This window comes from Alnus glutinosa, chromosome 9, assembly GCF_958979055.1.
Source record: "Alnus glutinosa chromosome 9, dhAlnGlut1.1, whole genome shotgun sequence".
Lineage (NCBI taxonomy): Eukaryota > Viridiplantae > Streptophyta > Magnoliopsida > Fagales > Betulaceae > Alnus > Alnus glutinosa.
This window is the reverse complement of record NC_084894.1, coordinates 22,112,510-22,174,589: the sequence shown is the minus strand read 5'-3', so window position 1 is coordinate 22,174,589 and position 62,080 is coordinate 22,112,510. Positions and strand designations below refer to the sequence as shown.

General features: G+C 34.4%; 5 protein-coding genes across 9 annotated transcripts in view; 1 reads left to right on the top strand and 4 right to left on the bottom strand.

Annotated features, from left to right (window-relative positions):
* The first annotated feature begins 9,467 nt into the window (after positions 1–9,467).
* LOC133878122 (ras-related protein RABE1c) lies at positions 9,468–16,284 on the top strand. Of its 2 annotated transcripts, none has more exons than XM_062316627.1 (9): positions 9,468–9,614; positions 9,880–10,013; positions 13,160–13,232; positions 13,329–13,429; positions 14,657–14,722; positions 15,312–15,409; positions 15,622–15,684; positions 15,764–15,856; positions 15,953–16,284. In XM_062316627.1, the coding sequence occupies exons 2-9, from the start codon at positions 9,941–9,943 to the stop codon at positions 16,034–16,036; spliced, it is 651 nt and encodes a 216-aa protein (XP_062172611.1). In that variant the 5' UTR covers positions 9,468–9,614; positions 9,880–9,940; the 3' UTR covers positions 16,037–16,284. The 2 variants fall into 2 exon arrangements, with proteins under 2 accessions (XP_062172611.1, XP_062172610.1); XM_062316626.1 differs by lacking the exon at positions 9,468–9,614 and adding an exon at positions 9,621–9,777.
* A 1,203-nt stretch (positions 16,285–17,487) lies between these two features.
* On the bottom strand, positions 17,488–21,591 carry LOC133878545 (uncharacterized). 2 transcript variants are annotated; one of them, XM_062317105.1, is made up of 6 exons: positions 21,414–21,591; positions 21,014–21,143; positions 18,245–19,327; positions 18,089–18,154; positions 17,807–18,005; positions 17,488–17,720 (listed from the first exon to the last, which is right to left on the bottom strand). In XM_062317105.1, exons 2-6 carry the CDS (start codon positions 21,014–21,016, stop codon positions 17,656–17,658), a joined length of 1,416 nt encoding a protein of 471 aa, XP_062173089.1. In that variant the 5' UTR covers positions 21,017–21,143; positions 21,414–21,591; the 3' UTR covers positions 17,488–17,655. The 2 variants fall into 2 exon arrangements, with proteins under 2 accessions (XP_062173089.1, XP_062173090.1); XM_062317106.1 differs by having other exon boundaries at positions 18,245–19,318.
* A 20,167-nt stretch (positions 21,592–41,758) lies between these two features.
* On the bottom strand, positions 41,759–45,831 carry LOC133876843 (zinc finger protein ZAT9-like). The gene is made up of 3 exons (XM_062315085.1): positions 45,290–45,831; positions 42,755–42,904; positions 41,759–42,414 (listed from the first exon to the last, which is right to left on the bottom strand). The coding sequence occupies exons 1-3, from the start codon at positions 45,757–45,759 to the stop codon at positions 41,883–41,885; spliced, it is 1,152 nt and encodes a 383-aa protein (XP_062171069.1). The 5' UTR covers positions 45,760–45,831; the 3' UTR covers positions 41,759–41,882.
* Positions 45,832–53,328: 7,497 nt separating this feature from the next.
* LOC133878299 (zinc finger protein ZAT11-like) lies at positions 53,329–54,273 on the bottom strand. The gene has a single exon (XM_062316832.1). It carries the CDS (start codon positions 54,235–54,237, stop codon positions 53,761–53,763), a length of 477 nt encoding a protein of 158 aa, XP_062172816.1. The 5' UTR covers positions 54,238–54,273; the 3' UTR covers positions 53,329–53,760.
* A 5,938-nt stretch (positions 54,274–60,211) lies between these two features.
* Positions 60,212–62,080, bottom strand: part of LOC133877043 (protein ALP1-like) — an 8,544-nt gene continuing 6,675 nt past the window's right edge. For 2 of the 3 annotated variants that reach the window (XM_062315272.1, XM_062315273.1), the window contains exons 3-5: positions 60,938–61,970; positions 60,716–60,759; positions 60,212–60,444 (exon numbers count right to left, since the gene is read on the bottom strand). In XM_062315272.1, the coding sequence (XP_062171256.1) occupies positions 60,326–60,444; positions 60,716–60,759; positions 60,938–61,970 (1,196 nt within the window). In that variant the 3' untranslated portion in view covers positions 60,212–60,325. The remainder of the gene's footprint in view (positions 60,445–60,715; positions 60,760–60,937; positions 61,971–62,080) is intronic. The other variant, XM_062315274.1, reaches the window with a different exon arrangement.

Sequence of the window (62,080 nt, the reverse complement as noted above, 5' to 3'; positions counted from 1 at the left end):
CAACTTCACATGAACAAAGAGCACACACCGACAACGACTAGCAGATCTTAAATTCTCTCTAAATACCCTCTCTAAGCACTATGAAATTCTATACTGAATTCTTATAAATATCAAGCCTTGAGCCATCTATTTATAGGCTTACAGAAAATCTAATTTTGCTCAAAATCGAACCCTTACGAGTTGGGGTCCGGACGGAAGTTAGCCTCGTCCGAACAGTCTTCTACGACCGCCTTTCCAGAATAGCGCGATTCTTCCCATAATAGGACTGCGTTCAGACGGCTTGGCCGAGCGTCCGAACGGTCTTCATTGTCACTCCTTTCTGCATCTGTAAAGGAAACCTGGAATATTCTGGAACGCTGGATAGTGTCTGAATGTGTGCCACATCGTCCAGATATCTTGCAGAAACTTTTCAAACAGTGTCGACTGAAATCCAATTCCGTTTAGAACTTGGAGTAGCTTGACCTAGCATCCGGAAGGTGTAGCTCGATCGTCCGGACAGCTGCAACGCTGAAGTTTCTAAACACTGCGGGGCGTCCGGAGGCCTTCAAAGGCCTGTCTGGACGGTTGTACAAGAACCGGTTGTTCTGACTTGAAAATTGCATGGAATCTTCATGGAAATCTTCTAGAAACTTATGACCAACACATGGCATAAAATGAGACACTGTCCATATTACATGAAGACTCTGAATAGAACCGAAAATCCTGTTTAAAAAGCAACCGTTACATAAAGTGTTTTTGTCAATTAGAATGTTGCCAATATAAAATACTAACAAAATTGACTTTATAAACCTTGTATTTGTAAAAAGTTGTAACGAATTACCATAAGTAATTTATCATAACAAAATGGGATATTTATTTTACATCTTATGACATTTTTACACTAATTTAAACAATCCAATTTCAAGTCTATATAAATAAAGAGAAATGTTATACATGCCCCACTCCTACGCTATTTGATGTGACCATGAAAATTATTATTGGATCCAAAACTCAATAGTATGCGATTCATCCAAAATCTAATTATAATTTTCACTGTCACGTCAAGAAGTGTACACTTGAAAAGTATGGGAGTATGAGTGCGTATAGCATTTCTCATATATAAATTATGAGACACGGTATTTAGTACACTTGGATTCTTCGCCCATAATTCAATTCTGAAAATTAACCATTAAATTTGTGTGAGAGGACAAGAGAATGATAGTAAAATACAAAAATCATTTTTTGTAAATTATAATACATTTTTCTATATGTGCTATTCTATGTGTTATAAGGCACCTAATAATCGACGTAGGTGTCTAACATCGAAGTACTAAAAAATTCTATATTTATTTATTTTCCCTCTCTTCGGCTTTTCTCTTTAATTTTCCACTTCATTATGAAATTATTCATCTAAGTCGGCACCATGGAAGAGCTGTCATGTGTTAAAAGTCCAAAAGCATCCCAGCAATTGTTGGAATTACATGGAAATATTCATAGCCAGTAGTAATTTCCAATAAACTTGTTTGCATGGTCTTTGTCTTAGCGAAGTGTTAGGCCATGACCCATGTGCAGGAGCGGAACTATTAAGAATGTTTGGGCTACAGCAGCCAAGTCTCAAAATATTTGTTTGTTTTTTTTTTTTTTTTTTTTTTTTTTAAATCAAATTTTTATCTCTCAATTCCTTTTAAAAAAACTTCGTCTCCCATGTCTAAAAAATTCTAGTCCCACCCCATATATATATATATATATCACAAACAGATAATTTATAGTTGATGCTCTAGCTCTCTGTCCGTGCATGAGTTACAAAAATGGTGTCTTCTTTTTGGACCATCTTTTGCAAGTGGAGACGATTGTACAAAATAAATCATGGACCCACTCCGTTTGATATTTTTTGTTTTTTTTTTTGTTTTTAAAAGCAAAAAGGGTAAATCGGGGCGATCAGAATAGTTTTTATATCTTGGCGATACTAAAGTAGCATTTATTTGTTGGGACCTTAACAAGAGGGTTTTAGATGGTCTGCAAAGTAGGGGATCATAGACACTCTCTCAAACCGATGTGAGCCATAATTTGACCCGATCTAACTATGGTATCAGTGCAACTTAAGCCGATTTACGCCAATAGGCATGAGGATTCTCATTGCAGAAGTCAAACCGATGTCCTTAAGTGATAATGCCTTTTAAGGTAATGTTATGAATTATTGTTAACGTTTTTGTTTTGTTTTTTTTGAAAGGAAAAAAGAAAAAAAGAAAAAAAAGAAAAAAAGAAAAGAAAAAAGGAAAGAAGTAACTTTCTGATTGTGAGTTATTAGCTCTCGGAGTAATCTCTCCAAGCCATCAAAGTACTTCATGATTGCATTAGACCCGTGGTTGTTAACGGTTTTTTTTTTTTTTTTTTTTTTTTTAATAAAAAACCCTTATAATCAGATTGTTTGGCTTTGCTTAGTCAGCTACATTTGTAAAATGCAGATATTACTTTTAAATATCCACATTTGCATCTGTACGGATATTGTGGCTATTATCTACTATTCATATATGATGTAGTATGCCTTTTGAGCCTTTTTTTAAGTTTCTATTAAGGCCTATTTTAAACGATTTTAAAAATAATTTAGACCAATTTTTTATGTTTTGGGTTTATTTAAATTCTTTAGAATCATTCTCTGTCCAGGTGCAGATAATCTTTTGATCCATTACTTTTTTAGAAGTATATGCCCCATAAGAACTATTTACCCGAGATTGTTTTTTAATTTGTTAGTCTTAACAAAAAGTTGGAATTTTAGCTCTATCAAAATAATTTCATTGACGCCTTGTGCCATTTCTCCTCTTTTCTCTCATGTGCGGCCTACAATATAAAAGTTTTTGACCTAAGGTGGTACCTTGTCCTATAGTCATGATATAAGACAAAATTCTATCTTTTTTGATGTGGTATCTTACTGACATCTTGTCTTCGCGCACTACTGTAAGGGAAAAAAGATCTCGCATTCCCACCCATTTCAAGGGAAAGAGAATCCTCTATACCTTCCACTTAAGCTCTATACACAAGAAAGATCTAGAGCCAGATCTTTAAAATAGAGGAGGATTATTATTATTATTATTATTATTTTTTTTTTCATTCTCACTCGGTAGATATAATCCTTTAATTTATAAGTCCTGACACAAAGTTATAATTTTAGCTCTTTCAAAGTAATTTCACGATGGGTCGTCCCCTTCCTCCTCATTCCTCACATGTGCGACCTACAACATAGAAGGTTTTTTTCTTTACCTCGCTATACCTTGGCCTGTAATCATGATATAAGATAGAATTTCATCATTTTCGATGTGATATCTTATTGATGTCTCGTCTTCCTATACCCTTCAAAGAGAAAAGATCTCACATTCTCACTCATTCTATAGGAAAGGAAACCTTCTTTACTCTCTGCTTAAACTATACAAGAAAATTCCTTAAATATACAAGAAAGATCTAGAACCAAACCCTTGTAACAGAAAAGTTTCGTAAGATCTTTTTTAATCCAGTTTCAGATAATCTCACCTTCTCAGACATATCTATTTCACTCAATCTCGTACTTTGACATGATTCGCCCCCTTTCATGCATGGCCTTTTGGTTTGGTACATACGATTATTTTGGATTGGGTTCGTTGCCGATAGCATAATATAAAAATATTAAAAAAATTAAAAATTAAGAAAGATAAAATAAAATATTTTGAACTAAATCGCCAACGTAAAAAAAAGAAAAAAAAAAAAGGCCAACTCACAAAGAAGGCAAGAAAAGCCAAGAGCTTTAATTATTCATCTAAGCTTCGAAAATAAAAGAGAAAAGAACATGAATTCTTTTCATGATTGACGAAGCTTGAACCACAAATGATCTCATTCTACATACACTGCCAAAGGGTCTTTAGTTGCCCAACCGATGATCAAACATGTCCCGCAACTTCAACGGCCACGATTCATGTGCCCACCGCCATCTTCCTCTTCATCACCGCCGTTGATCTCGCCGCTGCATGTCCTTGATGCCATGAGAAATGCAGTGGCCGGACGTACAGGTAGTTAGATGAAGGCCACGGATGATGTCTCAAAGAGAATGAGTGAAGGGAAGGTTAACGAGCTTTAAAGGAGAATATGTTTTTGTGGGGGAGAGGATCTTCTAAGCATATGCTTGGAGCATTAACTTCCTGGCCCATATTTATTCTTTTTTCCTTCTACTTTTCGATTATAATTATAATGGGAACGTGGATGCAATTTGCCTAACTTTTAATATTTGCATATATTTCTAGCATTTATATATATATTATATTATATTTTGCAATATCTTCCTGCTTTTGGATTTTGGATCCTACTTGTTTTCCCTAATTATTTTTTATTTTTTACTAATTAAAAGTTGATTACGCATGTAAAAGGCATTCTAATTTCATACCGACTCCCAAAAAAAAAAACAAAAAAAAAATTCATACTGACCCGTGACAAAAAGTTATTCTGAAATTAATATAAAACAAAGAAGTCAAATTATGTCAGAAATTTATTTATAATTTTTTTTTTCATCAAGTCAAAAGACATTAACATGTTAAAATTTTGTGACAAAATATAAAAACGAGAGAAAATAGTGGAAGCGGGTTCTTTGTTAGCTACGCATCTACGTCCACCCTTAAGATTTGACCCAAGGACAATATTATACTTTTATTTTTTTGATGATATACTTCACAATATAAATGATCACTATTTATAAGAGAAATGTGGTAGGGAAAAACAATACAAATTAATAAGGTACAATCACACGTACATGAGAAATAATCCATGTAAAAATTACGTTTTCACTTTAAGTAATGCTAGGCCAACAATTAGTCTACAACTCATCTTTGATAACTTGCTCATATGTGTTAGCAAGTTGCAAGTCTAACATTTTTTTTTTTATAACATATATGTTACATTATAACACATTTTTTAAATAAAAGACAAAAATCACTTCCAAATACCTTGGCGGATGTATTCCTAGGCTAGAAAGGGCCGTAGCCCTGCTGGGAAAAAAAAAATTAGTAATTTTTCTAATTGCCTCTATCCTACGGCTCACCTCTTTTCAGACTTTTCTAATGTCCTAGCCCCACCACCTTTTCCTTGTTTTTCTTTTTGTAAGTGTAAGATCAAGTTAGTTGTACATAGAAAAATAAAATAAAATACATCCATACTTCTATGCTCAGCGCCTCAGCCTACTACTAGTGTCACTGTGTCAAGAATTTTACATCATCATTACATGGGAAATGAAGAAAAAAAAAACGTATCAATCAGTCAATTGTGTGGTGGAAGTGGAAGGCAAGAAGTGCTTTGTGCTTGGAAAAATGAAACGGAGAAGAGATAGTCTATTAGTCTTAATTTGCCTCTTTGTTACTTTGTAGAACCAAGAGAAGATTGAAGAACAGAAGAAGTATACCTGTGCACGCCATTGTCGCCATGGATACTAGAAAGGCATCGACAACTATTATGGACATGGTAATTGCCTTTAGGGTTTGGGTGATTGGGTCGTTCTGATTTTTTAATTTATTTATCAGTTCATAATTTGACAAGCTATTTAGAGCTCGATATTATGGTTTTTTTTTTTTTTGGGTCAATTTTAGTTGTTATAAAATGCTTTCCAGTCACTGCACGGTAAAACTAAAATAGAATTAGAGATGGTCATGGAAATCTTTCTCTACATAGACTACATTCTTCTTAGTTCTCAGTTTTTATAACTTTCTCTTCATTTTTCTTAATCATATGTTCTTATAAGATAAAGAAGTTCAAGAACCAAGGCCCATATATCGTCATTGGTATGAAGTATATGAATCTCTAGACTCTAGCATACGTATATTTGTAGTTTGGCCCCTCCAATCACAATTATCTGGCTCCGTCACTCTCCAAATGCATTAACAAACATACCAAAAACTCCATGGATCCTATATAGATGCTTTGTATACATTAATTATTTGTGTAGCTTACGTTAGGATTAAGAATTTGGTAGAAGGGGATTTGAATTTTAATATGTAGTGCAAATCAATTGAATTAGGTATCAACATTGATGATCTTGTAGCCTAGCTAGTGACATTTTTTTTCCCTCTCACTAAAGAAAAGTGTTTGAATCCAACCCAACATGGATGTGCGGTTTGTGAGGATATTAAGATGGACGATGAAGTCATTTAATAAAGTATCCTTTTTATATATATCATCTGCACCAATCATGGTTTAGACAATATATAATCTCTCTCTATACCTAATCATATATATATTTATATATTTCACAAACAGATAATTTCTAGTTGATGCTCTAGCTCTCTGACCTTGCTTTACAGAATGATTTTTTTATTTGAACGATATTATATAGTAGCATTTATCTATTGGGACAGTAACAAGAGGGCCTTAGACGGTCTGGAAAGCAAAAATCTGACCAGTCTAATTATAGCATCAGTCAAACTTAAGGAGGTTTAGGGTTCGTTTGGGTTTGCGATTTCAAAAAGTGCGATTTAAAATAACGATTTTAAAATGTGCGATTTGAAAAAAGTGATTTTTAAAAACGCAGTTAAGCGTTTGGCAAAATCGCAGTTTAGCCTTTAAAATCGCAAATTTACTTTTAAAATTCTGTGTTTTCAAAAAAGCACCATCTTATCTGAGATTTGAAAAAGTAGATTTTCTGTGTTTTCAAATCGCAATTTTTAAAAACGCAGTTTCCAAACGATCTATGTTCTGTGATTTGGTTTAAAATCGCACTTATTGTCTACGAAATTGCAATCCCAAACGCACCCTTACACCGATAGACATGAGAATTTTCATTGCTGAAGTCAAATCTATGTCCTTTGTGGTGATAATGCTTTTTAGGCAATGTATTTTATATTTTTTGTTTGTAAAATTGTTTGAACGTGACATAAAATTAAATTAATTTCAAAGATTTTGTGTTTTGAATTATTGTTCACGTTTTTAAAAAAAAAAAGGAAAAAAAAAAAAAACAAAGTTTCAACAACCGCAATAATTACACTTTGGCGTTCAATCATGAAGTACTTGATGAGTTGATGGCTTGGAGAGATTACTCCAAGAGCCAATAACTCACAATCAGAAAGTTACTTTTTTTAAAAAAATCAACTTAGAATCAGATAGTTTGGCTTTGCTTAGTCATATTTTAATTGGTCTTAGATTTTAGTTTATTAAAATGGGTTGGACGTGACAAAACACAGAAAAAGATATATGGTTGTTTCGAAGGAGTTGTGATATTTAATGATTATAGATGCATAGGGGTGTACATGCAAATCCGGTTTTTGTAACAACCACAGCTACATTTGTAAAATGCAGGTATCATTTTTAAATATTCGAATTTGCATCTGTACGAGTATTACGGTTATTATTCACTATCCACGTGTTATGTAATATGCATTTTGAACCTTCTTTAGGTTTCTATTAAAGCCTATTTTAAACGATTTTGAAAATAATTTAGGCTGATTTTAGTGTTTTAGGCTGGTTGAATTTTTTTTGAAGCCCTAATCTTTTTAAAATAATATTGATTTCACATTAACTTTACTTTTTTGCCTAAGTATTACACGAAAAGAGCAACAAAGCGAACCAAACCAATGTAAACATAATCTATACTTAATCTAAAATGATATCATTTTGGTATTAAACACCATGACGACGACATTTTGGTGAATTTATTAAATATAATATAATATATATATAAAAGTGTTGGAACAAGTGGCTTATATTCTCTTGAGCATAAAGAATAATATGAGAATACTAGTAAAGTGGCTAGTTGGCAAAGCGGTACAGGGTATTTTTGGGTTTTTCATATCTATCTATACATTAGGGTTTTGCTATAAATATGTTATACTGTAACGCTAAATCATATTATTAAATATAGCCGCACTTTTGTGGACATAGGTAAATTGCTGAATCACGTAAATTTTGTCTTGTTTCTCTCTTTTCAATTCCTTAGTTTTCATCATCGTTGTGCATGGTAACAACAAAAATATATGCGAATGCAATTAATAACTGCGTCCGCATACTCTAAAACCGTTATCCTCATATGCGAATACTTTTTTTGCTATCTGCATGTACGGATAGGGAATGCGGCGGTTAATATCTGCTCGCATGTACACTTCTAATTATACAGTAAACTGTATTGTAAAAAATAATAATCAACTAACTACCATTATTTTATCAGTAACCATCATTTAAATAAGAGATATGATACATTGTTACCCCAAGACATAATTTATGACCACCTTTGCCATGATATCATACATAAAGTAAAATAAAAATAAAAATAAAAATTTAATAGTTAAATAATTATTCTCTATTTCACTTAATGAAATTTAAAAACGTAAATGTCACTTGAAATAGAGAAATAGTATAAATATATCTCCAAAACATCTTATTTTCAAATTTATTATTGAATTTATAGGACCTACGTTAAACCTTATAAATTTAATGGTAAATTTAAAACTTGTTTGTACGCAAATATATAAAAAATATATGTATATTATTTCTTGTTTAAATATTGGGAATTATTGGTGTCAGGATCATTGCACGCGATTCGTAGGGTCGGGTCTTGGTAGCTCGTAGCTTAACACTTAGTAGCCATGCCAATCCACTTGTTGCAGAGGCCTGTGTTGCTTTATACGCTGTTATGCTCAATAAAGATTCAGGTTTGCTTGACATCATACTAGAAGGAGATGCTTTGCATGTAGTGAATGGGATTAAGTCGGACTTCCCTTCTCTGAGCAGAATTGGGCACTACGCTGATGAGATTAAGTCAAAACTGAACTTCCTTTGCTTCTCTACTATTCTTCATATGGAAAAGGAGGCTAATTCTGTCGCTCATACTTTAATAAAAGTAGTTGTGTTTAATGTTTTGGATTCAATATAAGTGGAGGAAATTCCACTTTATGTCTCTAATATTGTTTTTTTGAGAGTCTCTATTACTCTGATCTTTGACTCGGTAGCTCGGACCACGTCCTAGTTTTGTCAGAAAAATAAAAATAAAAATTTATATTCAATATGACCTGTGGCCAACCTGGTCAAAGTTGTCAGAGTCTTTTGAAATTGGTTCCATTTCCAAAACACAAACAATCTCATCTCCATGTTATCAATATATAAAAAAAAAAAAAAAAAAAAATCATATCTCCATGCTGTGGGTCCACTGGCATTTATAACTCTACGATCATATCTTAATCTTTGGATTCAGAGTTTCAAACGTAATAATTGATTAACACACATATTAGGCTATGCAAGTTATACACTGAAAATGTGCTCTATATATAAAGAAACGATTGCCATTTGGCGGTGATGATATTGGTGGGTTTGGGCGGCTCTGATAGCATGCAGCCATACCCACATATGACAGTTGTAACTTAAAGCTTTGACAAAGAGGGATCTTGTTTGGTGATCATTAGGATGCCAGCTCATACACCCAGATTCAGTCTCCTACATTCATGACCATCTGTATTATATCTACGCTTACCATTCAGAAAAGGACACCTGCGACAATGAGAAAACTGTCCAAGGCTGTGATTGGTCGGGGCTAACGTGCACAGGGGAGGGGATAGCGCACGCGGCAAAAGGTGAAAAGGCGAGGAAGAGTGCGCATATTAGCGATCCATCCACCTTAGTCGGAGGAGGAGCTTTGAAAGGTAAAAATAACTAAAGCCACAACCAAAACCAGTCTCTCTCCCTCTCTCTCTCTCTCTCTCTCTCTCTCAATCTCTATGCCGTTTCACTTCTGACCTCTCGGAGACCTCTCTCTCCCACTTTATCTCTCTAAAACTCTCTCTTGCTCTCTAACTTTCCGATCTGGTATTTGTTCTTGCTATTTTTATTTTTATTTTTCTCTTTCTCATTGTTTTTTATTTTTATTTTTATTTTTTTCCGATTTTAATTTTTGTTCTTTTCTTGCAGAGAGGTAAAGTAATTGTGGGGGGTTTTGATTTATAAAACTTCATTTTTAATTGATATTCCAATGGCTGCTCCACCGGCAAGGGCTCGGGCCGATTACGATTACCTCATAAAGCTCCTACTGATCGGCGACAGCGGTACGTTTCGTAGAGCATTTTTCCTTTGTTTTCTCTCTCATTTTCCCGAGAACCAAGCGGATCATTATGTGTCTAGAACCTAGGGAGGGTTGCTGAGCTCGGAAATATGAAATTTTTTTCTGCATTGTAGGTTGCCTGTGGTTTGGCTGATTTGCTCCGTATATGATTTGTTGATTTTGGAATTTGAAAATTTTCGTTTTGTTTGGGCTCTCTAGGCATTGTGGTGTAGTATTTGTGTGGATCTAGTTTGCTCGAGGGTTAAACGTGTTCTGACCTGATTTCTGAGCTATTAGGGGTTGGAAGTATCAATTCGAAAACGAATCCCGTGAATTAATCTGTAGGAATCGCTACATTAGATTCTCAACCTTGTTTCATTTTGAGAAATAGCTGCGCGGTTGTGTATCTAAGTTTTGATGGATTACTTTGATGTGAAGTTGAACTCTCCAAATGATCATTTATAGTTTTGAAAATGCTTCAACTCTCCATAGTTATGTTTTGTTTTTTTTTTTTCTTAACTTCTCAAGTGTTTTAGTTTCAAAATTATGACCCGTAGCTTTTTGCCATGTTGTTATTATGTATAATCTTGCTTTCTATGTTTTATATATATATATATATATATTAGTTGCTTGTTGAGTGGGGGTAAGAAGTGAGATGAGAAGTGTGTTTATTTAACAGTTCCAAGCTTCAAACATCCTCTTTGAGGGTTCTTAGGTATTTCTATCGCAATATATTTGTGTTGGGTTCATGTGTAACTTACCAATAAAAAAAAAAAAATGCATGTTTGTCCCTCCAAATTTAGGTTTGTTGCATCTTGTCACTTAAGTCATAATTTGGTCAATTTGGTCCCTGAAGTTTTGATTTGTTGTCAATGTTACCTATCAATCTAAGTCCGTCAATAGATCACTCAAAGAAAGAAAATAAAAATAAAAATCTGTAAAATGATCTCGTATTTGCCCAATTCTTTTTTGATAAGTAATTGACTTCAAGGGGGAGGGAGAAGGGGAGAAAATACACATAAAAATTCAAAATTAATCTCTTTCTCTCTCTCTCTCTCTCTCTCTCTCTCTCTCTCTCTCTCTCTCTCTCTCTCTCTCTCTCCACTTCGTCTTTTACAGTTATGACTTGAGGATGTAGATAGATAGAGAGGGAGATATTTAAGTTTGGAACTTTCTATTCTTATTTTATTATTTTCTTAATTAATGTGTCTAATTTTTTTTTTGGATGAAATGCTATGTTGTTTAATGATTTTTTTTTTTTAAATAGCGCCTACTATTAATGGATATATAATAAAAGGTCATTATTGATAACAAATCGAAATTCAGGGAATACATCGACCAAATTCATTATATAGGGATCAAATTCAAATTTCAGGGACCAAAATGACAACAAACCTAGATTTAGGACCCCCTCCCCCCCCCCCCCCCCCCCAAAAAAAAAAAAAAAAAAAACCAAATATATATATATATATTGTTCTGATGTTGAATTTTTCAGTCACTGTTTTTGTTTGTTTAGGATTCAGTTTTAGGACAAATTGGCTGTAATAATTCCTATCTTTGGCTTGGATTTTCTTTTGGTTCAAATGAGTTAACTTGTTATTGAAATTTGACTCAATTTCATTCAAAGATGGCTAACTGACCTGACTAAGAGGAAAAAATGAAAAAAAACACTTCAGTAGCCGAAGTTGTAAATGATATTGATCACCACAATATAATATATTGTTCACGTTTCTGTTCATTAGTTCTATCTCCTGTGTTGCTAGAATCTGATTTTTAATGGATTAATCATTGGATTACTTATCAAAAAATTAATGGATTAATCATTGGATCAAGGTTGCAAAACTAAAATTTATTTGTTTATTTATTCATCTAAGTGTTTGCTGGTTTCCTGACTGTTGCATGTAAAGATTGCAGTGGAATCGACATTCTGTTGATCTAGTGTTGCTATTTGGAGCTCTCTGCGGTGTTCCTATGTTGACCTATATTACATTGAGTATCACGTTTTAATTAAATATTTATATGAGGTCCCTGAGGCTTATTTTGGTTCTGGTGCTAGGTAACTTTAATGTTATGCAAGTCATAAATTTTGGAATCAGTGGCTACTTTGGCTTCATGGGAATGTACCGATTCAACATTTTTTTTTTTCAAAAAAAATTTATTGTGTACCCTTCATGTGAACTTAAATTGACAAAGCCTTGCCCACCTACTTGTGATCAGTCACAAGAATTTTTGAAGTCTTCTTCTGGCCTTTGGTATATCCTTAGGCCTCTATTTTGTTGTTGTTGGTGGTGGTCGTGGTGGTTTTGTTTTTGTCCTTTTCTCTTCTCTGCTGTGTGTGTGAGAGAGAGTCAATAGAAAGATTTGGCATGAAGTCAAATTTCTTCATGATATTTAGGCAAATTAAGTGCTTTTAAAGTAGTGATCTAACTACGAGCAGAGAAAGAATTCTCAAGTGGTGGGCTATACTGCTGAGTTCTTGTTGCCTTTGAAATAACTTTCCTTTGAAACTTTTAGGGACTTGCCATTTTGTATTCTCCCATCCATTTTTTTTTTTTAAAAATCAACTATTGTGTGAGTCCTACAGATCCAATTGTTGATTTTAAAAAAAGTTGGATGGGAGAATACAAAATGGCATTTCTCAACTTTTATTCTTGTGTATATTAAGAACTTTTTTCTTTAATTAAGCATAGTAAAAATAAAACTTTGCTACTTAGGTCATTGCCCTTCTGAGGAGGGTAGTTACTAGTTAGCATTTTTTTATCATTATAATACAAATATGACTAGCAAGAAGCATAATACACTTGTGAACTTCTAGGATATAGAAACTTTACATTTTTATGGAGATGGTTATGCTATCTAGTTGAGTTGAAGCGGGAGATCTTATGATTTGTTCATTGGTATGGCAACTTGCTTGATGCTATACTGACATTCTAATTGGGCTACACTCAGTTCTGGAGGATATCTCAATTTGTTTTCCTGTACTTCTGGAGAGCATATCAGCAAATTTTATTTTCAATAACCCTATCCATAACTAGGAAATGTATTTTGTGCAATGAAATTATCAATCTCATTAAAATAATTGGACTAGTAACGCTTGCACGTCAGACTTGATCAAGTGGGTTTGATGATTCTTGTTATTTACTTTTGCAGGTGTTGGTAAGAGTTGCCTTCTTTTACGTTTCTCAGATGGTTCCTTCACCACAAGTTTTATCACCACCATTGGGTGTGTATTCTTTGAACATCGGAGTTGAACTGATGTATTTAGTGTTGGGTTCTTGAAAATTTTCACCAATTCTCACTGTCATTCTTCTTGGTGCAGTATTGATTTTAAGATAAGAACCATTGAGCTTGATGGAAAACGGATCAAACTACAAATTTGGGACACAGCTGGTCAGGAGCGGTTCCGAACAATCACAACTGGTATCTTTTTCTTTTTCTTTTTTTCGTTTTCCCCCTTCTTTTTTTCACTTAATGAGGGAAGTTGATCCGTGGGTGATGTCTGACGCTTCCATCATACACCTGGAAAATTTTCCAGGCTGAAACCAGTTGATTTGAAAAGCTTATGTATCTTGCAGTTTTGACAAATGGCATTTAAAAAAGAAAAAAATTGTTTGGATGGTTAGACTGCAGTTCCTTGATCAAAGAGCAGATAAGCTGAGACTTGCAATTATCCTGTGTTGGCTCCAGGGAAAGCTTCACTTGGCTTTTTGTTTTTGTTTTTGTTTGTTTGTGAAATCAAGCTCAAGCCAGTCAAAAGGCTTGTTAATTTGAAAAAAAGGGGGGGAAAATCACTTTACCTCCTGACCTTCCATCACTTTTGCAATCTCCCCCAAAGTTCAAAAACTCTCAAGCTTGTGAAAGAAACAGTATACAGGTGAAAGAAAGTTGCTCTTAAATATTATCTTCTAAAGTGAGTCTGGTGATGCGATTAATTTTTATACATCATTTTAATATATGACTAAATGTAACCAAAAGAATGGTATCCGTGTCTTATATATAAAAGAAACACGAGATGTTGCTGTCTGTAACATGTCAGCAGTAAACTTGGGGTCCACCACATGGCATGTCTGTTCCTGTGGTTAATATCATAATAGAATAAAATTATTGAATGACTTCCAGAGTGTCCCACTACTCTATTAGTTGATTTTAAGCTTCTCAACTGAGCTCGAGTTGATACTGTGTTCAATTCAAGCTATCAAGCTCTAACATCTTGTTGTCCAACCCAAGCTCAGGCAGATAGATCGTCTCTTGGTTTGTCCGCAGCTCTGAAGAGATGTACCAAACAAATTGCCGGAGTTATGCCCTCATTTTATGCATTTTAATTTTCAGAATGCCAAATTATATCTTTACCATCTAGCTCCATGGAATCTTCCAAGTGTTTCCGGTGGCCGCCACCAAGTGGACCCATTAACTTGAAGTATGTTAGATCTAATTTCTAGAATCATCCAATGCTCTAGGTTGGTAATTTAAATATCATTAAAACAGGAACGTTTTGACCTTTACACTAGGAGGTGAGATGGTGAATTCTTGTATTGCTGTTTTCTCAATCTTTGTTTTGAACTGCGGCAAATTACTTATATTAGATTATCTTTTCAGATTATTTCCCTAGTTTTTTTTTTTCTTATTATTATTCTTTTTCATTTCCAGCTTACTATCGTGGAGCAATGGGCATTTTGCTGGTCTATGATGTGACTGATGAATCATCTTTCAACAGTATGTTTTTTTTCCCCAATCTCTCTTAATGACGTAGTAGAAGCAAGAGGAAGAGATGAAGAATAAGTCTTCTTTCTTGAATACCTTGAAATCCACCAGAAGACAAAACAATGAAACAAATTCTATTTTATTAAATAATGCATAATGAGGCTCTGCTAGAACATAACATATTTATCCTTCCTAATTTTTTTTTTTATTCATAAAAAAAAAAATGAAAAAAAAAATATATTTTTATCCTTCCAAATCCTAGTATCTTAAAATGAGTCAACTTACTAATTGACTTCCTAACTCTTGAAAGGCGGACCAAAATCCTAGCCACGCTTAAAATTACGGTGCAACTTCTTCTACATCATTTGCCACTCTCTCTCTCTCTCTCTCTCTCTCTCACACACACACACACACACACCCACCACACCCACCCACACACACACACACGTTGGTTAAAGATTTGGATTATTGGAGATGCCTTTTCCATGTACGTTATCTAGTCCCACTGAGGTGGATGGTTGAGAATCTACACTGATTTGACATAACTTCATTTATGGATTTCTACTGCTTTCTCATAGATCTGGCTTCGCACTTTTTTCAGACATTAGAAATTGGATTCGCAACATTGAACAGCATGCTTCAGATAATGTTAACAAGATACTGGTTGGCAACAAGGCTGACATGGATGAAAGCAAGAGGGTATGTTACTTTATGTATGATTCCTATTGCATGAAACCTATTTTGCTATAGGCTGAAAAGAGAAAACTTACTTTGATTAATGTCTGGAATTAATTATTCTTCCAGTTCCTTTATTGTGCCTTTTTTGGGGCTTTCTCGTAGATCAGTGTTTGCACCTTTCCTAATCATGCGTTTTTATTTATTTATTTTATAAAATATCGTGTTTTTGTTAGGCTGTGCCTACCTCCAAGGGCCAAGCACTTGCTGATGAGTATGGTATCAAATTCTTTGAAACTGTAAGTAAATGCTTAATAGTGATTATAGAAGCACAGGCTAATCAGTATAGTAGGTACTGAAATATAATCTCCATTGCAGAGTGCAAAGACAAATCTAAATGTGGAGCAAGTTTTCTTTTCGATAGCAAGGGATATAAAGCAAAGACTTGCAGACACCGACTCGAGGGCCGAGGTAAATAAATTCCTGACTTAATTATCTTCTTGAACAAGAATTAAGAAAGAGTAGGAGGCGGTGTTTGAAAATGTTACTATTTTTCTGTCATTGCAGCCTACAACCATCAGGATCAATCAAGCAGATCAAGGAGCTGGAGCTGGCCAAGCTACCCAAAAGTCGGCTTGCTGTGGCTCTTAAGAACACACTAATAATAATGGAGGCGACACTTTTCTGGAAAAGGGAAAAAGGAAAACAAAAACTAATGGTGATAACAATGTGATTGGTGCTTGTAATTTTTCTGACTCATTCTTTTCAAACTTGTTTAGCGTGTGAAAGGTAGTTTCTTTATTATTTGAGTCCCCTTTTTTTTTTTTTATTATTTATTTATATGGCCAACATTGGATGTGTATCTTGTGGCAAACAATAGATTTATTTGTTTTCTCGCCCCCTTCTTTCTTTCTTTCTTTCTTTCAGTTTATTAAAGTAAATGTAGTTTGTAATGTAGAAAAAGAGTAAATTTGCCTCTTCAAAAGTGGTGGCTTTTTAGATCAGTAAATTTGCCCCGTGAAAATCGACTTCCTTTCTTGAAACTTGAGTCTGCAAAAGACGTCCGTAATAACTTGTTGCAAACACGATTAAAGGTTGTTAATCCAATTACGTGTTATGTGTGTTAACAAGTTGTTATAAAACTGTATATTAATTTTAGGACTAGCATTATTAAACCAATTTAGATCATTCCAAATAAATTGGTGCGGCAGTTAAAGGCCAATTTTTTACGCAACTCGTAAATTCAACACAAAATTAGGGGATGAATAGGATTAAGAAGTTTGAATCATTTACTTATATGGGTCAGACAAGGATTCTCTCCATTTGAAATGGAGAGACTTCTCTTCGTTTAGTATAACAGTGAGAGTATAATTGTCTTTTTACATTTTCATGGAATGTAAAAAGATAACTACACCTTCACTTTTTACACTAACTACACCTTCACTTTTACACTTTTAAATTTGAAAAAATTTGTATTGTAGTGAATTTTTTTAATTAAATAATAATAAAAAATTATTGATGTGATATAAAAAGTAAAAAAGAAAAGAATGTTTTGAATTTGATGTTTTTTGGAAAAGGTAAAAGTAAGAGAAGGGAAGGGGAGGGGAAGGGGAGGGGATTACTAAACGGGGCCTAAATGAAAGAAAATCTTCTTCATTTGAAATGGAGAGGGTCCAAATTCGGCGGACTGCCACCCCAATAGTTCCATGTGAGAGCTCACCCTCGGGAAATATTCAGTTTTCAATACCTTCCATCCCCAAAGACACCCTTGTTGGAGTTTTCAACGTGTCGATATAGAAGCATCTAAACATGATCCACCATTAGGTAGCGTCAAGGAAGTGTATACAAATTCATCACTAACATGAGATTAAGACCGATTCTGTGTTTCTCATAAAGCTAGAAAAAGGTCAAAAAAAAAAAAGAAAAAGAAAAAGAAAAAGCGAAGCAAGCAATTAACCTTCCTCTAACGAAACTAAACATGATGTGCTGGAAATTTTACTACTGAAGAGGTTTACCGGCCATCTGCACAACTGAAAACAGTTTTCCACAACATAATAACACTACCATTGGGAAGAAGCTCGTCTCAATGGATGAGAGCACAATTTCAAAGTTTACACATGTAATTACCTAATAATAACAAAAACTATCCGTTCTTCCGTACAACAAGATACACACAAATACATAATTTACAAAACACTAGTACTTGTTTCTGTGTACATAATAGAGTTGACGCTATCTTACAATTTGATTAAGGCTCACCTAGAATACTCCTAAAGATTCAGTTCTTCCTTTCCATATATACGCTGAAGCTCCCGAGTTGCCGCTTGAAATGATTCTGCCACAAAAAAAAAAACAAACAAAAGAGAATCAAAACTAAAAGAAATTAGGTAGGGGAAAAAAGAAATGAACAATTTTTGTTACCTTTCCAAACGCGAAAGGATTTCTGATTAATTGGTGCACCAAAAACAGTTTGAATTGCATCGAACAATAAACTCTCGGGCGTGCTTCTTAATTCTTGTACAATCTGATAGATAGTCTTTCCATTCTCAAAATATATGTGATTGTTCGGGTGTTTCGTTTTACAACCGGCATGGCGCTCAAATTCATAAGCATTCAGCGCCTTGAACAGAAAAGATAAGATTCATCAGTTAGCTCTATTGATGATATTTTACTGCACAAAGTTAGAATCCATTGATGACTTACCTTGGAATAATTACATGACTGACACCCACAAAGATAGCCAGAACCTTTTATAATTCCACGAAGCTCCTTGTTAAATGCAGAAATATAATTACTAGTCATTCAAGTGCAATGGCAACTGAAGTCTGAAAAAACGTACAAGAAAAATCTGGAATTTACCTCCCGTGCCAAGGAAACATACTTTACAGGAACCCCATCAAGCATACCGGTAGATATCAAGCTTCTAACATTGGAGGGGAAGCTGTTTGGAGCTTCTTTCCTGGATGTTTTGAACTCTGACTTATTCTTGGAAACATATTCAGGTCTTGATTTACCTACCTGACTGGCACTAAGAACTGCAATGGCATTCGATGCGTCCAACTCTTTCTCACAGGCTGTTTCTGATGTTTGTTCTGAAGACAGATCGTATAATAGATCGTAGCCGCTGCTTACAGGCCTGCCCACAGGGATAATATCTTGTTCATCAGGAAACCCACCAAAAGAAATTATATTACCTTCCCCCTTACTGTAGGTGTCACCCATTGATATTGAATTGCCATCTCCACTGCCATAGGTGGGAGCTGTTGATCTGACATTGGCATCTCCCCTGTTGTAGGTGTGGCCCATTAAAGTAACACTGTCATCCTGGTTATAGGACTGCCCTATTGATGTAAAATCAGCATCACTTTCTCTGTTATAGGCTTGTCCTGAAGACAGGTGACTGATAAGTTCCCCCGTAGAACTATGTCCCTTTGGAATATGCATACCATTGTCATAATCCTTAACTTGATTGACTTTGACTTTTCTTATTCCACCATAGGTGACACACGTTTCAGGATCTTCCATAGCATGAGGAGATATGGACAAACCAATGGATGCATCTTCTCCAAATTGGTCATCCATACCCTTTCTTCTCACATTCAAATTCTCTGTTCCAACAGGAGACATATTCCTTTCAACAAAGTTGACAGAGCTTGCTGTTTCAGATCCAAATAAGCGATTGATGAACTGGCCTGGCATTGAATGAAAACTGGAAGCATTCTCCCAAGAAGGAATATTTGCATTTGACACTCCTGAACTAGATTTGCTGTTGGAGACTTGCACTGCCTGCTTCTTGTTAGGGAGCAGCTCTGTTTCACCAGAATCAACAAACCACTGATGAGATCGCTTCGATTCAATTCTTGAAGTATTATCAAATGTTGAGTCTCCTGCATTTATGTGTCCAGCACCCTTCGCCATCCAAAAACCCTTGTTCTGGAAAGACTGCCAGAATCAATCAATCATTCAACAATTGTTGACAGAAAGGCATTTAATACTTTAATTCAAGCATCCACTTTATCTACAAAAGTTTCATTATTCATATATATATAATTTTCCTTTCCCAAAGGATTATAATATAGTTATACTTGCCTTCTTAAAATTAGAAATGTTAATATTTTCATTATCTTAGGTAAATGACAACAAAAAAAGAAACCACATAATACTTTTACTCCAACAAAAGAAATTAAAGGTGATATTTGCATTAGTCTTTAATTAAAAAAAAAAATGCATCCAACACCTTATGTTTTCTCAGTAACAAATTGGAAAAATAGTCCCAAAAATTACATCTTGATCTCTTCCTGAAGAATAATGACTACATAACAACGACAAATATCTGCTTCTATAGAAAGATAAGCTGATAAACAAGAAGATATGTGATAACCTCCAGCACTAAGCAATGCCCTCTCATAATACACCAACATTTCACGTTGTATACAGTACTCCAAGGCCGCGAAAGAGCAATGTATCGGCACAAGCACGCCTTTTTCTTTGCATATCTCTTGTCAATTACATTTTATTTTTATTTGATAAGATATTATATATATAGAGAATCGCAAGTAAAACAAAAGCTTAGCGCAAACTGAAGTTCAGAGGCAGAGCAATCCATACTTTAATTCAAAAAGTTCACCCTGTATATACACTGAAATAAGTTCTCCCTCCCTAACAAATATGTTCCTACATCTTTTCTGGACTTGCCAAAATCTGATCCAAACATCAAAGATGAATACATTTTTTAGCCTCCAAGCAAACCATTTTCCGAAGCCTTAGTACTCGCAATCTAAAATAAACTAGGATAGTAACAAGAAGATAATCAAAGTTGAGAGAGTGCCTAGACAAAGACGTAATAACAATCTAGCAACCAAAAATGAAAGGATGAAAGACTCCAAGAAGGCCACCCTCTCACTGTCCATGAACCATTGCATTCCACATATTGTGCAATGCTGTTTCAAGTTCTAACCAGAACTCATTTAAAAAATTTAAGCAACCTTCAAAAGAAAAGTCCCTCATCAATTTTCTAAATTAAACTCATAATACACACATGCACACATGCACACAAATTTATATATATATATACACGTACACACATGCACATGTGCGCATTCGATTTTGTGTGTATTCACAAAATTGTCAAAATGTATAATCTTTAACACACGTAATGAGAAACCCAAACAGCAATTCAAACCACATCTCGCCATGCCCATGTCCAACCACCCAATTAAAAAAAGAAAAAGAGAGCAACTGGGAAAAGTTCCAACATAAGAAAGAATCAAGAACATATGGACAATTTTCACAAGAAAATTTAAACAACCTTCAAAAGAAGAGTCTCCGATCAATTTTCTAACTTCAACCATGAACACAAATTTTAGCTTGGAAAAACATTCAACCCAAGCAATAATATATGATATCTACAGTCACAAATTGTCAAGGAATGTGTGAGCTTTAACACACGTAAATAGAGATTCAACAAAAATGGATTCCATAATGTAAGTTCAAGTAAATATAAATTAACATATGAAGAAACCCAAACAAACCACAATTTACCATTTCCGACCACCCAAGTTTTTTTTTTTTTTTTTTTTGAAATAAAGCTACTGGGAAAAGTTCAAACATAAGAATGAAGAAGGGTACCATTTTGCTTTGTCTACTTCCAAGTGAAAAGGAATGCTTTGTGCTTCCACTTTCGCTTTCACTACACCTTCTTTACTTCTCAACGAAGTTTGAACGGACTCTACCCTTCATAATTCATTCAAACAATCCTCTGCAAAAGACGCTCACCCCTTTAGTACACGGACAGGCCCAACCACACAAAGCCCAAAAAAATAACACTAAAAAAATCGAAAACGAACATTGTATAAAAAACCTCGTATAATTCATTTAATAAAATCAGAAACTGAGACAAAAATCCAGTTTTCACGGAGAAAAGGAAAAAGGCATGCAATTCAAAAAATTCAACGTGAATCTTCCACTCAACAAGTACGAGTAATAGAAATGCGATAACCCTAGAAATAGAGAATTTGACGATCGGTACCTTCAAAGATGACCGGGAAACTGACCAGACAGTGATCGCCGGTCGGAGGCTACGAATTTTCAGGCGAAGCCGCACCGGACGGAGAATTTTCAGGGAAGAAAAATGGGTCACACAGAGAGGAAGATGGATATTGTGTCTGTGGAGCACTCGATCTTTTCTCGGAGGGGAATATAAAATTTGTATGAATCCGCGTGATAATAACTCACGGTTACATTCATCGCAGTCGTACACGTGTGGAATTATCAATGCATCTCAACCGTTGATAAGATTGAGCACTTCATTTAGGTGACTTTTCGTCTTTCTGGCGTAGTAAGGGTAAGGGAATCCGAAACGGGTGGTCGTTAGGTGGGGTTGAGGCTCTCAACACGTGGCGAGGTTCTGGTAGGTAATGTCTTGTAACAGTCAAAGAAAAGAAAAACTACTTATGTCCTGTTGAACCAACCCTGTCTTGACACGTTGCAGATTTTTCAAAGCTTAGCCACGTCTTCTGCCCTGTCATCTTGATGCCCGTTGCCCTCATACAATTTGGATTATTTTATTTTATTTTATTATTATTATTCAAAAGAGAAAAGGGGAAAAGTAACCCTCACACAATTTGGATTGATCACTCCCTTTGGGCTACGCCCATGGATTGGTGATTCACGGACATAGTATTTGGTTTTTTTTTTTTTTTTTTTTTTTTTTTTTTTTTTTTTTTTTTTTTACGTGACATTGTCAGTTTATTATTGATTTTTTTTTTTTTTTTTTTTTTTAAAATAAAAATTAGGATTGACTCTAAGGTAGATTGACAACGTCATCCCAGACAAAAAAAAATAGGAGAATAACAAGGGAATATCAAATAAGGGTTCGTTTACGTTTACGATTTCAAAAAGTGCGATTTAAAATAACGAATTTAAAATGTGCGATTTTAAAAAAATAATTTTTAAAAACGCAGTTAAGCGTTTGGCAAAATCGCAGTTTAGCCTTCAAAATCGCAAATTAGCCTTTAAAATTCTGCATTTTCAAAAAACCATCATCTTACTTGCGATTTGAAAAATCAGATTTTCTACGTTTTCAAATCGCAATTTTTTAAAACGTAGTTCCAAACGATTTATGTTTTACGATTTTGTTTAAAATTGCATTTATTGTCTACGGAATAACAATCCCAAATGTACCCTAAGAGTAAATGAGTAATGCTAAAAGTTCTCATTGTATCATTCAAAAAATGATGTGGCTTTGAAAATCACAATTTGATCAAAATTCAATAGTGATTTTAAAAGCCACATCGGACACAAAGATAGATACAAAAGAGACTTATAAAATTACTCATCAAATAGCATATCTCTACCTCCTAACTCTCATACCACTCGGCTGATGTGCCTGTGCCCATCAACTGCACACTTGATTTTATTTATTTATTTATTATTTTTAAATAAAGATTAATCCAAAAGCTTATGGACACTGCCAAATTAGCCTAGTGATAGAAATATTAACAATGACATAATTTTTTTTCTAAATTGAGTTGGATGAATTTTTTTTTCAATAGTCTCTAAAAGTGTCATGTCACTACAAAAAAACATGCAACTAGTCACGTGTAATAAATACACGTAGCTAGATGGCAGTTAGTCACGTGTAATTAATACATGTGGCGAGTTCGCCACATGTATTAATTACACGTGACTAAAATATTTTTTTTTTTAATTTTTTTTCACTAGAAATAAAATTTTGCTTTATTTTAAACATTAATTTATATATATATATATATATATATATATATATATATATATATATATATATATATATATATATTGAAAAAATTGTAAAAAAATTACAAATGGCGATGTGGCATTTGAGCCATGTCGCCAAAACTGGCCCAGGTGCTCCGCGTGGGACAATTCCCGCGCACCACCTGGCCACATATTTCGAAAAAAAAGAAAATTAAAAAATTAATGATAAATATTGGACGGAGAAACTTGTTTCTCTCTCTCATTTCCAATCTAGTTTCTCTCCCTCTCTCTCTCTGTCACAACACCACCGGCCACCGCGCGTTCCGGCCTCAATTGGACTGAGAAACTCGTTTTCGTTGTCGGTTATGGAGAAACTTGCCGGATACGTTGGCTCTCGCCGGAGATCCAGTGAGTTCTCTCTCTCTCTCTCTCTCTCTCTCTCTCTCTCTCTCTCTCTCTCTCTCTCTCTCTCTCTCTCTCTCTCGTGTGGATTTCTCTTTCTTATCCCTTGATGTTTCGGTGATGTAGGGATCGGAGAAGAAGAAAAGTCGTCGATGATGGAGAAGAGGCCGGTCGTTTATGGGTCCTTTTGATGGTGATTTTTGGTATTTTTGTTACCTTTCTTTTGGGTCCTTTTTGTTAGTCGCCAGAGTAGTTGGTGTTTTTTGCTCATTCTTGGCCAACTGGGTATTTTTGAAGTGGGTATTTTCGTCGATCGGTGGCGTGGGTTTTCTCGCCGGATCTCGACGGCATCATCGACGACGAGTTGGACGAAGATCCGGAGCGGATCTCGACGGCATCGTCGCCGGATACATCGGGCGGATCTCAACGGCGTCGTTGCCGTATACGTATATCGTATACAATATTAGGAAGGAAAAAAACAAAAAAAAAAAAAAAAGAAGAAGAAAAGAGCAGATTGATCTGTTCTTTTTTTTCTTCTCTTTTTTTTAAGCAATAATACTGATTATTGCGACGTGTGTTAAGAATACGTAGCCAAAAAAATATATAATTTTCCTATTTTTTAATAAAAAAAAAATACATTTAGTGATCCAGATCAACCACGCGGAACCCACGCGGCCAACTGCACGTGGCCAGCAGTTAGCAACGCGTATGACCCTCATACACGTGGCTAACTGTATGTGGCTAAAAATCAAATTTTTTGTAGTGTGTATCTCTTCTCTTTCTCTCTCTAGAAAAACACAAAGCTGCTTTCTATGTTTCTCTCTCTAGATGACTGTTTGGTAAATATTGTTCAGTTGATTTTTTTTTTTAGTAAGAAATGATTAATTGGATACAAAGTATAAAGAATTTGTATGAAAATATGAAAATAAAAATAAAAAATAACAAAATTGCTTGTAGTGAGTTTTTTTTTATTTGAAAGGTAATAAAAATAAATGATTGATGTGAAATAAAAAGTGAAAAATGTTTTAAAGTTAATTTTTTTTTTTTATTGTTTTTTTTTTGGAGAAGTTAAAATAAAGAGACGAGAGAGGAAGCTAGTTATCAAACAGACCCATTGTCAGCATGTTGTAGGTGAAGATAGGGAAGAAAGTGGCATTTGGTCTTTGAGAAACGGCGTCAAATGCAAACATTTGCACAAAACATTAATTTCGTTAGCTCTACGCGACGTTGTTTGGCTTAAAAATACTGTAATGAAATCTGGACCATCCGTTTTTCTAAATGATGATGTCATGTTGTTATTTCTACATGACCTAAGTTGGATCCATGATTCACTACTTCGGATGTCCGTCATTTGGGAAGTCTACATTGGATTGAGATTCCTTATAATTGGTTAATTGTTAAAATTGTAGGGCCTATTGCCAGGTTAGGTGACCCCAAACTTTGTGTTGCTTGAGGCAAATAAGTCCCGTAACTCCTTTTTTGTGTGGACACCGGACAACTCGAATTGTGTCTATTCAAATAGCTAGCAATTACAAAAAATCTTTATTCGTGTATGATTTGCTAATTTTCATTTATGTGCAAACGGGGTGTTCAATGTGCTAGTGGTCTTTCGTGCTGTTGAGTGGCTTACACACGCCGGTCATCACCACCTTAATTCCTCTGCCTTGCCTTTTGCCAGTGTTCTATTCCGAGTTTTGTCTACTGTTTTTTCCACAGCTTTCTTTGTTTTTTGCTGCTTTGTTTGTTTGTTTAGGTTCTTTGATGTTGGATCTACAAAATATTTTCCTTGCAATAATCGCTTAATGATGGTTGTTGCCTTTATCGCTTAAGGATTCGAACCGAGCCATTTTGCCTTTGTAATCCGCCTAGTGCAGCTCTTAGAGAGGCCTAGATCCTTTTTAGATCCATAATATTGCTTACTGTTAATTCTCTTATTTGTATTGCCTTTTTCGTTTGGGTCTTGTTTTTGAAGAAACTACTCATTTTCGTTGTAACCCTTTTCCATGATGGAATGAAAAAAAAATTAAATAAATAAAAATTGTAACATCTATTCATAAAACAATTGTGACGGCTACCAATGAACATGGGAATATTTTCTGAACTTATGAAATTAGTATACATGTTGGAGAAATATTTATTAGTCTCTATTATGAGTTTTTATCACATTAGGTGTCAGTTGGCTTAACTAATAAAGTCTCGTCTCAACAAATTTCACTTGTATTAGAGAAAAAGAAGGGCTGGAGGGGAAAGGAGACCTAGCTACCTAATTCCATTGTGAATCTTGTACGCCCAATGAATTTTCCAAAAGAAAAAAGATGTTTTGAACTTTAGAGCTAGTGATGGAGTATACATGCAGTAGCAGACGTATATGCAGTTATTTATAATATTCGTAACCGCATTTAAAAAATACGAATATAATTTTTAAATATTCGTACCTGTACCATGTATGTTTTTACTAATCGTATCAGCGTGGTTATTACAATTATTATCCGCTATCTGCATACTAGATAATGAGTCTAGCTATTTTAGTCTTTTAGGCATTCTTTGTGTCTCTATGAGAACTTATTTTAAACGATTGTGAAAATAAATTAGCCTGATTTTTAATGTTTTGGACATTTTTTTTTTTAAAAAAAATTAAACTATAATATTTTGAAAATATATTAATTTCACATTACTTTTGCCTTTTTGCGAAAGCATAATATATACAAAAAAGCAACTCAACGAACCAAATTAATGTAAACATAACCTATACTTAATGTAAAACGACATCATTTTGGTATTAAATACCAAGACAATGACGTTTTGGTGAATTTATTAAATATAATATTTATAATCAATATATAAAATATATAGTATGTATATAAAGATTTTGCAGATCCACTATCTGCATTTGTAAATAGTGGATAGTTACGGATAGCAGATGCGGGCGTACAGTTTATATTCACCCAGTGTACATGAGGGCGGAGCCAGATGGCTTGTCCCACTAAAAACAAAATAATAATAATAATAAAAATAAAAATAAAAATAAAAAGAAGGATTAACCATCATTACTTACGTAACGTAAGCTTTCATGTTCTGTTGCATGGTTCATATTAAATAAAGGAAGGATTAAACGAATGCAGTCTCTTCAAAGTCAAACTTTTGTTGAAATCCTAATCCGATCCCATCCTACTTCATTAATTAATCTACTCCCAACTAAAACTCCATCTCCCAATCCGAGTCCTAGTAATAAGAAGATTTGGCTTTATTAGATAATGGTCCTTATTTATATATATAATTATACTTTATCTCTCTTTCTAAACCTTGAAATTAAATTTTTTTTTTTTTTTTTTATTTTACAGCACCTAGTCAGAAATTAACCTGTAATCCAATACTAATCCTAGTTGTATAAAGGGAAGCCCAGTAATTAAGCAAAGATTAATTGTACTTACTAATTGGAAACGATCTACAGTACGTACACTATAAAAACTATACGTACGTACGGGTTGGTATCGACAGAATTCTACACTTCTCAGTCATGTCAGAAAAGCAGTTTGATATCGATCTTGCTGAACCTGCAGGCCGCTACTACACTACATTAGTGTTTCACGAGCTGTTCGAAGAAGACGACCAATCGACGCCTCATGAGGAAGAAGACGAAAGTGCAGAAAGCTTGTACGTTACATTAATGGTCGAAAAAATGATTCGCGAGCTGCTCGAAGACGACGACCAACCGCGATGTGACCAATCGCCGCCTGAGGAAGAAGACGAACGTGCCGACGAATCTCCAACAGCCCTCCAACCGCGATATGACCAGTCGCCGCCTGAGGAAGAAGACGAACGTGCTGACGAATCTCCAACACCCCTCCAACCGCGATATGACCCATCGCCGCCTGAGGAAGAAGACGAACGTGCCGACGAATCTCCAACACCCCTCCAACCGCGATGTGACCAATCGCCGCCTGAGGAAGAAGACGAACGTGCCGACGAATCTCCAACATCCCTTTCGGATGAATTAGCTTATCTGTGGCAACGTGTCGACGAATCTCCAACATCCCTTTTGGTTGAATTAGCTTATCTGTGGCAATGTGACCAATCGCCGCCTGAGGAAGAAGACGACCGTGCCGACGAATCTCCAACACCCCTCCAACCGCGATGTGACCAATCGCCGCCTGAGGAAGAAGACGAACGTGCCGACGAATCTCCAACACCCTTCCAACCGCGATGTGACCAATCGCCGCCTGAGGAAGAAGACGAACGTGCCGACGAATCTCCAACATCCCTTTCGGATGAATTAGCTTATCTGTGGCAACGTGTCGACGAATCTCCAACATCCCTTTTGGTTGAATTAGCTTATCTGTGGCAATGTGACCAATCGCCGCCTGAGGAAGAAGACGAACGTGCCGACGAATCTCCAACATCCCTTTTGGATGAATTAGCTTATCTGCGGCAATGTGACCAATCGCCGCCTGAGGAAGAAGACGAACGTGCCGACGAATCTCCAACATTCCTTTCGGATGAATTAGCTTATCTGTGGCAACGTGTCGACGAATCTCCAACATCCCTTTCGGATGAATTAGCTTATCTGTGGCAATATAAACCGTGTTTTTATCTCTACAACGAATTTCCAAATTATATATGGAGTACTTATTACCCGCCGATCGCGACGCTTGAAATATCCACCGTGGATTACTCGCGACTGACATCTTTCTTGAAAGTTGATCACTCGTTCCTTTCGCCGTGGCATTGGGACCCTCATCCCATTGACGAGAAAGGCAGTTCAACTGACGAAGGGGATGATCAAGAACGCATGAATTTTCAGCCCGGCTCATTCTTCAGTCATCCAATAATATAATGAGTAAAATCACGTAAGTCTTAATGATCTCTTTTTCTTCTTTTTTAGTGATGAATCAAGTAATAAGGTGCGGTGTTCTAGGGTTTTCTGGCATTAGGGTTTCACACTATATATAAGATCATATCAGTGTTCTACGTACTAACTGTAAACCTAGATCGACTTATATATGTTGGTTCTTTTTCCAATGCTTTTTGAGTATTCGATCTGCTTATATATTCATGTGCATGTGTTATCCCTAAATCTCCATCAAACAAATTAAGTAGAAATCCTCCTCAAAAACTATGCATTCTCAACGTTTTCCTTATGCAGCAGCAACCAGCTAGCTAGAACTAGAAGAAGAAGGCGAGACAAATTCCCTTCTTCATCAAGCATTTGTTAAAAATTAAAATATTTTAGGTTTTATTATTTGATTATTTTTTACTTTGGCCCCCACAAAAAGTTTAATACAACCTGCTATAATCTATATATGTTAAATTTCTACTTCCGTCCTTGCTTAGAACGTTTTGCTAACGCATATTTTTCATTGGTTTAGATTCACAATGTGGAGCGTGAAGAATCCACCCGACCCCAGTTCTTAATCTTTCAAGCTTTTCACATGAATGGCAAAAGCAAAGTGGAGGCTAGGTGCTGGAGATCAAACCAAGTCTAATTGTTTTAGTACTCTTTTTGTAATTTATTATAGTATTTATTTCCTTAATAGCTTTTAATAAAGGACAAAGTTTTCTTTGCCAAACTAGGTTGGTCTAGTCTATAAAAATGCCATGCATGTATCAATTTGCATGTGAGAAATATGTTTTTTTTTTTATTATTATTATTGTAGGGACAAAGTTGGAATTTTAATTTTTAATTTTTTTTTTTTTATTATTAAAAATGTATTTGCTCTTCCAACATTTCCATTTCAAATTTTTTTTTTTTTTTAAAAAAAAAATCTCATTTTAACATGCAAAAAGACACAACATTTTTATAGACCAAATTTGAAGAACTTTCTCTAACTTAATTTACAGGAAAACTCTGTCCTTTAGTTAATGTGGTAACAAGATAGTTTAGATATGCTTTGTCACACCGTAATTTTATCCCTATGTTAGGTTTGTTGTTTAAGGGTGCGTTTGAAATTGCGATTTTAAGCCAAATTACAAAAAATAAATCGTTTGAAAATTATTTTTTAAAAAAATAGCGATTTAAAAATACAGAAAATTATTTTTTCAAATTGTAAATAAGGGAATGCTTTTTTGAAAACACAGAATTTGATAGACTAACCCGATTTTAAAATGCCAAACTGTAATTTTATTAAACATTTAACTGTGCTTTAAAAAATCACTTTTTAAAATCACATATTTTAAAATTATTATTTTTAAATCACAACCCAAACAGATGTAAGTCCAACTGTATTTCGTTAATTACTTTGGCCGGGTGGCAGTTGCGGCTGTCTTGACTTTAAACTGTAAAGGCAGTTTCCGTCTCTTTCCTTGAGGTATTGTTAGATCAATTTCTACTTGCTAATTGAATTTCAGTTTGATTTACTTATTCTCGTGAAATTATGAAGTCCTGCTTTATTTATATTTTTGGGTACCTAAATATATACTCTTCCTTTTATTTTTAGGTTTTAAGCGTCGGATAAAATTTAATAAAATGTACAAAAATACCTATACCTGAATCTTTGAATTATATATATGTTTTTTTTAAAAATGTGTATATTTCTTACCAAAAAAATTGTATTTTGAAAATTTTGACAATATTTAATCAACGAAAAATCATAACGAATGGGTGAAATTGAAAAACATTAAAAGACAAATATATTAAATTAAGAGTTTTTAAAATTTAGGGAGGTAATTGTAAAAGCAGCAACCATTCAGAGAATTAAGTGAAGTTTTTCCTTTTTATTTTTTACAAAAATAAAACTATTTTTCTTTCTCTTTCTTTTTGGCACATAAAGACATCGTGTCCTATGGGTGTACGAAGCCATGATTTTTGTAGAGGAAGATCAATAATTTATTTTTATGAAAAAGAAAAATTAAAGTTGAACAAAAAATATATATAACTAATGCAATAAATAAATAATCTAGCAAAATTTAATTATTTTTTAAAACATATAAATGTTACCTACAATTTATTTTGTCACACTTTACGTTAATTTATTCAGTTTTTCTCGATGAGTTTCCATACTTTGAAATCACTACATGATTTCTTCATAATGGGCACGCGATATCTTTTTTCGACCTTCGGGATGAATAAGAGCAGAATCCTGCTTCTTGTTCTTACCTATTTTGCTAATTTGGGAAAACTAATGGTAGGAAATTAGAGGATCCCAGGGCTCTTTGTCAAACACCAAGTTTGGATTAATTCTTTTGATGATGCGAACCAATTAATACAATACACAGGAAAATAATAGATTGACACGTTCGAAAGAACCGTGACCTCTAATAGCTATTTCGAGTGAGCTAGGAACTCCCAAAAAACACAGTAAACTGTATTTCACATAACAATAATCAACATATATCTTATTCATTAATAATCCTTTTTAAATAGAGGAGTAATACTGATCGGTTACAAAGATAACTATTAATCAAAATATAACTCTTAAACTATTTAACTGACTCATTAGGATTAAGATGGACTCTATTAAGAATCTGCATGACTCAATCTTAAACCGGAAGATATAACTCTACTTATTAAACTTTAGCACGAGTCAAGACCAAATAATGATGATCATATCATTTGATTATTATTATTCACGTCTTCTTCTCTTTAAATAAAAAACATTACTTTGGAGGATTGAACCACAACACGGTACAATTCCTACTTCAATTCAACCAAGTGATGATAAGCATCTACCCAACTAATTAACAATAAACTCCAAATAAGATGATAAAATTAAAACATAGCGATCAACTCACAGTTATAATTTAGGGGGAAAAAAAAACTCAGTGATAGACTCAAACACTTAAACAATTCAAACTAAAGATAAGATAACAATCGACTAATGATGATGACAAGGACTCAACCAACAAAGTAAAGTAACGTAGAAGACTCCAACCACTCTGGTGATAACTCGTGCTCATCTATCTTATAACATAATTCATTACTAAAACGCAGGTCAATGATATATGTTTCAAATTGGTTGTGCAAGGTGATATATTGAACTGCTGAAAAATCATTATGATAAAACTAAGCAAGATGAAGTAATTTCTCATTGTTAAACGCACCAAACAGTCATGTGGACTCAAGCACGCAACACAATAATAATTCGGAATTCGCCTAATTAAATTGACAGTTAAGTTTTTGGAGTTGCATGTCTATAACAATATAATAAAGCTATACACGATAATGATGTAACTTTTTCATGCTTTAAGCTTTTCGTCGTGATTGAGGTTGGTACTGTAATAACACAAAGCTCTTATACCATGTAAGAACACATAATAATTTAAAGAGAGGTAAAGGAAAGTGAGGAAATATATATAGATTTTAGGTAGTTTGGCCTATAACCTACATCCACAGGTCAAAGCATTTTCTTTGGTTATATATTTCCTTGATTATTTGATTGTATACAAGAATCTATTTATAGAGAAATAGCCCGAATAATTTATCATCTTATAACTTTTGTCTGTTGAATATATGTAACTTTTGTCTCAATAGGTACATATGATCATCCATATCGAGAACAACAATATTTTTTTGCACAAGAAACATAAACTTCTTCAAATAAGAGTTTCATTCATATTCTCTAATAGCATGTAAACGCTAGTTTGAAACTTCAACCAACTCCGTTACATATAAAATATTTTGATATTATCGTCGTAATGCTCTGTATAACTCATCGATTTAATCCCCAGAACACTTTCAAATTAAGTATGAAAATTTACTTCTGTTTCTGTACAGAATATAAGCAGTCTTCCGCAAGACTTCGTGAATTGTGAGTTGTGAAAGCTAAATTTTCCGCAACACTTTTCGTCAAATGTTCACTAAAAGTCAAAATTTTCGTTGTGAGTTGTGAGTCATGCTTTGAGAAAAAAACAAAAAGACTTTGTGAATTGTGAGTTGTGAGCGCGCGTGCTTGACGTGAGGTGTGAGTGTTGTCACTTTTTTTTGGGAATTTGTTGCTTGTCACTTCTTTTTTCACAAATGAGAGAGAAGCACAAATTATTTAAAATATAAGTATTAAAAAATTATTTAAAATTCATTCTTCTCTTTTTAAAGGTAAAAAAATACAAATCAAATTTTTGTATTGAAATTATTTTAGAAAAAATTATAATTTAGCCTCCCAAATTGTTCGTCATTTTACAAGTAGCTTCATAAACTGCTAAGGCTTAGACCCTAGTCCCCAAATTACCAAAAAGTTTTACAAATGCTCATTTTGTCGAAATATGCCTAAAATTAAATTTTTTTATTCCTTTTTTTTTAAAAAAATAAAAAATAAAAAAAAATTGTGTTTGGAGAATGGTTGCTACCTCCCTTGGGGAGAGGGTGGCATGTGAGCCATGCACCCCCAGGCGTCAAGGGGTGGTGCCAACAAGGCCTGGGAGTGGTTTTCTGGCCACCTCGAAATGGATCTATGGGTGGCTTGAAAGCTACCTCGGGGGTCGGGGAGTGGTGCGCAGCCACCTCTGGCGGTGGCTTGCAGGCCACCCCCCTCCCCAAGTGGTAGCCACCTTTCAAAAACCCATTTTCTTTTTAAAAATAAATTTTAAGTTTTTGTTTTTGTTTTTTATTTTTAAATTGAAAAATGACACGTGACATGGGTATTATAGGCATATTTCGACAGTATGGACATTTTCAAAACTTTTTGGTAATTTGGAGAGCCAGAGTCTAAGCGTTGGCAGTTTGTAGAGCTACTTACAAAACGACTGGCAGTTTTGGAAGCTAAATTGTAATTTTCCTATTATTGTAATATATTGTATTCAATATATTAATGATATATTAATTAATTCACTTTTTCTTGTGACATAGTTGATGGTAAATGAGTTTTTATAAATATTAATTTTACAAAATTTATTTCTACGTAAGCAACTGGGATAGCTCAATCGGCTGGGGACCATGTCTTATGAAGCGGATGTTATTAGTTCGAATTCCTCCTTTCCCCTCTTGTGTGAACATGTAAAAAAAAAAAAAAAATTGATATGAATATTGTCAATAATATTATATAAGCAATGCAAGTATTTGAAATCTAATTATTATTTTTTTCATATAGCTTAATATTTCAATTGGAGTATTAGTTTTCTATTTGCAAAACTATTTCTATCATGTTTTTGTTCGATTAGTAATTTTCAAATATAGTAATTATACATTTACAACTTTTTTACAACTTGTTGATATGTGTCGGCATGTGATTTAAGCTACGACGGTCACTAAAAAGTTTTTTAATTCATTCTAATCACATGCTTACACGTTCCAATAAGTCATAAAAGAATTATAGATCTAGCATTTTTCCATAGGTAAATGTGTATTATTTTTGTCTTTATGAAAATTTAGATCATTATTTCTATTTGAACTTCTTTCTATTAGTAGATTTCTTAATTTTGTATCAATATTTTGATCATAAATATTTGTAAAAATAGGATTTGATTTTTTATTAAGATCTATACTTTCTTTCTTTTTTATTTTTTATTTTTTTTCTTTTTTTGCTTATCTCATATTTTTTCTAATTCTTTTTTTCATTTTCTCTTAATTGGAAATTGTTGTATTACACATTTGAGTATCATTAAAAATCTTAGGCTCCATTTTTTCGGTGTAAAAATATTTCTGTCAGAAAAATATTTTCAGAGAAACATTTTCCACTAAAAATACTTTCGATGTTTGGCACGTACAGAAAATCAAAAATATTTTTTATATTTTCATTTAATCATATAAACTTATAGAAATAAATTTTTATTCACAACATAAAAAAAAAATATAAAAAATTAAAAAAAGTTAACCAATAATTTGAATTTCGGCAGTGATCCGACAGTGGCCTGGTGGAGGTTCGTCGGTGGTTCGAGGGTAGTCCAGCGGTAGTCCGGAAGTTTGAGGAGAATAAACTCAAACTAGAAAAATGATTTAAGAATTTAAAAATGGAAATCATTTTCTAAAATTAAAGAAGGTCTCTTTTTTTTTTTGTCAACTCAAAAATATTTTTGATTTGACTGTTATTTTTTGTCCTACCAAATACCAAAAAATACCAAAAACATTTTCTAAAAGCTATTTTACCCTGAATGAATCGAACCCTTCTTATCTATATCATTTTCTTTTGTTATTTTGATGTTGTCTTATAATTTCGTTGCAAAGATTGATTAATTATTATTAATTTGGGGTTGGTGGACGAGAGATGGATCGAGGGGGTGGTTAGAATTCCACTATGAAACTGGATGATGCTGCAATTTGGGGAGAAGCCGATATGCTCTTTTTTGCATCTTTGAGGTGTAAGATGGACTCTATTAATTTTAGACTAGGACTCGATCTATTAAGAATCTAGTTCAATCTTAAACTGAAAGATATAACTCTCCTTATTGAACTCTAACACGAGTCAAGATCAAATAATGATGATCATATTATTTGATGATTATGAAAAATTGAAATGACTTCTAAAAGTAAAGTGTGTGCATAAGTGTCAACAAAAATTAAAGTACAACGGAAAGTAAATGACACAGAGGTTTTTGTTGACGAAATGGAAACTCAGTTAAGAGAAAAACCACTTTGGGGCATCCAAACCCAGGAATTCCACTATTCAGAAGACATAGCTAGATACAAGACAGTAACACTCACATGTACCGATGCAGTGGTCGTACCTTGATCTCTGACGTATAACCCAACACGAACGCTTCCCAACCAGGTTCACCTACCTGAAGGGGTCTTCAATGGAACTCCTTACCTTAGAGCCGACCTCTAAGATAGACTTCGGTTTACAGTACATCACACTTGTAAAACGGCTTCAGAGGGATTGATGACTTCTCTGAGCTCTAATGGAATTCACACCCTTGGCAAGGCTTTAGAGGAAATATCACTTCTCTAAGCTGTAGAGAATTCACTACCAAATTCTGTGAATGGCTTCAGAGGAATTTTTAACTTCTCTGAGCTCTAGAGGAATTCACTTCGAATTCTTGCAGCTCTAAGTGCCAAAGGACCCCTATTTATAGTCTGGGGGTCAGAACGAGTGTCAGGCAAAATAAGCCTGTGAGCCGTTCGGAAGGTGGACCATGACCGTTCGGACGGACAACTGTGCGACAGGGTTTTTCGAAAATTCCGCGGAGAAATCTTTCCTAAACATCGTCTGGACGGGATGGCTCGATCGTCCAGACGGACGCACGTCCGCTGCAAGTAATTTCCATAACAGGCTTCGCACGTCCGGACCAAGGGGCAGGAGCGTCCGGACGTCTAAACTTCAACACGCAATTTCCATATATGATGCGTGTGCGTCCGGACCATAAGGGAGAGACGTCCGGACGGTTGAAGTCGAATCGTCAGTTACCATATACGATGCACCAGCGTCCGGACCACAGCTGTCAGATGTCCGGAGGGTTCATTTTGAACTACGATTCTTGCCTTACGGAGATACACGTCCGGACGGTATACCACATCGTTCGGACGGTTGATTGATCTTCCCTTTCTTGGAACTTGGAAAGAATCAGTGAACCGTTCGAGAATTGATAGGCGTCCGGACGTGCTGCTGAAACGTCCGAACGGAAGCAAGCTGGCACAGAAACTTCTCGATACAGTGTAGGTGTCCGGATAGAAGAATCACATCGTCCGGAAAAATGATGCTTGACTGACTGTGTCTGGACGGGATGGCACATCGTCTTGACGGAATAAGCAAGAACAGTAGGCGTCCGGACGGGATGGCACGATCGTCCGGACGACTGACAGGGAACTTGAATTTCTTCTGACTTTACTCTGAATAGTGGAATCCCTGTTTACAGCATCTCGGCTGCACGTAATTACCATAATAAGGCTTGAAGCGTCTGGACCCTAAAGACTGATGTCCGGACGGTTGAACTGGTGCACATCTTGCCTTATAGAAAACATCGTCCGGACGGGATCACATATCGTCCAGACGGTAGCAGCCGTCTTCCCATAACTGTGTCTTGAGGCAGAAACTTTAATGCTTGTCAAACCTTGAATGGCGTCCGAATGGTATAACCACGTCATCCGGACAGATGCACTGGAACATTGGGATCTTCTCGAACTCTGATGAGCTTCTACACACTGATGGATGTCTAGACGGAAAAGATCTTGTCGTCCAGATGGATGTTGCTGATTGATGAGTGTCCGAACGGAATACCACGTCGTTCGCATGGCTAGCAGGGAACCGAAATAAACTTGCTTCCAAACTTCACAGAATCTTCTTGAAGGACATGGCTGAAGAATAGACTCTGGATAAGGCAGTTTCCCTGATGAAAACAGCAACATTACATAGAAGTGATTTTGTCAACAGAATGCAGTCAATACAAAAACTAACAGATTATTATTCACGTCTTCTTCTCTTTAAATAAACGGCAACAATTCTTACTTTGACTCAACCAAGTGATGATAAGCATTTACCCAACTAATTAACAGTAGACTCCTAGTAACACGATAAAAACACAGCGATCAACTCACAGTGATAGACTCAAACACTTAAACAATTCAAACTAAAGATAAGATAACAATCAACTAATGGTGGCAAGGATTCAACTAAAAAATTATTGTAACGTAGAAGACTCCAACCACTCTGGTGATAACTTCTGCTCATCCATCTCATAATATAATTCATTGGGATTTGATTCTTGCACTACACCATCACAACAACCCCTCACATGAGGGTGGGCCCCAGTGTGTGGGACCCACCCTCATGTGAGGGGTTGTTGTGCAGTTGTTATATTGGTGTTGTAAATATAACATTTTCCTAATTCATTACTAAAACGCATGTCAATGATATATGTTTCAAATTGGTTGTGCAAGGTGATATGTTGAACTGCTGAAAATTCATTTTGATAAAACTAAGCAAGATGAAGTAATTTCTCATTGTTAAACACAACAAACTAGTCATATGGACTCAAGCACGCAACACAGTAATGATTTGGAATTCACCTAATTAAATTGACAGTTAAGTTTTTGGAATTGCATGTCTATAACAGTATAATAAAGCTACATACGATAATGACGTAAATTTTTCATGCTTTGAGCTTTTCGTCGTGATTGAGGTTGGAACTGTAAGAACACAAAGCTCTCATACCATGTAAAAACACATAATAATTTAAAGAGAGATAAAAGGAAAGTGAGGAAATATAGATTTTAGATAGTTCGGCTTAAGGCCTACATTCACACGTCAAAACCTTTTCTTTGACTATATCTTTCATTGATTATTTGATTATATACAAGAATCTATTTATAGAGAAATAGTCTGAAAATTATAAATCCCTTCTACTTCTACAATAACAATAATTTATCATCTTGTAATTTTTGTCTCATAAGTGTATGTAATTTTTGTCTCAATAGGTTCAGATCATTCATATTGGGGACAACAATATTTTTTTTTTTGCACAAAAAACATAAACTTCTTCCGATAAGAGTTTCATTCATATTCTCTAATAGCCTGTAAATGCTGCTTTGAAACTTCAATCAAACTCCATTACATTCAAAATATTTTGATATTTTCGTTGTAATGCTCTGTATAACCGATCGATTTGTAATCCCAAAACACTTTCAAATTAAGTCTGAAAACTTACGTTCAGAATATAAACAGGCTTCCACTAGACGTCGTGAATTGTGAGTTGTGAAAGCTAAATTTTCCGCAACACTTTTCGTCAAATGGTCACTAAAAGTCAAAATTTTCGTTGTGATCAGTCATGCTTTGAGAAAAAACAAAAAGACTTTGTGAAATGTGAGCGTGCTTGACTTGAGTTGTGAGTGTTGTCATTTTTTGGGAATTTGTTGCTTGTCACTTGTTTTTTCACAAATGAGAGAGAAGCACAAATTATTTAAAATATAAGTACTAAAAAATTATTTAAAATCCATTCTTCTCTTTTTAAAGGTAAAAAAAATACAAATCAAATTTTTGTATTGAAATTATTTTAGAAAAAAATTATAATTTAACCTCCCAAATTGTTCGTCATTTTATAAGTAGCTTCATAAACTGCTAAAGCTTAGACCCTAGTCCCCAAATTACCAAAAAGTTTTACAAATGCTCATTTTGTCGAAATATGCCTAAAATTAATTAATTTTTTTTTTTTTTAAATGTGTGTTCAGAGAGTGGCTGCTACCCCCCTTTGGGAAGGGGGTGGCCTCCAGCCGTCAGGGGGTGGCGCCACTAGGGCCTGGGAATAGCTTTCTGGCCACCCCGAAATGAATCTATGGGTGACTTGAAAGCTATCTCGGGGGACGGGGGGTGGTGCGCGGCCACACCATAAGTGGCATCGGCCACCTCTGGAGGTGGCTTGCAGGCCACCCCTTCCCCAAGTGGCAGCCACCCCCCAAAAATCCATTTTCATTTTAAAAATAAAATTTAAGTTTTTGTTTTTGTTTTTTAATTTTTAATTTTTAAATTGAAAAATGACATGTGACATGGGTATTATAGGCATATTTCGACAATATGAGCATTTTTCAAAACTTTTTGATAATTTTGAGAGCCAGAGTCCAAGCGTTGGCAGTTCATGAGGCTACTTACAAAACGACTGGCAGTTTGAATAGCTAAATTGTAATTTTTCTATTATTATAATATATTGTATTCAATATATTAATGATATATTAATTTATTCACTTTTTCTTGTGACATAGCTGATCTTAAATGAGTTTTTATAAATATTAATTTTTCAAAATTTATTTATACCTAAGCAACTTATACGAATATTGTCAATAATATTATATAAGCAATGCAAGTATTTGAAATCTAATTATTTTATTTTTTACATATAGCTTAATATTTCAATTGGAGTATTAGTTTTCTGTTTGCAAAACTATTTCTATCATGTTTTTGTTCGATTAGTAATTTTCAAATATAGTAATTATACATTTACAGCTTTTTTATAACTTATTGATATGTGTCGGCATGTTATTGAAGTTATGACCGTCACTAAAAAGTTTTTTAATTCATACCAAACACATGCTTATACGTTCCAATAAGTCATAAAAGAATTATAGATCTAGCATTTTTCCATAGATAAATGTGTATTATTTTTGTCTTTATGAAAATTTAGATAATTATTTCTATTAGTAGATTTCTTAATTTTGTATCAATATTTTGATCATAATATTTGTAAAAATAGGATTTGATATTTTATTAAGATCTATATATATATATATATATATATATTTTGTTGCTTATCTCATATTTTTTCTAATTCTTTTTTCATTTTCTCTTAATTAGAAATTGTTGTATTACACATTTGAGCATCATTAAAAATCTTAGGCTCCATTTTTTTGCGTAAAAATATTTCTGTTAAAAGAAAAATATTTTCAGAGAAACATTTTCCGCTAAAAATATTTTCGGTGTTTGGCCCGTACAGAAAATCAAAAATATTTTTTATATTTTCATTTAATCATATTAACTTATAGAAATAAATTTTTATTCACAACATAAAAAATAATAATATAAATTTTTTTTTTTAAAAAAACCAATAATTTGAATTTGGGCAGTGATCCGGCGGTGGCCTGGTGGAGGTTCGATGGTGGTTCGAGGGTAGTCCGGTGGTAGTCCAGAAGTTTGAGAAGAAGAAACTCAAACTAGAAAAATGATTCAAGAATTTAAAAATGGAAATCATTTTCTAAAATTAAAGAATTTTTTTTTTTTGTCAACTCAAAAATATTTTTCATTTAACTATTATTTTTTGTCGCACCAAACACCAAAAAATACAGAAAACATTTTCTAAAAACTATTTTACGCTGAATCAATCGAACCCTTCTTATCTATATCATTTTCTTTTGTTATTTCAATGTTGTCTTATAATTTCGTTACAAAGATTGATTAATTATTATTAATTTGGGGTTGGTGGACGAGAGATGGATCGAGGGGGTGGTTAGAATTCCACTATGAAAGTGGATGATGCTGCAATTTGGGGAGGGGCCGATATGCTCTTTTTTGTATCTATGAGGTGTCAGCCATGCCGATCGAATATGGTATTCACTCAAAATCCTTTTTTTATTTTTTATTTTTTTATCAATATATTCCGTCCACAACAAACATTAGAAAATGAAAATAAGACATCTTCAAAAAAAAATTTACATCGAAACAAACTCAGCCTTTACATTTTTGAAGCAGTGGGAAATGACAGAATCGTTTGGAACCACTGGGGGTTGCTGCGGAAAGTGGAGGAGGGTGTTGGCAAACAACTTTTTCGCTTTCTGTTTAAAGAGTCAAGTTAATTTTTTCACATGGGTAGAAATTAACTACAAACTGATTTGTAGAAAATTTCTTAGAATTCAATTTCTAAAAGTGACGTGTCTTTTGCATGTGAAAATTATATATATATATTTTTTAAAAGCATTTGCTTCTCGCGTACTTTTTTAATAGCTTAAATGACATGTGTCGCTTTTATAAGCTGGTTTGTATAAATTTTCTACGAACTAGTTTGTAGAAATTTTATGTCATTTTTTTACATGGATTTTATTAATAGCATTAATAAGAAAGTATGGGATTTAGGGACACATATCACTTTATTAGGTTGGTTTGTAACTAATTGTAGCCAATTTTGTCATTTTCACATTACCAAACAACTTTATTCACTTTAGACGACATAAATTAGATAGAAATCAGTCTAAAGGTTTGTTTGTGTTTGCGATTTAAAAATAATGATTTTAGAATGTGCGATTTGAAAAAGTAATTTTTAAAAATATAGTTAAACATTTGACAAAATCGCAGTTTGACATTTAAAATTCTGCTTTTAAAAAAAAGTATCCCCTTGCATAAGATTTGAAAAAGTAGTTTTCTACTTTTTAAATAGTAAATTTTTAAAAACGCAATTCCCAAACAATTCATTTTCTGTGATTTGATTTAAAATCGCACTTTTAGTCTACGAAATCACAATTCAAACACACCCTAATAGTGCTATTAAGAAAACATGTACTTATTAGTTTGAATTGTAAGAATTATATTCATTTACTTTTCTCATAAAAATTTCAAAATTTACTATTACTTTATTTCTCTTTTCCTCTTTCAAAAAATAAAAATAAAAAATAAAAAATCTTTACCTAACACACGCTTAGCATCCGAGAATGAAGAGTAATTCTATAAGTTACTCTTGTGATCAATTATAAGTTCAATAGTGATTGATTTTAAAAGCCACATTATTTTTAAAGGGACACAAGAGTAATAAAAGAGTGACTTTTAACAATACTGGAGAATGAAATACGTACGATCGTATTCCTTACGTGTACTGAATAATAAAAATAAAAAATAAAAATAAAATCACAAAATGTATATAAAATATAATATCAGGGGTAAAAAAAAAGAAAAAGAAAAATTACTAGATCTCTCTAGTCTTCCATATGAACACGAATACAAATTAAAGCTATATATATATATATATATATCCAAAATTTTAATAAATTAAAAACAATCGATCTAATAATCTATCCCATGCATCCTCACCAACTACACAACCTGAGATCATTCTCCACCGGCACCAAATTCAAATCCAAGAACAACACCCTTTTACTACTCGATTTCTTCATCACCGGCACGTCCTGCACAGCGCGCCGATGATCAATCAGCAAGCCTTGGCTCATGGCAGCCCTGTGCCTCCTCATGTGCCCCCCGAGCGCTTGTCCGATGGCGAACTCGAGCCCGCATACGGGGCACCCGTGCGTCTTTGGCTTTGCGGGCGAGGTCGGCCTGTTGTGGAATAGGTCCCCGGCCATTAGCCTGGGCTTCTTGTGGCTCGCTCGGTGGCCTCCCAGGGCTTGGAACGACGGGAACTGCCGGTCACATGTCTTGCAGACAAAAGCACGTGTACGTGGGTTTTTGGTTACGTCAATTTGGCTAACTTTGGATAGAAGCATCAAGCAGTTGGCCATGTCTATGCTCTCTATCTGATCTCCATCCTCTCTGCCTCTCTTCATGCGTATGAATGGGAAACTACAAAGCACGACGAAGTTGATATCTTTGAATGTGGAATATCTTTGAATGTACAATAGACGAAGAAAGATGGTTTTAGTGGCTATCTATGACTTAACTGCTGACGCGGAAGAAATGTCAAAGTTGCCCTCTGATTTCTTGGAAATTAAGGTAGAAATAAAAATTCGTGTTTACTTGTTGCGTTCGTTCAAGACTATACAAGTTATCTCTAATCTAACTTATTTAATTAAATGGGTCGACTCATTAATCATATTTAATTGATTTTATGTTGGATTCGCATGTCGTGTAAAAAATTATTAATTTTATGTTATGTGTCGAAATCAAATTATGTCGAAACATATGTAAAAAATCATATAGGTTGAATAGACTCGTTTAATTAGACGGGATCACACGGTCAAAACCATAATAAGAGGTTTGGTATTGGTGTAAATTTGAATTTCGGCAGTGATTCGAAGGTGGCCTAGTGGAGGTTCGTTGATGGTTTGAGAGTAGTTCGGCGGTAGTCCGGAAGTTTGAGGAGAAGAAACTCAAACTAGAAAAATGATTCAAGAATTTAAAAATGGAAATCATTTTCTAAAATTAAAGGAGGTCTTTTTTTTTTTTTTTTTTTTGTCAACTTAAAAATATTTTTGATTTAACTATTATTTTTTGTTGCACCAAACACCAAAAAATACAGAAAATATTTTCTAAAAACTATTTTATGCTGAATCAATTGAACCCTTCTTCTTATCTATATCATTTTCTTTTGTTATTTCAATGTTGTTTTATAATTTCGTTACAAAGATTTATCAATTATTATTAATTTGGGGTTGGCCGACGAGAGATGGATCGAGGGGGTGGTTAGAATTCCACTATGAAAGTGGATGATGCTGCAATTTGGGGAGGGGCCGATATGCTCTTTTTTGCATCTTTGAGGTGTAAGCCATGCCGATCGAATATGGTCTTCACTCAAAAATCCTTTTTATTTATTTTTTTATTTTTTTATCAATATATTCCGTCCACAACAAACATTAGAAAATGAAAAAAAGACATCTTCAAAAAAAAATTTACATCCAAACAAACTCAGCCTTTACATTTTTGAAGCAACCAATTCGAAAAAGGCACTCCAAAATTTTCCCAATTTTAGAGATCTAATTGTCAAAAATGGTTTTATTTACTAAATTCTTATTAGCGCAATAGCGTGCGAAAGATACAATAAGGAGAACATTCAAAATGGCTTTAGGAATTTAAGAGTATGTTTGGCAAAAAACCCCCCCCCCCCCCTTTTTTTTTTTTTTTTTTTTTTTTTTTTTTTTTTTATGGATACAGAAAGAGATTACAACGACAAATAAAAAAACAAACACAACAGAGTTTAGGCAACTTAAAATTTAAATTAAGAATATAAGTAAGCGGGGGCAATGCTTCCGAAGATGTGGACTTTTGGACTCGAAGCGCGAATGCCACAAAGCCGGGGTCACCAATATAGGTGATTTGACAAGTTTAATGAGTCACAAGGACCCAAACACCAAAACATGGGTAAACAGGGGGAGAGGAAAACAACAAAAAAAAAAAAACCCAGAAAAGCAAACAAATAAACACAAAAACAACAACAAGTCAGGTGGTGGCAGGGTGGGAGCCCTCCCGGGAGGCGTGTGGTTCCCACGTGCCGCCCAAGGACGGCCTCTCAACAATGGAAAATGGCGGAATTATCCGGAACCACCGAGGGTTGGTGCGAAAAGTGGAGGAGGGTGCTGGCAAACAACTTTTTCGCTTTCTATTTAAAGAGTCAAGTTAATTTTTTTTTTAAAAAAACATTTGCTTATCGCGTACTTTTTTAATAGCTTAAATGACATGTGTCGCTTTTATAAGCTGGTTTGTATAAATTTTCTACAAGCTAATTTGTAGAAATTTTATGTCATTTTTTCACATGGATTTTATTAATAGCATTAATAAAAAAGTATGGGATTTAGGGACACATATCACTTTATTAGGTTGGTTTGTAACTAATTGTAGCCAATTTTGTCATTTTCACATTACCAAACAACTTTATTTACTTTAGACGACATAAATTAGTTGGAAATCAGTCTAAGGGTTTATTTGTGTTTGCGATTTAAAAATAATGATTTTAGAATGTGCGATTTGAAAAAGTGATTTTTAAAAATGCAGTTAAGCGTTTGGCAAATCGTAGTTTGACATTTAAAATTCTACTTTTTAAAAAAAGTATCCCCTTGCATAAGATTTGAAAAAGTAGTTTTCTACTTTTTAAATAGCAAATTTTTAAAAACGCAATTCTAAACGATTCATTTTCTGCGATTTGATTTAAAATTGCATTTTTTGTCTACGAAATCACAATTCCAAACACACCCTAATAATGCTATTAAGAAAACATGTACTTATTAGTCTGAATTGTAAGAATTATATTCATTTACTTTTCTCATAAAAATTTCAAAATTTACTATTACTTTATTTCTCTTTTCCTCTTTCAAAAAAAAAAAAAAAATAAAAAATAAAAAGTCTTTACCTAACACACGCTTAGCATCCGAGAATGAAGAGTAATTCTATAAGTCACTCTTGTGATCAATTACAAGCTCAATAGTAATTGATTTTAAAAGTCACATTATTTTTAGAGGGACACAAGAGTTATAAAAGAGTAACTTCTAACATTACTCGAAAAAAAAGAGTGACTTCTAACATTACTCGAAAATGAAATACGTACTATTGTATTATTTACGTGTACTGAATAATTAAAAAAAAATTAAAAAAAAAAATCACAAAATATATATAAAATATAATATCAGGAGTAAAAAACAGAAAAAGAAAAATTACTAGATCTCTCTAGTCTTCCATATGAACACGAATACAAATTAAAGCAATATATATTCAAAATTTTAATAAATTAACAACAATCGATCTAATAATCTATCCCATGCATCCTCACCAACTACACAACCTGAGATCATTCTCCACCGGCACCAAATTCAAATCCAAGCACAACCCCATTTTACTACTCGATTTCTTTATCACCGGCATGGCCTGCACAGCGCGCCTTTGATCAATCAGCAAGCGTTCGCTCATGGCAGCCCTGTGCCTCCTCATGTGCCCCCCAAGCGCTTGTCCGATGGCGAACTCGAGCCCGCATATGGGACACCCGTGCGTCTTCGGCTTCGCGGGCGAGGTCGGCCTGTTGTGGAATAGGTCCCCGGCCATCAGCCTGGGCTTCTTGTGGCTCGCCCGGTGGCCTCCCAGGGCTTGGAACGACGGGAACTGCCGGTCGCATGTCTTGCAGACAAAAGCACGTGTACGTGGGTTTTTGGTTACGTCAATTTGGCCAACTTTGGATAGAAGCATCAAGCAGTTGGCCATGTCTATGCTCTCTGTCTGATCTCCATCCTCTCTGCCTCTCTTCATGTGTATGAATGGGAAACTACAAAGCTAAGCACGACGAAGTCGATATCTTTGAATGTGGAATATTGGAACTAAGGCTTAATTCTAGTACTATATATAGACGACGACAGATGGTTTTAGCTAGTGGCTATCTATGACTTAACTGCTGACGCGGAAGAAATGTCAAAGTTGCCCTCTGATTTCTTGGAAATTAAGGCAGAAATAAAAATTCGTGTTTGCAAAGTTTCAAGACTATACAACTTATCTCTAATCTAACTTATTTAACTAAACAGGTCGACCCATTAATCTTATTTTATTGATTTTATGTTGGGTTTGCATATCGTATAAAAATATATAATTTGACTCATTTAATTAAACGGGTTAAACGTTCGAATCATAATATAAGAGGTTTGGTATTGGTGTAAATATGTAGTCATAGTTGGGGTAGATGAAGTGGGTGTCGCCGCTTCTGTAGCTTTTGCGTGACCGCGTGAATGACTGAAGCGAAACTTGGGGAAGGGGTTGTGTGAGTGTGAAGCCAGTGGGCAGTGGAGGAGAGTCTTGTTACGTTTAAACATTTTGACCGACTATTAATTTTCTAGAAACTGGAAAGTTATGTTTTTTTATGATGTCAGGGCCCATGCGGCACCACAAAGGCGCGTATGTAACGTGCGCCTGTGGAACACGCGAGAAGAAACTCGAATTACAATAATATTTGTGAAATTTCTGCCACTTTGCACATCATTTCTGTATAATAAATGGGTGTCTCAACGAAATGGATTCAGATTCTTTACAATTTTTTTTAAAAAAAAACATGTATTTTGACAAATTCTTGAAGAGGATTTTAGCGAGGACTATAGCAAGTCGAAATTGTTAAAAAATAAAGGTAAAGCAAAAGTAGGGGAGGTAGGTGAGCAACAGGGTTGCGAGTGGGGGCGGGGGGGATTGAGATGAGATTTTTGGTTTAGTGTTTGTTGTGCAGTCTGCAGATCGATGGAGTGGTTGTTGGTTGGAATGTTCCTAATTAGCCTTGCTATTTTCCAGTCCCTTGGTGGGGATCGAATCACTCATCACCCTCCACCGCGCCTCCAAATGATGTGGACACTGGACAGGATTTCTTATTACAAGCGCGTGGATGTGAAACTAATCCTTGTTGACTACGAAAGCATGTACGTTCCCAACTGACTAAGCAAAAACTGATAAGAATGCTGTGCTATGTCTTACTAGGATGTTTACCGGTTTACGCGGTCCGTGTTCCTTATTTCAGTTATTTGTATTATTGTATATATTTCCACATGCACCACCACATGTGTACGTTAAGTGTTTGAAAAATGATTTTCCACAACATATAAGGGTAATTAAACCACATTTTATCTCATCGTTATCTCATTTTATTGACGTGACAATGTCATTCTATTTATATCTCACTTGATTGTTTTGACGATACCCATTAACCCTTAGATCAGTTATTATGAAAAAATATAAAAAAGTAATAAGGGTTGATTGACATTACAATATCAGCTTAGTAAAATGGGAGTGAAATGATGATGATGTAATATATAGCATTATTCTTACTCTAATTATAAAAAGTTGAGTAATGCTATATATCATACCAATATCTCACTGTGTTAATGTGGCAGTGCCAATCCAAATTTTAAAGATTAATTGACAGTATTACGCCAACATGGTGGGATAAAACATAAAAGTACGATTTCTAGAATTACTGTAAGAGTAATATTACATACTACACCTTTATCGGCTCATTCCAGCTACCTCTATCTTGGCCTTGTTCACTAAACCCCTTCCCCCTCCACTCATTTTTTCCTGTTTGTGTCGATACGGATGATCAGACTACTGAATGGTTGGCTTCTTCTAGAAGCCAACATTTTACTTTATTCCCATTTTACTCCCAACATTTCAGTTTATTCCCTTATTTTTGTTCTTCATATTAAAAGATTGAGGGTAAAATGGGAATAGGCTAAAATGTTGGCTTCTTGAAGAAGCCAACATTTATTTCTATTCCCATTTTACCCCTAACCTTTCTGTTTATTCCTATTTTTTTTTTCCTTTTTTATATTCAAAGATTGGGGTAAAATGGGAATACAAAATAAATGTTGAATTTTTTTTTGCAGACTTCACACTTTTCCGTATTGACACAAACAGGAAAGAATGATTGGAGGGGAGGGGAGGGGAAAGGGGTTAGTGAACGGGGCCTAACTCTTACTTGACTGATCGATGTGGCAGTGCCAATCAGACATTAGATTAGCCATTGTTAAAAAAGTTAAAAAAAAATCAATGACTGATGGACACTACTACATCACTTCAATGGAATGAGGGTAAGATGACAGTGTAGTATATATCATTACTCTTACTCTAATTATAAAAGGTGAAATAACGCAATATTTCACACCAATATCTAACAATGTTAATGTGACGGTGCCAATCCAAATTTGACAATACCACATCAATAAAATGGGACAGTAATAAAATATCAAGAATGCCACGTGAACAAAACATTGGCACGGTATATAACATTACTCTCAAATATGTAGGACTTATCTTTCACACCCTTCAAATCAGTTTATCGGTTTCTAGATGGATTTATTATAACGTCCTAATGGCGGTCTTCAACCTTCAATTCAACAGTTGAAGATCCCAGATTTAGAACCGTTTTGGAGAAGATTCAACAATATTAATGACCAACACTGTCCTCCCAGCGTACGGACGGTTTATCCAATTAGAATTTGACTTTTGGGGCTGTTTATGGAATTTTATCTGTTTACTTGTAGAACGGGGCACTGTCCTTGTCAAATGTCAATCTAGAACACACGCCTTAACGAGCGCACATGGATGGAAACTTCGTCGAAGTTCCTTCTGCTACAAATTAATGTATTTTCGAGTTATTTTTCTATTTAATACTCCCATTAAGTATAAAATTCTAAAAAGCACATAAAAAAGTCCATCTGCCTGCCGTCAACTACTGTTAATTTGTTCTAATTAAGGCTTCCCTTGAAATATTCTCTTCTTAATCCATGTGCTGTCATTTTGTAGACATTTATTTATTTTCTGTTTGTACTTGAAGAAAACAAAAAAGCTTTAATTTTGAATTTTGGATATATAAATTTCTCATAGTTCTAGAAGATGGCTTTTGAAAATTATATGCTACGTGTACGTACGTACATCTCAAATTCTCAATGTCGATCTCACAATTTGATATCCATCCTACTCGTGCTTCTATCAATTATTTGAGGCTACATTTTTTTTCTTTTTCGATTAGTTGTAAAATGGGTTGTGAGAAAAATACTTGGTTGCAAATATTTTTGAAAAAAAGTATTCGTTTTCTATTATGGTTAAAACCTTAAAAATAATATTGAAAATATTTTTCATTATTTAGCTGGTATTAAAAAAAAAAAAAAATTATAGTATAATTGGAAACAAGTCGGAAAAAGTCATTCAAAATGGATAGACAATGCCAAATACAACTGCTAACAATTCAATTTTTTTTTAATTTTTTTTTTTCAATTTGGCCCCCCAGAATGTCAATGCTGGCTCCACCACTGGGAAGGTGGTTAGGTTCCTTCACGGGGGATAGGGTATGGCGGGCGAGAAGTAAAAAGGAGTGGTGCAGTAATTCACGAAGAGAAGATTGATTAGTTGGGGATAAAGGGATCGATGATACAAGTTCCGGAAAATAGCTTATGCAACTCTATATATATATATATATATATAGTAGCAAATTTGTTGTTTGACACAAAAATTATTTTTATTTGTCCATTATTATTTCTTTTTTGTCTATATCAAACATCATAAAATGAAAAAGTATTTTTTCGTAAAATACTTAATGCCGTATCAATCGCAAAATGTAAAATCGGTCTTTTATTTTGTACATTTTGACCTTATTACAAGAACATTTAAGATGTATTTGTTTTCGACATAAAACATTTTTTTAGAAAATTAATATTATTATTTTGTGTTTTATGAGTGGCAAAAAAATACTAATCAAATCTGCCGGCCATTGTGGGTAGAAAAAGACTTTGCACTTCTCAAGTGGAATAGAGATGGAGGAGGCGGTCAACATTAAGGTACCAACTACCATACCAACCCGTACCAGTCGGGTGGTCGAAGGAGGGATTATTTTATTAATTTTAATGTCGCATCATATATTCGTGCGCAAACGACAGATTACACCATCTCCACTGTCTGTCGTCTATCTTTTACTCCCATTTTTCATTCGTTGCCTACGTACGTACACTACGTACCTTTCCCAACTCACTTTATTTCACATTTTAATGTCTCCTCTAACGTAACCCAAGCGCACACGGTGACGCTATACATCCAGAAAATTGCATACAATTCCAAGTCAACCACTACCAATTTTTTTTTTTTAATTAAAAAAATTGGGTCGGAAGAAGTTACTCAAATCCAATCCAAAGCATGTGAGAAGTGTTGATAACAAATATAAAAGAGCTGTCCAAACAGGGGCAGACAGCTGTCTGAAACCTGCTCATTGCTCGAATAGGTAAGTTCCGTGCATAAGAATTCTCTTACATTTGATTTTCGAATGGCTAGTAATCCGAGCAACAAAATTGGTAGGATCTATATATGAGAAGTACATATATATTTTTTTTAATAGCATTAAAAGAAGTTGACGTGTTTCTGCCATTGTGAGAGACACATGACAATTTTATAGACTAATATATATATATTATGTTTTTCATAGGTCACATATGATCCGCCCGTGCTGCAACCGTCAGGTGTGATGGCACAGGATTGAGTTTGGATCTTGGCACTTAGTTTTAATTTGTTGAACGCAGACATGGAAGATTAGTTGTTATCTATCTTTTCTTGTATTAATTTATTGACTAAAGAATTTAAAGATTTTTCTGTAGTACGTAATTAAAATGTGATTGTCGAGAACATGTCTCACAAGAATGAGGTAATTAATTAATGGTTTAAAAAGACTTGTTAATTAAAGGGAAGGAAGTCAGGGACGAAGAAGGGAGGAAGTGAGAATGAGGAAAATGGGAAGGAAACAAACAGAAATGAAGAAGATTCTCCTCGATCTACATGCATGCACTTCAATTTTTCAACGTACCCCTAATTATGTTTGACGCATCTTTTTTCTTTTTTCTTTTTTCTTTTTTCTTTTTTCTTTTTTCCTCTATGTAACTACTAGGAAAAAGCGGGATAGAAATGGTTTATAAACTGGTTTGTCAGTTTTTACAAATTTATTTGTAAAAAATTTATTTGTGAAAAATAAAAAATAAAAAAAATTGCTAAGTGTTAGTAGGTATAGGAGGATCGATCCTCCGATCCGGAGTAACCAAATTGGAATAAAGTTCCTTAAATCTTAATAATTTTAAATTTTAAATGTTGAATACATAGATGTAATAAGTAGTGTTGATATGATAAAATCTCAACCATTTAATTTAAAAATAATTATATATTAAGATTTGAAGAAATTTAAATGATAAAATGCCTTTCACTCAAGATGGAAAACAGTTTCTCCAATTTTAATTTCTTCAATTTTTTCATCCTCCCTATCACTTTCCTTCAAATTTTTCATTTTCTTACCAAGAAAACCATTAATTCAAATGATATGTTTTAGAGTAATGATGAGTGAACTCTATTGATCATCTCAAAAAAAAGTACCATCTCACTATTAGGGGTGTACATGTGAATATTTGTGCGATTATTTTCGATTATTTTAGATAGCCGTATATGCATATTTATTGTAGTTATTACATACTATCTGTCATAAGTGTATTTGGGGTTTTGGTAGGGTTTTAACTTTTGTTAATTTCATGCTCTATGTATTGTATATATATTTTGAGATTTTTTATTTTTTATTTTATTTTTTTGTTGTTGTTGTTGTTGTTGTTGGCTGTAAATGTGCTGAATTGATCATTTCCTTTTTCTTTTTGGGGATTAGTTTGTTATAATTTATGGTTTTTGTTTAATGAAATTGAACGTTTTGAGGGGGACTTGTTATTCTTCTTTGTTGTTATTTTTATCATCATATATAATCATTATTTTTAGAGGATCGAAAAACAAGTGGGAAGTTTGTAAAAGAAAGAGCTTGAAAGCAAAATTCATGTGAAATCTGATGAAGAAGTTGGCGAATGAATAAGTAAAAATGGATATTACTCAGCAGGGAATTATATATTGAAGATTGCTAGCTCAGTAACTTTTATATATATATATATATATATATATATATATATATATATATATATAATATGAGGTTGGGAGTATTCAATTGAAGCTAGAATTCATTTAGCATTATGATATAACCAACTCCACGAATACAGACTACCAGCTATATATACAAACAACAAACCATGCACTCTACAAATTAAAGGACCCTTCTCAAATATCTACAAACTCAAATCAGTAGCACAGCTACAACAACAGCTAAAGAAATTCTTATTACAAGCAAAATTTCAAAAACTTGGACTCAAGAAAACCATCAAACTTTCCTCATCTGCTACGGACTCCTCAACAGATCGAACGTACGGGAACCAGAAGCAAATAAGCCTCTTTCAATCAACTACAGGCAGGCGACAGATGAACTAGCAACCTTTAACTGTTACAGATCGAAGTCAAAACAGGAAGTCTAGCTATCAGGTTCCATAATCCAGCTCCAGCAGAAACCAACCATCAGCATTTCCAAAACTATACAGGAAACTATTAGCCCGTAATAGTTGAAGGTATACCTTAACTATAACAAAAATAGCCACATTCTCTTCATTCTCCTTGAATTTTCCGCACTCTATCACCAGTTGAGAGACCATGTTTTCTTTACTGCCGACCTTGGTATAAATGCATGCTTTGGTATTGCCATTCAAAATCAAACCAGCTTCCACCAATCAACCCCATCTTTACTTCTTCCCAAGTTTTCCTACTAGTACTGTACTCGTTTGATTTTGAAGCTAACCATAAAGGAATATCACTACTTCCCCTTGGATAACTTACTTTGAGTATTAAACAAACTTTCGGACCTGGCAGGCAACCAATCCAATTCTTCCCCGCTTTAATAATACTTCATAACTTTGCATCGAATATTTTACTATTAGCATCATGTATAACTCTATAGCCATACTGATCATAGAGAATACCATCCAGATGCCAAGAGTCCAACCACAAGTTAATTATGCTACCATTACTCACTTGAAATTTCTTACCAGTATCTATAAGTTTTAAAAATTTTATGCCAACTCCAAGTAGCAGTTTGGGAACTTTAAGTAATTAATCAAAAAAAAATTCCCATAATGAGATTCTGTTTTAACACAAACAACCCACAGTGAGCCTGATTTGGCAAATAAGCTCCAAATAAGCTTTAGGACAGCAGCCCTATTCCAATCATCTAGCCTTTTTAATCACAATACATCTTCCCTCTTCGGCACACAAACCAAATCACATGACAGGTCTCATTACCATTCCAAAAAAAAAAGGGTTAAATTTTTCTCCGTCAATCTAATCATCTGCTTAGGTAAGATGAAAATTTGAGACCAATAGATTTGAAAGCTATACAGAACTGAAGATAGAACTTTGAGCTTAATTACCAGCAAAGGAGAAATGTTTAGACAACCATGAATCAATTTTACTCCAGATTTTCTGCAAGAGAACCTCACAATCGATCTGTGGCTGATAGCCTTATTGCATGTATTTTATTTTTTTGGGAAGAATGAGAAACTATTATAAACAGATAGAACAAAAACTCTTTACAATCTTCTCAGAGGACCCAGCAAACCTGGGCCAGCATTCAGCAAGGCTAAGAACAATCATCAAAGTCAATCAACTAAAACTTTCAACACTAGATACAGACAGTCTAAACAAATCAAATCAGAATTCTATCGTCTAGCTAGCCCCCACCTGCTGCACAAGTCCTCAATCCCCACAATCCTCTTGAATTTGAACGAACCTCCCATTTAATATTCCATATGAATAGGAATAAAAAAAAATATCTGAGAGAAACTCCAAACTAAAGTAAGAATACAAATCAATCTATCCCATCCTCATTCCTCACCAACTACACAACCTGAGATCATTCTCCACCGGCACCAAATTCAAATCCAAGCACAACACCCTTTTACTACTCGATTTCTTCATCACCGGCATGGCCTGCACAGAACGCCGATGATCAATCAGCAAGCCTTCGGTCATGACAGCCCTGTGCCTCCTCATGTGGCCCCCGAGCGCTTGTCCGATGGCGAACTCGAGCCCGCATACGGAGCACTCGTGCGTCTTTGGCTTCGCCGGCGAGGTCGGCGTGTGGTGGAATAGGTCCCCGGCAATCAGCCTCGGCTTCTTGTGGCTCGCCCGGTGCCCTCCCAGGGCTTGGAACGACGGGAACTGCCGGTCGCATGTCTTGCAGACAAAAGCACGTGTACGTGGGTTTTTGGCTACGTCAATTTGGCCAACTTTGGATAGAAGCATCAAGCAGTTGGCCATCTCTATGCTCCCTACCTGATCATCTCCATACTCTCTGCCTCTCTTCATGTGTATGAATGGGAAACTACAAAGTACAACGACATATCAGATCGGAAATGTATATATAGACGACGACATGTCAGATTGGAAATGTCGGATTTACCCTTTGATTTCTTAGTGGTTAAGGTAGGGAAGAGGTCTGGTATAATGGTATTGTTGTAAATGTGCAGTGTTAGTTGAGGTATAAACGTTTTGACAATTCTAGAAAGTTTATAGGATGATGCACGTCAGGGCCCATGCGCACCACGCGGCGCGTACAAAACGTGCGCCTGTGGAAAACGCACTTTGCACGTAATTTCAACGCGAACAATCAGTTGTCCCAAGAAAGTATCTCTTTTTTTTCTTTTCTTTTTTAATTTCAATATAAGTAATTATTTTATATTCAACATGCACTTCAGTTGAGTAACGCAAATATTAAAAGATTTTAATGAATAAAAAAAAAAAATGGTGGAGCGGCAATAGGTACTGTATTATTTTAAATTATCTGAAAAATGACTATTCAAATATACATAAAATAATAAATAAAAAATTCATTATTTAATCCTCTCTCTCCCCGAGAAAAGATAAATTGTTCGGGTACCACCTTGGACAGGCGGTTTTTACTTTTTAGTGTTCACTGAGAAGCGCGTGGATGTGAAATCATTGTTGACTAAGGAAGCGGCAACTACCAACTGACTAAAGCACAAACCGATAAGAATGATGTTGCATGTCTTACTAGGATGTCCACACGTGGTCCGTGTTCCTTATTTTGCAACCTTCCTATTTTCACACCCCGCACAATTCTTTTACAGTTTATTGGCACGTGTTAGCCTTATATTGAAGTTATGGTACTGCTACGTGGCATGATAGAATAATGGCGGCAGATGATGGAATTATTTTGCTTAATAATTATCTTTCTAAATTCTAATCGTTACTTACACTTACCTCTTATTTATACTACTACGGTTTATGAAAGCAATACTTAATAGTAATACTAATTAATACAACTCGTAAAAAATTACTGCCAAACTTAGACTACGTACTACTACTATTACAACTCATATTAGACTACTAGGGTTAAGAAGATAAATAAAACTTTTACTCTTGTTATTTTCGCTTAGACTTATTCTTCTACTGCATGTTAGACTATTCTTTGGCTTCCCATTTTAGTTGGGACTCTAGCTACTCCACGTGACGTGAAACTTTGTCAAATACTATATATCAAACATTTATGGTTGAAAATAATTTTGGATGGTATACAAAATTTTTGTTGAAATAAAATAATAGTAATCCAAAAATTAACTATAAAATAAATAAAATACAAGAGATGAAATTAGAATATGGAAAGATCTCACAAAGCTATAAAATCAAGTAAGAGTGTTGTTCTTAAATGTTAATTCATGCCTCCCAGAGTATATTACTCGGTGCAATAGAATCCCTTGATACTTAACTTTTTAGAATTAGACTATAGCTAGCATCTACCTTCGTTAGGAATGCACTTCCACTAACAAAGTCTATTAATAGAACAACCCGTAACTAGTTTTACGGTTTTTTTTTTTTTAAAAAAAAAAAAAAGAAAAGAAAAAAAGTAAAAGTTGCTACGTAGACAAAGATAATTAAGAGTTGTGTCTTAGGGTGGCAATGTATTGTATCCGTCAAATGGTAACATGTTTTAAAGACATTATATCTAAAAACAAATAATATATGTTTGTAACAATACAATATTTATATCACTAATGGGAGAGGGTTGATAATATTTCAATAACTAGTACACCTTCCCACCACTGCTGAGGCTGTGGCAGCATGGCAGGCAGTCAATCTGTGTGCGTGTAGAGGACTTCACCATGTGGTGTTGGAGGGAGATTCTAAGAATGTCGTCATCGCCCTCATCCCAAACCCAACGACCAAATTGGAGCCCCCACGGACAAATTGTTGAAGATACAAAAGTGTTGCTCCAAAGTTTACGCCAAGTGGTGATCCAACATGTTAGTAGAGCCGTAAATAGAGCAGCCCATGCCTATATTAGCTAACTTTGCAATTTCTCAATTGTTAGATGAATTGTGGGCGAAGGAATGCCCTTCCTACATCCAGTCTATTGTACTTGCAGAGCAAATTTATTTAATGAGAATCATTACTTTTTAAAATAAATAAATAAATAACTAGCATACCTGCTACTTTAGCGTAATAAAGTAAATATATGGTATATAAAATTATGCTATCAGTTATCATTTAGTTGGGTAGTCGGTTGTAGCTGGCTTAGTGCCGTATGGACCTACGTGTCCTCCCAGCGAACGTACGGTTTATCCAATTAGAATTTGACTTCTGGGGCTGTTTATGGAATTTAATACGTTAACTTGTAGAAGGGGGTACTGTGCTGACGTGCTGTCAATCTAGAACACGCCTTAACACGCAACGCACATGGATGGAAACTATGCCAAGTTCCTTCTGCTACAAATTAATGTATTTTGACGAGATCGCAGCACTATTATTTTTTCGGATGATTTTCGACTTTTATTTTTCTAATTAATATATTATATAAAACAACCTCTTTGTTTAATACTCCCATTAAATATAAAAGTCCAAAAAGCATATAATATTAAACGGCACTCAAATTAAACACATTTGCCTGCCGTCAACTACTGTTTGTTCCCAGCCTTCCTTGAAATCTTCTCTTCTCTTTCTGTCATTTTGAAAATAAACAAAAAAAAGTTTAAAATATTAAAAAAAAAAATTCCTTCAATTCCCAGCTTGACTTTTATGGTGGGGGCATAAATTTTGTATTTTGGATAATTTTCTAGAAGATGGCTTTGAAAATTATATGGTGTTGAAGCAGAGTCATCAATTTGATCATGCATTTGAGCACTCTTTAGTTGGTGCTATTCAAGATAATTAACCCCATTAACCCTTGTCCGACAATTTGGAGTTGTTTTTAATTGCACTAGGAAAGTATTTCTGATACTAATTATTAACTAGAGAACGAAAAATGTGTTTTCGATTTCATCTTTTAGAGTCTCAACAATGAAAAGATAGTTATTTTCTTTAAAAATATTTTCGACTCCAAAAATATATTTTTATGTAGTTTTAGAGAGAGAAAAAAGAAAGAAAGAACCTACATATATGGGATACATATGTTAATTATGTGTTTTAGAATTTCGGAACGGTACCAAAGTGTGTTAGCCAAAATTAGTCAAAATTAGTTTTGAAATCACAACCATATGATATATATGAGGTTTGTAGGGGTAAAAATACAAATGCGGTTATTAATTAGTAATATGCGATTACTATTCGAACCTGAGCTGTTATTCAATGCGTTTATATATATATATATAAAGAGAATGTGGATGTGGTTATTAACCACATCCGCATACCTTTAAACCGTTATCCGCATATATAAATAATGATTTTTGCTACCTATATCTGCATATGCAGATAGCTAATAACGTTTAAGTATAAATAGCAATCACAGACAATTATTGGTCCTGTTTGAAAATCCCCCCACGCACTTCTCCCCTTTCCTGCACACTGTACATGTCAGAAATATACAAAATTATTATTATTTTTTTTTCCATTTTTTACCCCTGGCAAGACGCATATTTCCTCACTTCAACGCTTTTCATTTTTTTTCTTGTTAGGGGTAAAACAAGAAAGTGAAAAATCTATTGTCAAGAATGTGCGTATACATGACGTGCCTCATAATTTTATTTTATTTTTTCCTTTTTTTTTTTTTACCCCTGTCAAGATGCATATTTCCTCACTTCAACGTTTTTCATTTTTTTCTTGCCAAGTGTAAAATGGAAAAGTGAAAAATTCTTTTTTTTTTTTTTTTCCTGAGAGCTGTATTATTATTATTATTATTATTATTTTCCATTTTTTACCCCTGAAAGGACTCATATTTCCTCACTTTAACGCTTTTCATTTTTTTCTTGCCAGGGGTAAAACAAGAAAGTAAAAAAATTCATTGTAAAAAATGTGCGTATACATAAAGTACTCTAGAATGAACTATTTTCTTTTTCTTTTTTTCTTGTCAAGATGCGTATTTCATCACTTCATAACTTTTCATTTTTTTTTTCCATGTTAAGGGTAAAATGAAAAAGTGAAAAACCTATTTTTTTTTTAGACTTATACTCTTCGGACTTACGCACTATTCACAAAGACAATGTACAATGCACAAGAAAGAAAAAAAGTGAGCGGAGAGATTTTCATACATAGCCATTATCCGCTCGCATTTTCAACCCAATGTGACATGTCATTTCGATTTAATAATAATGGTCATACGGAACTGGAATTCCCAAATCTATATATTATAAGAGAGGAGGTCAACAATAAGGTGGTCGAAGAAGGTAGGATTATTTATCATGATTTATTTATTTTTTTTGTAAGTTAATTTAATTTGTCGTGATTCGTGTGCTGCTTTTGCAAGACATGGCGATGGCGGCGGCGGCTTCAAACAACACATGTACATCCCACTGTCTTTCGTCTACTGAAACAGGCCCCAGTTGGCTGTGGGCCCTATCCGTATCTTTTGGTCCCATTTTTCACTCATTGCTTACGTACACCTTTGCCCAAGCGCACACGGTGACGCTATCACCAAAATTGTATTCAATTCCAACTTCCCAAGTCAATGAGTAATTTACCACTATAAAAAAAAAAAAGTTCATAGATACAGATAGCACTATAGTGCTCAATTTGATATAATATATTAGCAAGTCGGCACTAATATATATATATATATATATAAAAGTGTTTAAAATTGTAATTTATTTTTTTTAAAAAAATAAAATTATCAAGTATCGAATTTGAATTGAAATTCTTATAAACACCTATAAAAAAGTCATCATCTATTTTGCTTCCTCCTTTGAAAAACAAATTTAAAATGTGCAAAGAATGCTTCTCAAGAGCTCGTGGCACTCTTGAATCAGATTTTTGGGTGATTGAATACCGTTTAATACCATCCTATTTATGCTTGTTTTTGTTGTTGTTGTTAATATATATATTCCTACAAAAAAAAAAAAAAAAAAAAAAATCCTGTTCTTTAGTACTTTTTCAAATAAAATTCTGTTAAGTATGTCTTGAGATTATTTATTTAGAAAGAGAGAGAGAGAGAGAGAGAGTACCTTTTAGGATTAACTAGTTCCCAAAGATATATATATATAGTGGTGTTATAATATTTTTGAGGGCTTTATTTGAGGTAGGCAGCCAGGAAGAGTTAATCTACCCATCAAACAGCTGATAAAGGGATCAATATAATCCCAAAGCATAGGTTTATCTTAAGGAATAGATAGAATGAAAACTTTGTTCCACACATGAAATTCTTTTGAATTTTTTCCTTAAAATATTTGTTTATTTGGGCCCAAAAACTAGATTTGGCCCTCATCAACATTTGGCTTACCCCTCATTCATGCTTTCACCGAAGGTAGCTAGCAATAATGTTTTGTCCTAGGTTGAGCTTGAATCTCGTGATAATCATATATAATTCTGAGCATGCCTATTCATATATAGATCCGTAAGGGTTTGATATGCTTGCAAAGGCTCTATTAGCACCAGTTGTGATGAGCCGTTCTTTCAAGTAAATTTTACTCAGGCCCGTCTGATTTTGCAGTTTCAAAATGTACGATTTCTAAATATGTAGTTAAGCGTCTCGATAAAATTTTGATTTGGCCTTTATCGTACATTTTCTGAAACGTACCACATTACCTGCAATTTTAAAAATGTAAATTTTTTTTAAGTTTACCGCTATTTTTTAAAAACACAATTTCAAACAAGATACTTTCTGCAATTTTGTTTAGAAAAACCGCATGTTTGACCTGCAAAATCGCGAGCCAAACGAACTCCAAATCCTATTGAACGCTCCTAACCATTAGATGGAACATTCTGTAAGCATTATATGGTTTAAATGTCATGGAAAAATTTCAATTTAACAATCAATTTTGACCGGATTATGTGTAAAAAGAAAGGTTTATCCCCTTACTTGCAAGGCCTTAAGCCTCCCCATTAGAACAGCGAATATTGACAAATTCTGTGCTTAATCAAATTTACATGAAATTCTTTTCTTAGTTGATATTCTCTTTACAAATCTAAATTATGTAAGCCTTTTGTATTTTCGATGAATTATCAGCTCTTAATCATTCATAATTTGAAGATTGCTCACTGCCTTCTGAATGCAGAGGTGCAAGTAGCTTCTGGAAAGGGAATGATCAGAAGCTGAGGGCCTTGGCCTCCCCAGTACACATCCCTCACCTGCATGGCATTGAATTATCAGAACTTGAAGACTTCAGAACAATAAAATATATTTTTACCATTAAAAAGAAAAATAAAAGAAAGAAAGACATTGAAGAAGGTAATTGCAACTCATTTCCAGCTTATCATGTGCACCAAGAATCGAAACAAAAACATTACATTGAAGAAAGTAAAAGACATAAGAAAAATAATCTCTCATTGCAGTTATTGAATGAGTCCCATGGCCATAATTGTGGAAATTATTTTTGAAGCACAAATCTCAAGCTCTCACCTGCTTGTCTCAGCCTGTCATCTTGTTTCTTCTTGAGTCTTACCCTGTAATACATGTATATCTAAGTAGTTTACTATTTAGGACTAAAACGAATCAATCTGACTTCCCCTTTATAATTTTAAGAAGGAGATCCTTGCCCAGAAGCTCTTTATAAATTAAAGACAACAATCTTTAACTAACTGAATCAAATACCAGAAATGGAAATTTAATCAAGGTGGAAACCTTCCAGACAAGTACAGAGACAGCTTATCTCTCAGATGTACACCCTTTATGTCGACGGTTCCACAAATCTGTTGGTGGTAACCCAAGTCATGGTCATGAGACAAAGGTACTTCATCCTGTGCCTCACCTTCCATGTCAATAACAATGTTATGAAGCAGGCAGCAAACGAGAATAATCCGCGGCAACCTATGTTTGTCGGGCCTCCACATCACTCCTTGAATGATTCTCCACATCTCTTTCAACCTCGCCAACGCCTTCTGTGCCACCATTTGAGTGGCATGATGCCGCCTATTGAATTCTTCCCTCGACTCCGGGAGTTCTTTTCCTTCATAGGGGATGACAAGATAGGGCAATAAAGGATAGCCTGAATCCCCAATTATGTATTCCCTTATTTCTGATCCTTCAGAGAGCTTTAAATTTTTCCCATTCAATCTCTCTCCTTTATCACAGAGTTTGTACACGTTTGAACTCTGAAGCACCAACCAATCCTTCATTTTTCCCGGCCATCCGGTGACTATGTCCCGAAACCTCATGTCTGGGTCCACAATTGCCTGCAGCACCATGCTGTGATTCTTCTCATGATCAAGCCATACATTACTTGTGGGGTCCGATTGAGGCAAACACATCATGATGTGGGTTGTGTCAATCACACCACAGCAATTAGGGAGGCCTCGTATTTTCTCAAATTTAGATTTTATTTCTGCCATTTCTGTTTCAGTGGAAGGCCATTTCAGGTGATGAAGCCCCCTTCCTTCCATGGCTTCCACAAACCGCCAGGTCACTTGGGAGACAGTAGAATGGTTAAGCCCAAATGAATCACCAACTGTCACTAGTGACTCACCAGAGCTCAGCCTTCTTAAAGCTACAGCTACTGAATCACATAGCGACATTGGCTTGCCATTTGCAAACACAAAATGTGCAGACTTAGCCATCATATCTTCCTTCACAAGTGAACATATGTAGTCAAAGGTTTTTCTGGATATCTTGAAAACAGATTCAAACCTATCTAAACCCTTCGATGGAGATTGAAGACCTGCAGTGAGAAGTGGAGCAGAGAAAATACCGACTAATGAGCTTTATAGGATTTATCGATATATTAAAAAGATCCAATACTATTTCAATCCTCTCCTATCAAGGAAAGTC

Excerpts from the sequence above, each read along its gene's own strand:
- LOC133878545 (XM_062317105.1), bottom strand. Across the intron at positions 18,155-18,244 it reads ATGTTTCCTTGGCACGGGAG|GAGCTTCGTGGAATTATAAA; the intron begins GTAAATTCCAGA and ends GCATTTAACAAG. Across the intron at positions 18,006-18,088 it reads AGTCATGTAATTATTCCAAG|GCGCTGAATGCTTATGAATT; the intron begins GTAAGTCATCAA and ends TTTCTGTTCAAG.
- LOC133878122 (XM_062316627.1), top strand. The coding sequence starts at position 9,941 with ATGGCTGCTCCACCGGCAAGGGCTCGGGCCGATTACGATTACCTCATA. Across the intron at positions 15,410-15,621 it reads ACATGGATGAAAGCAAGAGG|GCTGTGCCTACCTCCAAGGG; the intron begins GTATGTTACTTT and ends TGTTTTTGTTAG. Across the intron at positions 15,857-15,952 it reads ACACCGACTCGAGGGCCGAG|CCTACAACCATCAGGATCAA; the intron begins GTAAATAAATTC and ends CTGTCATTGCAG.
- LOC133876843 (XM_062315085.1), bottom strand. The coding sequence starts at position 45,759 with ATGAAGAGAGGCAGAGAGGATGGAGATCAGACAGAGAGCATAGACATG. Across the intron at positions 42,905-45,289 it reads GATCTCAGGTTGTGTAGTTG|TTTGAGTTTCTTCTCCTCAA; the intron begins GTGAGGATGCAT and ends TCATTTTTCTAG. Across the intron at positions 42,415-42,754 it reads GGTTTTGACCGTGTGATCCC|ATATTCCACATTCAAAGATA; the intron begins GTCTAATTAAAC and ends GTACATTCAAAG.
- LOC133878299 (XM_062316832.1), bottom strand. The coding sequence starts at position 54,237 with ATGAAGAGAGGCAGAGAGTATGGAGATGATCAGGTAGGGAGCATAGAG.